Source organism: Oreochromis aureus, linkage group 5, assembly GCF_013358895.1.
Source record: "Oreochromis aureus strain Israel breed Guangdong linkage group 5, ZZ_aureus, whole genome shotgun sequence".
Lineage (NCBI taxonomy): Eukaryota > Metazoa > Chordata > Actinopteri > Cichliformes > Cichlidae > Oreochromis > Oreochromis aureus.
Window position 1 is genome coordinate 21,024,377 of NC_052946.1, and position 72,089 is coordinate 21,096,465.

Sequence of the window (72,089 nt, forward strand, 5' to 3'; positions counted from 1 at the left end):
TGCACGTCAGTCTCCCAACATATTCCTCTCTCTACTCCTCAATAATTCTCCACTACACACCTCTTACTGTCTCTCTCTTTTTTTTTTTTTTTATTACACCACAGAGTAATACACCCAATTATGCCCGTCTATCTCTATGTGGCTCCAAATTCCCTCTTTATTTAATTTCACACTCGTCAGGGGACAGGCACACAACAATTTCAACCACTGAAACGAGGAATTCAACCTTTTTATATTTCACCTATGATAGAACTCAACCTTAGATGTGAAAGCATTCTCTTGTTCTATTCCAGAGTAAATGTGAACCCGTGACTACACAGCGGTTCCAGTGTTACTCTGTTATCGTTTGAGGGCCCTGAGTTCTCAGGTGATAAACCTGGACCTCCAGACGCCGCTGGTCCGTGCGTCGCGTCCAACACACGGTGGGGGAGCCAACCCCAGGACAAACTTAATTTCCACAGGTCCACTAGGCGTCAACCTTTGATCTTAAAGCATTCTCTTCGCACTAATGTCCTCCTATTCACACTAGTGATGGTAAATTTGATTCTTTTTACTGAATCGAGTTTTAATGAGTCACTCACCAAAGTGAATCGGGTTTTTTGAGTCATTTGAGTCACTGAGTCAGTTGACCAGAGAGTGCAAAAAATGTACATTTTCACTCAAACTTAATTTGTTTCTCTTTTAATGTAAATCCTACTGCTAAGATGAGTGATTCTTAAAGAAAACAACTATTTTATATAGCAAAAAAGAGCAAAAGAATTTCTAAAGGGAACATTTCTTTTGTTTATTTTTATTTTATTAGTATTTTCCTTACATGTGTCAAATATATATTTTCTCATCTAAATGTCCACTGAGCTGTGAGCCAGGGGCGGTAGTCTTATAACATTGGTTGCCAACCAAGAAGAAGAAGAAGTAGCTGCGAGCCAGGAGGGAGGGGTGAGTGAGTGAGTGATTCGTTCGCTCTATGATTCAGCACAGGAGGGAGGGGTGAGCGAGTCATGAGTGATTCGCTCGCTCTATGATTCAGCACAGGAGGGAGGGGTTAGCGAGTCATGAGTGATTCGCTAGCTCTATGATTCAGCACAGGAGGGAGGGGTTAGCGAGTCATGAGTGATTCGCTAGCTCTATGATTCAGCACAGGAGGGAGGGGTTAGCGAGTCATGAGTGATTCGCTAGCTCTATGATTCAGCACAGGAGGGAGGGGTTAGCGAGTCATGAGTGATTCGCTAGCTCTACGATTCAGCGCAGGAAAGGAGGGGTGAGTAGCTCAAATGTGCTGTTAGCATGTTAGCAGAGCGATGCTACTGTGAACCGAGGAGCTATTGTCTTGATGTGAGCTTCTACTCAGGGTTTTTCTTCCAGTTCAGAGCAGAAATGTTTTTTTGTTAAGATACTGGATGTTGTGTTTTTCTTCACAATTTGAATTATAAGTTAGATATATTTCTACTAATGAAATTAGTTTGCTAACAGCAACAGGGATGAGTCAGTGAGTCAGTTGCGCTTGTGAATCATGATTCACGAGTCAGTAAAGTGATTCTCGAGTATTGAACGATTCGTTCATGATTCGCGCATCACTAATTCACACATCAACCGTCACTGTCACTGTGTTCACGCTTCACACACAGAGCGCGCCTCACACACACAGAACAACACCCAGAGCGCGCCTCACACACACAGAACAGCACCCAGAGCGCGCCTCACACACACAGCGCGTTTCACCAGCAGTGAGACTCACAGAGAGCGCTTTTCATAAGCGGAAATTTACACAGAAACCTCTAAGCTCAACTGTTAGAACTCTTCCGAAGCACAACCGCACCATAGACCATGTACCCCTTTCACTGCGCTTATGGCCGCCACCACGGGGCAAAATCGCATCATAAACAGAAGTGATGCCTACGTCCCCGAGGCTCAAAACCGACACCATAAACCAGCGTCTGCTTTACCTTTAATCGGGGTGAAGTAAATATTTTACTTATAATTTTATGACCGCAGCCCTCGAGGCTTAACCGACACCATAAACCACCGTCTAACCTCTATTCAATGTGCTGAAACCAGCTACCACTCATGCTGCACTTACGACCGCATCACCAGAACACGGCCGCATCATAAACCAAAACCTACGGACGCGTTACGCATTACGCGTTACTGGCGCTTAACCGACACCGTAAGCCAGCATCTGCTTAACCTTAATTTTATACTAATTTTATGGCGCATCAACGAGGGCTTAACCGACACCATAAACCAACTTCAAAACCTCTATTCAATGTACTGGACTTATGGCGCGTCTCCAAAAGATTCTAATGTATTATTGCTACAGAAGCCAGTCTTAGACAAAGTTAAATGTGGAAGGTAAAGTGGGCTGCAACTAGCTCAACGTAGTGTATTATTAGTTTCTTGGTAGAAGCAGTTTATCTAACACACTGGAATTCAGCCTCAACTTATGTTGTTAGTATCTCATGCCAAAAACCAGACACCGACAAATTTAATGTGAAAATACGTGTAACTCAGCGAACAGATTAATTTGGAAAGCCCAATATGCACATTTGGTATTTATAATACAACAGGCTGTGCTTACCTTTCTGTTTGGACCGGTCCTCTGTTCGCCTCGCCCCACGATCTCACCACAGGCCAAATCTGCCCCTCCTCAGCACGCCAAAGATCCGGGTCACGGCACCAAGTTGTTAAAATCTCCCAATTCTTTTAATCTTTGGGCTGAAGGAAGGACAATACTCGGTGTATAAATGCTCAATCAACAATATTTTATTTCCATACAATTCAACCTTTAAGAGCATAAGAACCATCATGATGGGGAGACCTGCCTGCAGAGGGTCACAGCAAGTCTCAAAATGGTGACGGGTTACTCAGCCTTTATAGCCCCTAGTGGCCCACCTAGTCGTAAAAGCCTAAAACATTCACATGTTTTCTCTCTTCGGCGCCTAAGTTATGACCTCGGCTCCTTGTTTTCTACTCTCCGTAAAGGTGGGGGTATGGAATGTGGTCTTTCTCTTCTATTCTAGACACAAGGTCTCCTGCACACAACATTCTCTTCATGATTCAGCAGTATGAAATGTCAAGAAACAGTGTAACACATTCAACAGTGTCGAATAATACAGGTCAATCAAATAGATCTAATGATTTTCACACTCTTTTAAGTCAGAAGTATAATGCAAACTAAAACTACATACTGATCACACACTCTATACTAAGGGGTATAATATGATCTACAGCAGTATCATAATTCAACTGCTTTGATTACAGATATAAGGTAACATATGATAACAGAATAATCTCACAACATCCACATTACTCACACTCTCATAACACATATATATATAGAGCCTTGAGGGTGGCCACAGCTGGACTGGCCATCGGAGTTCCATATTGAGGTGAAAAGCAATTTGTCCCGTACTTCAGCTAGAATTAAAAAATAGACACAAAGCTGGAGTTATTCTGTCTTTGCTGCGCAGTTGCATCTACTTCTCTCATTCACTCCCCCTTCCTCTCCTGTTATTACTTCAAACATGAAACTGATCAATGATCAGCCGATCGGCTTTTCTTCCGCAAGTCCAGTCTTTCTTGTTTGTTTATCGCCCACTTTGGTTTCATATGAAAAAAAAATTATTGCCCTAGCTTACGTGGTTCCGGTTCTACGGGGATTTAAAAATAGTTACGCAAAACGGAGCGTGCCCGCTCCAACCGGCTTTAAAGGGTTAAAATACCAGAATAGGGAGGATGGTGTAGGTTTAAATTTATTAGATTGATCAGTGTTGCTGAACTATAAAATATTTTGGGTGGAGTGTATTTTTTGCATACAGGTATAACAGAATAGCTTCAGTCTCTTGTTTTTTAAAACTTGAGTATGAACTCATACAAAATGCAGCAAGATATTTATAAAAAAACCTGTTTTATTGATTACAAAATACGCTATATCGGATTCATATCGGTATCGGCAGATATCCAAATTTATGATATCGGAATCGGTATCGGACATTAAAAAGTGGTATCGTGCCACCTCTAGTTACAACATTTTTAAGAGTTTGCTGAGTAGATCGGGTTGTCATTCAAGCACTTTGCAATAATACTGCCCTTCAGTACGATTCAAGTAATGATTAAAAGGACAAAATGATTAATCAAGTTGCACTGCAAACATAGTCAGTTGGAGGACAGGCTGCACATGTGATTATACCACTGTTTTTCTTGTCTCTAGTTTGTTTTAGAGTAGGGCCGGATTTTAAACAGATTCTTTTTTCCTTGGCTTTGTCTTTATGTCAACTGGGACTGGTGCAATATTAATTGGGAAATGTGCAAACATCTCACAGCAATTTGGTACCAATTATTTCCTTAGGAAAACACTTGGGATCATATTTATTTGGTATTTATTTGGAGTAGATTTGGTTAAAGAAAAGCACCTATAATTTTCCTGCTAGCTAGACTGAGTTATCAGGTGATGCTACATTGCTGGCAGGTTGCACCATTAAAGGTACTCTGTTAGTCGTTAGTGGCCTTTCACTGTGATAGTCACATTTTATTGCAAACCCTTTTTAGTCATAAAAGTGTATAAAGATTTGCTGATACTGACCTCTTGTCCTGTTTATTCTGGACTCATCCCTGCATGATATTCTCACTGGTCGTTTGTATGACAAGGTTCAGAGACGGTCTTTAATCCTCCACAGTCTACTTCCCATATCTTGTCTGTTCCCTGTTTTCTTTTAGCATTTTTGAGCCTTTGTTAAGGCCAGATCACATCCAGGAATGTTCCAGATTTTTTTCAACCACAAATGTTTACTTAAAATCGGTTGGGTAAGTCCAATGAGTACATGTGACCAAATAAATGGTAAGAGCATGTCCAATGCTAACAAGGACTCCAGCACTTTCCAGGTCATCTATGGTTTCTTCATGTTCATGTTTCATGGCCAGCATGGCCAGGATTAAATTCATTAAAGGCTTGCCTAATTTTTTTGAAGATGAAAGTTTGTTTCCCTCTCACCAGAATCATTTTAGTTTTTTGGACAATGTCATTTGTCAAACCTTAATAGGTGGTCTGTATTTTTACACATTACAGACACCATAAAAACATTAGTGTCACGATACTGACTCATAATGTGTTTTTGCAAGGTAAACACAGTAGAACCATCAGAATGAACAGTACTTACGTGCTGTTATTCAAAACATCCATGATAAATTACAGATTAATACATTAGCTTGTTAAACATTTCCTGGACTCCAACATTTCTTCTTGGAGAGTTTTGAAGATGTCAAGAGATTTATTCTAAATGAAACTTCTTCAGCCGAGAGTCTAAGAGTGAAGAGACACACACTGTTGATCTTTACTTGCAAGGGCGGTCACAGAACGCTCACAACAGAGTGGGGGCCCTGTGATCAGCGCTCTGTTCTTGCACTTGTCTTTATTTATATGCAAAAATAATACAACAGTGAATACGTCTATTCATAGGCAGAGGAAAGTTAGTGCGTAGGGAGTGAAGATAAGAGTGGTTTAGGTGTAGGCGTGTGTGTTGTGAGATTCAGAAGGACGCAGGCTCTCTTCTTGTTAGGGAGCGTCAGATAAGAGTGTCCAGCTCTTCCTCTTCCTGGCAGGAGTGAAATAATAACAGCTTATTCAGCTGTGAGAAAGAATTTATAAAACAGTCCTGTAGTGGACAACAGTCTAAGTCATCAAAAGGTCATCATACAGTATTCTATCATATGCAAACTTATATCATTAAAAGCTTATACTGACTACTAAGTACAATTTTCCATTGACAGAAGACGCCACCAAAGAACCGCATGGCTATTTATTGATAGACCTCACGCCAACCTGCCCAGAGTGGGGATACTGCCTGAACAGCAGCTTTGTCTTTTTATTTTAAGAGGAAAAATAACCAAAGAAACCAAAAAGTAACCCTTACTTTTTCCAAAGACACTGATAGAAGATGTTTGGACTCTGGATTAGAGCCTGGTACTGACAGTTTTTGATGATGTCTTTTTTTTTATCTGTCTGCTGATCTCTGGTCTGGGCCTCTCCTTATTGATGCATCTCTCTCAGGCTTGTATTAATCTTGGGGGTGACAGTCAAAGTCAATACTGCCCAGTCAGAGGCTGTCAAAGTGACTCTGATTGTTAGCAGTTTAAAAAGTTCATGACTTTAAACTGGTAGAGGTTCAGTTCTGGGACAGAATTTAAAGCCCATTGTTCTTCCAGAGTTTCTTCAGCTGGTTTATGGACTCTGCAAACATATATCCAAAGCTTCTCTGGTGTAGATGCCCTGTTGTTTGTGTTGGGCTGAGCAGCGAAAGGCTGCAGGGCCTCATGCCCACAGTGGTGAAAAGTTCTCATTCTTCGTAGCTGATTTCTCAGTTAAATTTTAGTGTTAAAGTAATTTGTTATTTATTTGCACTCTCTCCTCCCCTTGAAACTAGGTTGTGATGTTGACAATTTTTTTTTATTGATCTGGTAAAAGCCTGCCTTGCTGCTCTTCTCATTAGCAGAGATTAAGGCCACCCTCTCTTTGAATTACTTTATTGGTGCTTCAGGGAGGAGCTCCAGCTCGCTGGTTTGACACATAAGGCTATTTCCAATACGTAAATGTCAAGCAAGCAAGAACCTGGTTTCTCTCTCTGACCTATGGCTTCAGGTGACAGGGTGTCATAACCCCCCAACAGCTGTTACTCAATGATCATCTACAGAATAAGTTATCAGTTTTCTCACTGGTGGAGTTTGAGGTGAGGGCCATCCTTACTTACTATTGATGCTTTAAGGAGGAGCTCCAGGTTGCGGCTTGAACCCTCAGGGCTTCTCATTAGCTGCTGAGTGACCATTGTGTGAATATCCTTGGTGTGAAGGTCACTTGGTGTTCGCTCGCTTTGTGGTAGAGTATCACTTCCTGTTCCTGCTCAAACACAGCGGTATTTCTGAGTAGCTTTTCTGCTTAGCAATTTAATTTAAATCTTTTGATACATCCCTTTTTAATAGTATAATCTTAACGTGCTTCATCTGAATCACCCTTTCTGTGTACTCACTACCTAATTTATAGCCAAAGTATTCACTCACTGTCTCTTTACTGCTAGCTTAGCTTAGCTCGTAGCCGACTCGTTAGCACCATGGCTACTTCACCTGTCCCTCCTGCACTTTCCTGCTCATTGTGTCAGATGTTTAGTTACTCCTCGGCCTCCTTTAGCAGTAATGATACCTGTAACAAATGTAGCATATTTGCAGCTCTGGAGGCCAGGATTACTGAATTGGAGACTCGGCCGCACCCTTCATTCACCCGTAGCTAGCCAGGCCCCTGTAGCTGGTGCAGCCGAAGATAGCGTGAGGCCCCGCTAGCTGTTCCCCGGCAGACCCCAAGCAGCTGGGGAAAGAGGCGGCTGGGTGACGGTGAGGAGAGGAAGCATAGTCCTAAACAGAAGCCCCAGGTACACCACCAACCTGTTCATGTGTCTAACTGTTTTTCCCACTCGGCGACACACCCGCCGGGGTCAAACTCTGGTAATTGGTGATTCTGTTCTCAGACGTGAAGCTAGAGACACCGGCAACCATAGTCAATTGTCTTCCAGGGGCCAGAGCAGGCGACACTGAAGGAAATTTAAAACTGCTGGCTAAGGGTAAACGTAAATACAGTAAGATCATAATTCACGTCGGCAGTAATGACACCCGTTACGCCAATCGGAGGTCACTAAAATCAATATTGAATCGGTGTGTAACTTTGCCAAAACAATGTCGGACTCTGTAGTTTTCTCTGGTCCCTCCCCAATCAGACCAGGAGTGACATGTTTAGCCGCATGTTCTCCTTAAATTGCTGGCTGTCTGAGTGGTGTCCCAGAAACGATGTGGGCTTCATAGATAATTGGCAAACCTTCTGGAGGAAACCTGGTCTTGTTAGGAGAGACGGCATCCATCCCACTTTGGATGGAGCAGCTCTCATTTCTAGAAATATGGACCAATTTATTAAACTCCCCAAAATATGACTATCCAGAGTTGGGACCAGGAAACAGAGTTGCAGTCTTACACGCCTCTCTGCAGCTTCTCTCCTCCTGCTACCCCCCCAAAAACCCATCTCCATTGAGACTGTGTCAGCTCCCAGACAGACAAAAAACAAACTAAAAACCAGCAATAAACAACTTAAACATAAAAAATCACAAAGAAAGAACAATACAGAATCCACATCTGAACCAAAGAGTAAAACAGTGAAATGTGGATTATTAAATATTAGGTCTCTCTCCTCCAAGTCTCTGTTAGTACATGACTTAATAATTGATCAACAAATCGATTTACTCTGCCTTACAGAAACCTGGTTGCAGCAGGATGATTATGTTAGTTTAAATGAATCAACACCCCCGAGTCATTCTAACTACCAGAAACCTCGAAGCACAGGCCGAGGGGGCGGTGTGGCAGCAATTTTTCACACCAGCTTATTAATTAACGAAAGACCAAGACAGACTTTTAATTCATTTGAAAGCCTGATGCTTAGCCTTGTCCAACCCAGCTGTAAAACTCAGAAACCAGTCTTACTTGTTATTATCTATCGTCCACCTGGGCCTTACACAGAGTTTCTGTCTGATTTCTCAGACTTTTTATCTGATTTAGTGCAGTTGACCATAATATCCTATTAGAGCGATTAGAACATGCTGTAGGTATTACAGGTACTGCACTGCAGTGGTTTGTATCATATCTATCTAATAGACTCCAATTTGTTCAAGTAAATGGAGAGTCATCTTCACCCACTAAGGCCAATTATGGTGTTCCACAGGGTTCAGTGCTAGGACCAATTCTGTTTACATTGTACATGCTTCCCATAGGCAGCATCATTAGAAGACATAGCATAAATTTTCACTGCTATGCAGATGACACGCAGCTCTATCTATCCATGAAGCCAGGTAACACACACCAATTAGTTAAACTGCAGAAATGTCTTAAAGACATAAAGACCTGGATGGCCGCTAACTTTCTGCTTCTTAATTCAGATAAAACTGAGGTTAGTGTACTCGGCCCTGAAAATCTTAGAAATATGGTATCTAAGCAGATTCTTACTCTGGATGGCATTACCTTGGCCGCCAGTAATGCTGTGAGGAACCTTGGAGTCATTTTTGACCAGGACATGTCCTTCAATGCACATATTAAACAAATATGTAAGACCGCTTTCTTCCATTTGTGCAACATCTCTAAAATTAGAAATATCCTGTCTCAGAGTGACGCTGAAAAACTAGTTCATGCATTTATTACTTCCAGGCTGGACTACTGTAATTCTTTATTATCAGGATGTCCTAAAACCTCCCTGAAAAGCCTTCAGCTGATCCAAAACGCTGCAGCACGAGTACTGACAGGGACTAGAAAGAGAGAGCATATTTCTCCTGTTTTGGCTTCCCTTCATTGGCTTCCTGTTAAATCCAGAATTGAATTCAAAATCCTGCTCCTCACATACAAGGTCTTAAATAATCAGGCCCCATCTTATCTTAATGACCTTGTAGTACCATATCACCCTATTAGAGCACTTCGCTCTCGCACTGCAGGCTTACTTGTTGTTCCTAAAGTATTTAAAAGTAGAATAGGAGGGAGAGCCTTCAGTTTTCAGGCCCCTCTTCTGTGGAACCAGCTTCCAGTTTGGATTCGGGAGACAGACACTATCTCTACTTTCAAGATTAGACTTAAAACTTTCCTTTTTGCTAAAGCATATAGTTAGGGCTGGACCAGGTGACCCTGAATCCTCCTTTAGTTATGCTGCAATAGACGTAGGCTGCCGGGGATTCCCATGATGCATTGAGTTTTTCCTTTCCAGTCACCTTTCTCACTCACTATGTGTTAATAGACCTCTCTGCATCGAATCATATCTGTTATTAATCTCTGTCTCTCTTCCACAGCATGTCTTTATCCTGTTTTCCTTCTTTCACTCCAACCGGTCGCAGCAGATGGCCCCGCCCCTCCCTGAGCCTGGTTCTGCCGGAGGTTTCTTCCTGTTAAAGGGGTTTTTCCTTCCCACTGTCGCCAAAGTGCTTGCTCATAGGGGTCATATGATTGTTGGGTTTTTCTCTGTATTTATTATTGTGCAATCTATTGTACAATATAAAGCGCCTTGAGGCGACATTTGTTGTGATTTGGCGCTATATAAATAAAATTGAATTGAATTGAATTGAATATCCAGATGTCTCTCTGGACTCTCTCACTGGGACGTCTGACTCACACAGAGTGTGGGAGGGTCTAAGCTTCACTTTGATTGTGATCTTATTTTGCATAAAAAAACCAAATAAAATTAATGATGAACTTTCAATGGGGTATAAATTATCGAGCTTTCACCATAACTACTCCTCTATGTTGTTATAAAGCCTTACCTATGTAATATCGTTCACACACACACACACACACACACACACACACACACACACACACACACACACACACACACACACAAACATCCATCATCCAACCAAGAGTAAAAGCAGTTATGAAAATAATGTGTGCCCAAAACACAAGTCTAAATTATTGTTCCATACATTTAATTTCTGACTAATACATAAGTTAAACATGAATTATTATTATTATTAATACTTTATGACATGTGATAAAATTTATGATTGTCATAGATTTTATTACTTCCCATCACAAAGACCATTTCGACAAAATTTACATCACATCTCTCGTTTTTTTTTTCCTGTTTTCCCAGACCTCTCCAGTCCTTGTCACATTACTGTTTCAAAAAAAAAAAACTGCTCATACTTGTAAATAAACTATTTTTGGCCTGAGACAATAATATTACTCACATTCACCAATAGTGAAAAGCTAGATTGTTGTCATATATCTTTCACTTTGGTTTGTCAGAATGCTTATCAGGAATGAAAAAGACAGCTGTGGGACCAAAGTTTGGCCACGTTTGGCTGAAGCGCACAGGTTTGACCCTCAATGTAAACATTAAAGGTCTAATAAAGTGCTGGGTAAGCAGTAAATTACTGTTTTCTGGGAATGTTTGTGTGAGACAGTGTTTGTGTAAGCGAGTGAGTTTGCCCTTTAAAAAACACTGTGTGCATAATAACGGTGTCCTTGTTTAAGTTCAAAAGAGCGTTTCAGCTGCTTTGCTGGTATTTTGGTTAGAGGCATCATGGGGAGAGCTGTGGTGCAAATCACGCTCATAGGACTCCTTTTTGCTTTGGCCTCCACACTGCCAAACAAGGTAAGTTCAGTAGACATAAAGGACCAACAGAGCACTTCAAGGGAACAGAATAGAAGATAATGTAACGTCTTTTGAAGTGAAGAAATACTGACCGTGTGTACATGTTTACTTTATCATGTGTTTAAGATCAGGGTAAAAAGTGGTCTATGAGCTTATTTTAATGTTTAGAGCTTGGCATTTAATAAAGGTGCTGGTCAGTGCGAGATTAAGGATAAATGGGCCTTTCCCATTAAATGATTTATTCCTAGATATGTGTATTTATAACTTGCAATACTGTCATGTTATTTGGACATTAAAAAGACCTGGAGAGAGGCTTTTTTTGTTTGTTTGTTTTTGGTGAAACATGCCTCCTGTGTTTGCTCAGGATGACTGGGACATCTACAGCTTTCACATCAACTCCACAGTGACCAGTCGTTATGCCACCACTGTCATCACAAGCCGTGTGGCCAATCGTATGAACGAATCAAAGGAAATTGAATTCCATGTTCGGCTTCCCAAGAATGCCTTCATCAGTAAATTTCGAATGTGTGTGAAGTTAAAATAATCTGTAACCATCCAGAGACATTTGCAAATAAAGAATTCTACACTGAAGAACAAATTACAGGATACTCAGCAGTGTGTGCATTTATATAAGGGCTTTTCTTGGTCCTCTTCAGGTTTATCGATGGCCAAGTTTATGATGGTGTTGTGAAAGCTAAGGAGCAAGCTCAGCAGCAGTACACTGAAGCTGTGTCTCGTGGTGAAAGTGCTGGACTTGTCAGGTATTAACTAAATGATTAAATTGTGGGTATTGTACAAATACACTGAGTGTTCCTTTGGATAAAGAAGAAGAAAAAGAAAATATTTCTGTCATTCAGAACTAGTTGGGTCTGTTCTTGTGTTTTCTCTTCTTTCTTCATTTCTCTAAAATAATGTTAATGCGAATGCAAATAGGAAAATATAATTAGAGTTAATCTTATTCCCTGCTCAGATTCAAACTACAGCCATACAAATAAGTGAAATGGTTATTGTTTCTGCTTTAGTTCTGTAGGAAGGACTCTGGAGGAATTTAAGACCTCTGTAACTGTGGCTGCTCACAAAAAGGTCACTTTTGAACTCACATATGAGGAACTGATGAAACGCACACATGGCAAGTACGAGCTGCAAATCCATGCTCGACCCATGCAGCCTGTCAGAGACTTCAAGGTGATTGTCTTGTTGGTATCTATTAGTGAAAAAATGCTGAGATAACAGCACACATGATGAGATATTTTGTTTTATTTGATTATATTTAATACCAGGTAGATGTGTACATTCACGAGGAAGCTGGCATCAGTTTCATTGATGTGAAAGGAGGCCTGAGCACCTACCCCCTCGCTTATGCCATCACCAAAACACATGCAGATAAACAGGTACTGAAATCTTTTTGTTGTCAAACAGTAAAAAAAAATTATGAGCTTTCTAACAAGAGACAGTTTGAGGTACTAACAGGTTGTTATTCATTTACAGTAAGAGGGAGCTTGATCTCAGTGTAAAATGTATGACTATAAAATGAGTAAAATGCACAAATAATCATCACGGTAACTATGACATTTCTTCCAACATTATGGTTCATTTCTCATCCTTGTACAGAAGAATGAGGTTTAAAACAGGGGTATTCAACTAACATTTCTTTAAGCAAAAATCCGGATGATCACAATGTGAAATTATTTGGTGTGCAATATAGACTGTCAAATCAAATTAAATCAGTACAATTGCAAAACCTTTTGACAAATAATTTGAAAAATAATTCCAAAACTATTATTGGTCACACAGCATAGAACTGAACATTGGTTAAAAATCTCACACACCTGTGGAGGTGCACACTGATGATTAGTTTTGATTATGTTCACTTCGGACAAAACTGCCTTGCTTTTGTGTGAGGAGCCAAACATTGTGAAGTTCCATAAGTCTATGTTCCTTAAACCTGAAAAAGTTGTCTCAGGAACCATTTGTATCAAGAAAGTGGAAGCGTCAGTTCTTACAAACTGCTTCAGGCAGTTTATAATTGCCTGAAACAGCAGGTAAAACTGCACGTGTTGCTATTTTTATTCTTATTCTCTTTCTTCTTTTCTTCTATACTGTCTTTTCAAATGACTACCTCTCAACTATTGGCACTATAGAGTCCAATGTTTATCACCTGGAATCCACAAAGTTGATTGGCTGAGTGGCATTACATGAAATGGTTTAACTCACATTAAATTGGGCAGTGTGTTTTCAAAACCTGGACCATGGTCCACCTGTTAGTGACCTCTGGGTTAAAGTTTTGGTCCTTGAACTCATATTTGTAGATTCTTATCTAATGTTTTTTTTTCTAAAGGTTAGGCTTCTCCGACACTCTTTGTATGTAAAGTCGTGTTGCATAAATTGAGACAAATGAGTAATTCTGACAATGTTTCATTTAAGATTTTTAACAATACAAATATCAGCCCAAATCGGAAAACAGAAAATAAAATCACTGACATCGCTCTCTTCCAAGTTTCTAAACACTGTGATTCACTCTGTTTCCAGGCGTGGGTGTATTTCTATCCAACAGTCTACCAACAGAAAATGTGTGACAGCTGTGGAGATCAGGGTATGAATGGAGATCTGGTTATTGTTTATGATGTTAACAGGGATAATGGACTGGGACACATCAAGGTAAATCTTTTAGCAACACAAACTGTAATTTGGACTAAAAAGCCTCTTGAATAATCCTATAACCTATCAAGTTTATTTTTTTTAATAACTCCACCTTAGAAATCTGACGGGTACTTTGTTCATCATTTTGCACCATCTGATCTTCCTCGGATACCAAAAAATGTCGTCTTTGTTATTGATCAAAGTGGCTCAATGCATGGCAGAAAAATTGAGCAGGTAAAGTATTTGAAGGGTCGGTTTCTTATATGATTTTATTTATACTTTTAAGTAACAAATGTGTGTAAATTATGTTTTCTTACCCAGACTAGGATCGCATTAATCCACATTTTGAATGATCTGGCAGAAGATGATCACTTTGGTCTGATCACTTTTGATGACAGAATTTCTTACTGGAAGCGAGAACTCGTTCAGGCCAACAGCAAAAACCTGGAAAGTGCCAAAAACTTTGCACGCAATATTGAAGAGAGAGGATGTGAGATTTTATAGTAAATACATATTTTGAAATATAAACATTTGGACAATGAACAGTGTACTGAGACTTTGTTTGTTGTTGTTGCATTTCAGCCACAGACATACATGAAGCAGTGTTACAAGGAGCACGTATGCTGAATGCACATAACAGAGAAGGTTCAGCATCTATCCTTATACTCCTCACAGATGGAGACCCAACCTCAGGTTATAATAAAGCACATCTGTAAACAAATGTACACAAATATTTCATGAAATTGAGATCTTTATGAGCTTATTGTGATTAACTGTTCCTGATTTATTATGAGTCTTGTGTCTTTTCAGGGGTGACAAATCTGGAGAAAATCCAGTCAAATGTAAGACAGGCTATTGCAGGCAAATTCCCACTGTACTGTCTTGGTTTTGGTTTTGATGTTAATTTTAATTTCCTTGAGAAAATGTCACTGCAAAATAACGGTGTGGCACGGCGGATTTATGAAGACTCTGATGCTGATTTACAGCTGAAGGTATTTAAAATATACATACTCTTCTTTTATGTGAGTTGAAACCCCTGAGAATTGAAAGAAAAAATATGAGCATGATTTGTATCACTTCCACGCTGTATGTCAACAGGGTTTCTATGAAGAGGTGGCCACACCTCTACTGACAGATGTGACAATGATCTATCTGGGTGGGACCAATCTAACCCAGACTAACTTCAGTCACTATTATAATGGTTCTGAGATTGTGGTGGCCGGTGAGATCACAGATAATAACATTGAAACCTTCACCCCTCAAGTTGTGGCCATTTCAGTAAGAATCAATCCACAGGACTCACCAGGAGTACTCTTCTTAAACCATTTTCCCTGTTGACTGACATTACATTGCATTTGAATTATTACAGAGTAATAGAAGAATAATATTCTCTAACCCAAGTGAAACTGTGGAATCCACTGGAACAGTGTCTGATGACCATATCCAGAGGGTTTGGGCATACCTCACAGTTAAACAGCTTCTGGACAAAGAGTGAGTATGATATATGCCATCTTTCCTTGTATGACTCTTAGAATAAAATAGAATAGAATAGAATAGAATAGAATAGAATAGAACTCAACTTTATTGTCATTGTACATGTCACAAGTACAAGCCAAAAAAATGTGGTTTGGATCCATCTAGAAAGTGCTCTAGACATAATATAGACATATTACAAAATATATATTAGCAATAATATAGATACATAGTTATATTACAGAATGGGTCTATTATAGGTATGAGGGTACAAAATATGGGTCTATTATGGGTATGTTACAATGCACACGGTATGTAGGTATGTTATGAATATGCTATAACTATATGTACTGGCTGTAGTGAGTGTACAAGCTATGTACAGGCTATGAACAAGATGTAAATATGAAAACTATACAGAAATATTAAACATGAAGTATGCAAGTTATAAACTGTTGTAAACAGATGTAGAATTATAATGATTGAATGATTGTCTATACAGCATTTACAGTAGTGCAGTTTAGATCAGTGAGATATGTGGGTAATTCCTACAGAGGCTATATAAAGTACTGGTGGTTGTGAATGGTGGTTCAGTCCATGTTATTATTGTGTGTATGAGGGTACAGTTGTCCATTGTGTGTGTGTTCAGTTATAGGTGGTTGTGGGTGTGTGTATGTTCAGTCCATGAGTTTAACGTGGGTCAGATGTCAGGAGGCAGAGTTCAGGAGTCTGACAGCTGTAGGGAAGCTGTTCTGGTACCTGGTGGTCTTAGTCCGGAGGCTCCTGTAGCGCCTCCCAGAGGGCAGGAGGGTGAAGAGTCCATGTGCTGGGTGACTGGGGTCTTTGATGACCTTTCCAGCCCTTTTCAGATACGTCTTCCTGTAGATGTCATTTATGGCAGGAAGTGGTGCTCCGGCGATGCACTGGGCAGTTTTCATGACCCTCTGCAATGCCTTCCGGTCCAAAGCAGAGCAGCTCCCATACCAGACTGTTATACAGTTGGTCAGGATGCGCTCAATGGTGCACCGGTAGAAGTTCACCAGGATGTCTGAGGACAGGTGGTTCTTCCTCAGAGTCCTCAGGAAAAAGAGGCGCTGGTGAGCCTTCTTGACCAGCTTGGAGCAGTTGTTCATCCAGATGAGATCCTCGGAGATGTGGACACCCAGGAACTTGAAGCTGCTCACATGCTCCACAGCCGTCCCCTTAATGTGGATGGGTGGATGTAGGTCAGCATTCTTCCTGTAGTCCACGATGAGCTCCTTGGTCTTCTCGGTGTTGAGCAGCAGGTTGTTGGTATCGCACCGTCGTACACCAGTATTCATTGTGATGGTAGATGGGCAGTGGTTATCCAGTCGGACATGTTGGGGCCAGTTGGTCAGGAAGTCCAGTAACCATTTACATATGAGGGAACTGATGCCCAGGTCTGTCAGTTTCCTGATGAGTTGTGAGGGGAGGATTGTATTGCTGAACTGAAGTCTATAAACAGCATTCTGGCCTAGGTTTTGTAATGTCCAGGTGTGAGAGAGTGCAGTGCGATGGAGACTGCATCCTATGTGCTCCTGTTCTGATGGTATGCAAATTGGTGGGGGTCCAGGGTGGTGGGGAGACAGTGTGCTAGGACCAGTCACTCTAAGCACTTTGTGATGATGGGGGTGAGGGCTACTGGGCGGTAGTGGTTGAAGCTTGATGGGTTAGAGTTTTTGGGAATCGGGACAATGGAGGTGGATTTATTTTATGCCATCAGGACCTGCAGCCTTGTGGACATTAATTATGCTCAGCACCACTCCTACATCGGTGGGGGAGAGAGTCAGTGGTTGGTGGTCCGGAGTCACGTCTGCTTTGGTTGCAGTTGTGGGGTTCCCTCGCTCAAAATGAGCATAAAAGTTGTTTAGCTCGTTGAGGAAGGAGACATCAGAGGATGGGGGGAAGGGTTTGGTGGTCCTGTAGTCTGTAATGGTCTGGAGTCCTTGCCACATGCGTCGGGGGTTGAAGTTGGAGAAGTGTTCTTCTACCTTCTTTTTGTAGTGGTATTTGGCTTTTTGATACCTCTCATTAGCTTTTAGCCCTGGCTGTATTGTAGGCCTGTGCATCTCCTGACCTGAAGGCGGTGTTGCGGGCCTTCAGGAGGAGACGAACATCCTGGTTCATCCAAGGCTTCTGGTATGTGGTGATCCATTTCTAGGTGGTGACATTGTCTGTAGTTTTGGAGATGTAATCCAGTACACATGAGGCGTACTGGTCCAAGTCTGTGTGGGTGAACGTATTCCAGTCTGTGTGTCTTCCTGGAGGACTGCGTCTGTCCCCTCTGACCACACTTTAATTGTCCTCACAGCAGGTTTCCCACGTTGGCTGTGTGTCTTTAAAGTTTCTACCTCTACATCAGTGTCTTCAAAACACTAAACTTTTTTTAATAAATCAAAACTGTTTATTTATTTTATACTTTTCTTTGTTTATTTTTCAGGTGTTTTAAGCATAGATAATCGTGGAATGCAGTTTAGGATCACATTATATATGCATTATAAGAAAAGTCTGGATATATTGATTGGGTGTCTGAATATATAGAATTAAACTCAAACATATAGACTGAAACTTGAATGCATAGAATGAAATTTGAATGTACAAGGTGTCAAAAAGACAGGTGAACTGCAGCAAGACAATATGTTTTAAGTTTGTTAGATCAGGGCAACAGGTTGAAATTTAGTCCCAAAATTCCAAGTAGAAGTCTGTTAAAGGGACATCAGATAATATGGCTGCAGTAATAAACTGTGTTCTCTTCAGTGTTGGGTAGTTTAACATCAACATCTCCATTTCTTACCTTTTTATTAAACAGTCATGTACATCTCCCATATAAAATTATATTGGTACAATTATGTTTGTTCATCATCGCTAATCTCCTTAAATTTCAAAAACAAGTTTTTTTAACATCTTTTTAAAGGCAGAGTTTTTACACTTAATCATAAAAGTATGTGTCTCAGGAGCTAAGGATTTGGACAACATAGGCAGCCAGGCTGTCTATGGTCTGGTAATGGATCTCCATGATTTGGTTAGACTTTATTTTCCCTGTAACAAACAACAGATTGTGTGTTTTTGGTGAAGCTTGCTGACTTGACTTTCTGTGAAGAAAATCCCTAAGATGCATATTTTAGGACATGGGTTCAGCTTAACACCTGTAATGTGTGAAGTTACATACAACACCATTTTATACTTTGTCACACAGGCTTCAATTATCTGGACCTGAGAAAGAGAAAGTGAAGAAGGAAGCTATGGAGCTGTCACTGAAGTACAGCTTTGTGACTCCTCTCACATCTATGGTGGTCACAAAGCCTCCAGGAGAGAACACAGATGTGTTTCATAAACCCAAGGAAGGTGAAACATCACAGAGATGGCAGCCCCCAGGAGGTCAACCCAATTTTGCACATCTTGCTCCTGCTTGTGGTTATAGTGGGCAGTGGGTTCATTCTGGTGAGCAAATCAAATCAATACAACAACATTCTCCAGTTCAGCTGAGGAGACGATCGCTTATAGTTCAGAGATGTTCTGTGAATGAAAGAAAGGGAGTATGAAATAGACTGAGTCAAATAGATGTGAGTCAGACAGAAGCAGGATGTAAGATGCACGCTGAGACAACTTAAACTGGGAGGTACAACCTAGTGACCAGGTTGGTGTACAGGAACACCTGCTGTATATGGATTACAAATCCCCATGGGAGACACCACTAAAGTTGTGTGTGTGTGTGTGTGTGTGTGTGTGTGTGTGTGTGTGTGTGTGTGTGTGTGTGTGTGTGTGTGTGTGTGTGTGAGCTCTTTAAAGATTTAGTTTGGAACTTTAGTGTCAGAGCATGGATGTTAATAAAAGCATCAATTAAACTCAATTATAAATGAATCAGCTTTGCAATGTTAACTTTATGTAATTAGATGTGTGTAAATGTTTTTACAGTTGCTGATTTTGATCCTGTGATTAGGTCTTATGATTACATCAAGTCCTATGATGTCGGAACTGCAGGTACAGTATCGCATTGATGAAATACTTTTTTTGTTCTAGGACAGTCAAAGATTTTTTTTATTGTGTTGTCCAAAGTCATGCAATATTAACCGGAGATCTGAAATTTTCTGGTATGTAACTAGTGCTGTTTAAATTATTTGCAGTTTTTTTAGAGCCTAGTGATGCCCTGATTGAGGTAACTACAGGTACTGTATTGCATTGATGAAATACTTTTTTTGTTCTAAGACATTCAAAGATTTTTTTATTGTGTTGTCCAAAGTCATGCAATATCAACCGGAGATCTGAAATTTTCTGGTATGTAACTAGTGCTGTTTAAATTATTTGCAGGTTATTTAGAGCCTACTGATGACCTGATTGAAGTAACTGATGGTACTGTATTGCATAGATGGAATACTTTTTTGTTCTAAGAAAATCAAATATTTTAAAGAGGGGACTTTGGGAAAACAATTCCTCCAAAAAAGAAAAGGGGAAAAACATTTTTTTGATAAAATGGTCATTAGTGCTATGCATTATAAAATATCTTACACTTTTATTGGAAAACTTGTATTTAGGTGAAATTTTTAAAAAAAAAAATCAATATCACCATGACACTTTCTTAACTTAAGGCAAGTTTTCTAACATTCTATGACTGCATGGGATTTAAAAAAATATATATATATAACAATGGATTCATTTTTCATGTGTTTTATGTGTACTTTTCCAAAACTCCAAAACTCCCAAAAAGAATTCCAAAATGCCCAATGCATGAAAAGAGTTTAGTAAGTGTTGATTGCACAGCTCTTTATTTTCAGATTATTTTCAGATTCCAGAGTCTAACTTTGTGTCTCTATACCTCTAGCTCCTCTTCTCTACAGGTTTTTGCTCAACTCAACTGGGAATCAGACTGTTCCACTCTGCTTTGACATCAGTGGAGCTATAATCCTTAAACTATTTCACCACCCCAGCAGAGGTCAGTAGTAGTCTTTCTCATGAGCATTTTTATATTTCTCCCCGAGTTTTTATAGTGGTTAAAGAGCAGCATTTCTTTTTTGTTCTAGACCTGTCTGTTAATGGTGAGCTAGATTCAATTGCAAACGGAGGTTTCAGCAAAATTTTTATACACCTCAAAACTCACCAGCATGTTGAGGTTGACACTGAATCACAGAGGGTCATTGTACGAGATGGACAGACAGTGACATATCAAGCAGCTGGACAAGATCCCTCGACAGTTGGCAGGTGATTTTGCAGTATAATGGTCAAAACGTATGTTCTCACTGTATTGTTTAAAGACATGCGCCCTTATTCAGTTCTTTTCCCAGGATTTACATGAGGCGATCAGTATATAAATCTCTGATGTCAGTTATATATATTGCAAAATATATGCTGAGAAATGAAACATTAAAAGGGCAGTTTGGGCCATTTATTATTTTAATTGTACACTTTTTTGTATGGAGCATTTTGTGAGATTTGGCCAAATCTCACTAATTTAAACATGTCTGCCATAAAATAAAAATAAAAGGTTTATTTCAGTGAGATTTGGCCAAATCTCACTAATTTAAACATGTCTGCCATAAAATAAAAATAAAAGGTTTATTTCCATCACAACTACAAACACTTGCTTTAACTATCCTACACACAAGCTCTCAAGCTGAGATACCCAGAGAAACTGAGAACATGGTGGTGAGAGGTCTCACTCTTTAGCAACAGGAAAGAAAAAGAATCCAACAAAATTAGTTCTGGATGCAACAGCAACCCTTCAATATTAGAATATTGTAAGACAAATATACCAGGACAAAAGAGGTTTTGAATGGGAAAAGCTAGGAACAACTTGCAGAAAGCCCAAAAATTTGATTCCGTTCATCCAATTCAATTCAGTTTTATTTATACAGCGCCAAATTGTAAGGTAGACCCTACAATAGATACTTTTCATCATCAGCGTTTTCAGTGGCAGAAACGTTTTTCACTCATCTAAGTCACTTTTTCAGTCTCAGTTGACTGCAGGTTTCCCAAACCCCATAAACAGTACATTTGCACAATGACTGAAACTAGCACTACTGAATGAACAATGGGCTGTGAGGTGTGTTTCTTGATCTTGATATGCAAATTGTCCTGACCATTGATCAACAGCCACTGATTGAAGCATCATCTTAAAATGGCCTGCGGAGACAAATGGGATAAGCTTCTTTAGCCATACAACACATGATATCCTTCCATCACCTGTCCCAGCCTGTCCCCACGGTTCAGTTCCAGTCAGTCTCAAGCACATACTAGCTGTGTCCCAATTCAGGGACCGCATCCTCCAACGGACTCAGCCTTCGCTGTCTACGTAGGCCGGGTCCTTCGAAGACCAAGAAGGCCAGAAGTCTGACGCTGTTAAATGGGATTGTCTAGCCTTAGTCACACTGCTCAGGTTGCCCAGCAACCATGCTTCTAGCCGCTAGAAACATTTTATAGAGGAACGTTTCACAGAAATGAAGGCGAAAAATGATCTTTTTTTGTTTGTTTGTTTTTTTCATGAGGTTTTTTATTTGTTAAGTATCTGAGACTAAGACCACAGGACTGTAAAAACATGATTGTTGGGCTTCATTTCTACACCAAACAATAATCTTAACATTAGGTCATAAATAACAATTTGTAACAATTTGTAAAAACAACTAATGTTGTTCATGAGACTAGTTTCATCTCACTTTAGTCATGTAAATATAATATAGTCAATATTAAATTTATTGTATTTAATTAAAAACTTACAGCACTGAACTAGAACTCAGTTTCAAATACTGAGCTTCAATAAAGATTCAAGTTGCATTAATTTATATTTCCTATCACTCTATATCTTCATCTCAAACACAATACATCTTTTATAGTGTAAATATAGATGTATTGTACATAAGAGAGATGAACATTGTTTTTAAAATATGTTGGCATTATTAAATTTGTTTGAATGCTTACATATATGGGTAAAAATGAAAATTTATGAGCTGGGATAACTGTATGTTTGTGATAAAATGAAGAATAGACTGATATATTAAATATTCCCCAATGTAAAAAGGTTTAACTGCCTTTCATAGTTTTTAACTTGAAGGCCCTGAGTAATCTTTCTGACACTGAAAACACTTAAATGATAAAATCATTTTAACATTACCTAATAAGACTGATAATTAGGACAGATAATTTGTTATTTTAAGCATTTCTAGCAGTCCCTCACAAAGAGGGAACACTCTCTCTCAGCTGGTGCTGGCTGTTCCTCCTCTTCCTCAGACACTGCTTAGTTTGTCCTGGTGGACCATCAGGGGTGCAAAACCTCACAGATGATGCAGCAGTGGGGTCCGTCTGTCCTGACTCTCAAACATGGAAATCAAATATGCAATAAGCTGTAGGATTCAAACACAAGTGTAACTTATGTTCATACTTTTATTTAACAATCAGAGAGAAAGAAAAAGAGAGAGAAGGGAAAATTGCAGGACAGACACAAAAGTGAAAGTCTCAGGTGGTAAACACTACTAAAAAACAGTAACAGAGAATGAGTATTTTCTGTTTGTTATATAAGGAGTACTAAATAAGATGAGTTCCCAGTACATTGGTCCATTGGTCACATGTCAGACTCCTAAGATTAAAAGCACCTTTTTTTTAGCTTAATGAGTGAACCATCGGCACTAACATCACTAATGTCATGTGACGTTGCCAACATGTGGCCAACAGTAATGTTTTAATGTTCTTCGTTATTAAAACGTTTGCATCATCACATAAATAAGTGATATAAAACTCAGTGCCTACTTACTTTTAAAAGTTTACTCTTCGGCCACCCCACTTGAGCCGTCTGCCATTTTTTCGAAAAAAACTATCCACAGCTGTGCTATGAATCCTGGGATATGTTGGGCCACGAAGGATCCACCTGGCCCATCCTTTAAATCCAGGGAAAAGGAGGACGCATTTGTGGGCCGCATTTGGAGCAGCCTTCGAATTGGGACAGCCTTCATCACCAGGGCTGTGATCTAATCGGCCTTCAAATGCGGCCTCCGAGGGATGCAGCCCCTGTATTTGGACACGGCTACTGATTGCTTGTAATACACGTCTAACACATAGCAGATACAACTTGATACACCACCAAGTATTGAGATGTCTTGCAGCTGTAGAGCACTAGAGCACATGCACATGCAGATTTCCCAGAGGTTTAGAGAACAGGCCTGTAGGACAATCATCAGTCAGGGATGCATGCATGTATGCAGAGCTATACAGAAGCACCCAAGTAAAGATACATTGAAGTGAAGATTATCAATCTTCCATTGAGTAGCAGGAAATCCAAAGGTGTGTGCTGATAATTTGGGATTGTAATATGCATAACGTTGTCGTTAATTTCATGAAATTCTTTTTACAACCAATTCTTGAATAAAAGGCCCTGCCCATGGTAAGCTTTCTCAAGCTAGAAAAGTTTCTATTACAGGTATTATATATTACATTCTATATTAAATTCTCATTTTCTTTTTAGCTTTGTTGAACCTTCCAGGTAGAAGCAAGTTTGTTGGATTACATGGAGTTGTGACACTGTGAAATGTCTATTACAGCCCTCAGTAGGGCAGTAGTCAGCCAAGACAAGTGAAATGATCTGTGAAGGTCTTTCAAATCTTCAAAGAGCTTTAAAATATTCATATAAAGTCCATATTTTTCCAGTGTTACAGTGACTGTGTACAACACTGAAATTCACATTGCAGCTGAAGACATTCTCCTGGTGATCTCACAACATGAGAAAAATGGCCAAAGACTCCTTTGGCCAGTTTTAAGACAGCAACCCTCAACCAACAACACCGAAGGACTTTTAGGTGAGTGAAACGACATGCATGCACATACTTTGTTCATTGCTTAAGAAATAAACGAATTTGTCAGTGTCATGTTAAGAATAAAAACAAAGTTTGCACCGAGCATAGGTGGTTTCTGTAAAAGTATCTTGTTGCTGTGTCTGTTTTAGTATCTGGTTTTCAGTGTCAGCTTTTGTTTCATTATTTGACTCCCTTTTTCCAGCTGTAAAGCCAGCAGTGTATGAGGTGGTGCAGCAAGTTCCTGTCACAAAACTAAAGATTAAAAACCAAGAGATAGATGTTACAAGGTACATTTTTGTAATGTTTTCAGTTTCTTCATTCAAAACATAAAACTGTTTAAGATTCCACCAAGACATGAGCTTGTTTTTCTTTTTGTAGTGACAGCGCTATTGACTACAGCACCGACCCTCCTGTCACAAAGAACTGCTGGCTTATGTCTGCTGACTCTGCCCTGCAGAGACCACTGGCAGATTTTTTCATGGCACAACTTTAAGTGTGAACTATGCTGAATTACTAGAAAATATGTGGTTTAAAAGTAGAGAAAACATTATTAATTATTATTATTATTATTATTATTATTATTATTATTATTATTAATAAACTTATTGTGGAAAATGTCCTTCCACCTGTTAAAATGAACAAATAAAGTATCCCAGATTGCAGAATGACTCATGTCTACATCATTTTATTAAAGAAAGAAAAAGAAATAAGGATTTGGAGGTTGTGGTGTCAAAATAATACATCCAACCATGTGAATTCTACTGAAACAATTGCACAGAAAAACACCACTGTGTTACTTCAGTGTAACTTCTAATCTGACCCAAATCTAATAAATGACAATAGATAGAGCTGACATTAATAGGCATTTATTCTACACTTTGTTGTTAAACAGAAAGTTAAAACTAATTAGATTCGTTCACTTAAATGAAATATGCTTTCCTGGGTGATTTATCTGAAAGATAGTTATACTATAGAACAGTGTTGTGCCATCTCAGGAGATACATTGACTTTTAAAATTTCACAGACGTGTTGGGCCAGCACCAGATGCATACATATCAAGCATAAACATAAATACGGCATTTCAGTCTTAACACTTGCGTTCACTTTTAGTGGGAACAGTGTTGTTGATCAACATTTTTTTTTTCCAATGAATCAAAGTCTGGTGTCAGTTTTGTTGTGGCAATTCTCAGAACAGATCTGAGTGTTCATCACTCAACTGGGACCTGTGGGGTTCTTTTGTTGGTGTTCTTCACACTAAAAGACTGTTCACACACACGTGAGAGCCAAACAACATCAGCATCCTCCGTGTCAGCTTCTGAATGTTTGGACATTTTTCTGGTCTTAAAATTTTTTTTAAACTCATCCAGTTTAAGAAAGTTGGACAACACATTGGAGATCAATCAGTTTCAATTGCTACCTTTCATAGTATTTAACTATTTAAGCAACTCCGCCTAATGCGCCAACTGGTGGAATGTCAGGAATTACAGGAGGAGGACAAATTAATGTAGTCATAATTATGATATTAATTGATTTGGGCAGGCTGGATTAAAATGACCAATGGGCCGGATGTTGCCCGCGGGCCGTAGTTTGCCCAAAAGGTTTTCTTTAACTCTTAGGACCTGGCGTCCACATATGTGGACATCACATTTTGGGTTGTTTTGGTCGAGACAAGGGCCCGATATCCACTTACGAGGATATTATACTGCCACTGTTCTATCAAAATTTAGGAAATGAAATACTGTTTAACCATGTGTGAAACAAATAAATAAATGAAATAAAATAAATGAAATTGTGCATTGGACCTTATTCACTGTTTTACATATCACCTGGCGTTTGTAAATAAATTTCTTGTTCTTTCTTCAAGCAACAGAGTCCCACGCTTGAGTCCCCTAGTTTACCGTAACAACACTATAAAGTCACAATTGAGTAATGATGTGCAAAACTCAAAATGAGAAACAACAATTGTGCCCCTTAGAGCAATATGACTCATTGGAAAGCCATTTGAAAGAGCAAAATTTAGTATTGTGGTCTGGACAACCCAAAATGTGATGTCCCCATATGTGGACGCCAGGTCCTAAGAGGTTAAACTGCATTAATATTTTTAACATATATAAATAAAAGCTTTTTTTAACAAGCCAATGAAAATGTACATGGGCCATTAAACTCTGAAACACTGAATTATTATTAATATTCATTATTAACATCTAGACCGTCATAACGTCTGTTTCCAGCAGCACAAGAACTTGACTCCTATTAATGTCAGAAAGCCTTCAAGAAGCCAGAGTAAAGGTACATTTTTATGCCTTGGGTTAGATCGCATGCATACATACATATATATATATATCTATAGATAAATCTATATCTATATCTATATATATGATTTGACATTTGACTGTACTTGAAATTATTTACATATACAGGGTGGGCCATTTATATGGATACACCGTAATAAAATGGGAATGCTTGGTGATATTAAAGTCCTGTTTGTGGCACATTAGTATATGTGAGGGGGCAAACTCCTCAAGATGGGTGGTGACCATGGTGGCCATTTAGAAGTCGGCCATCTTGGATACAACTTTGTTTTTTCAACAGGAAGAGGGCCATGTGACACATCAAACTTATTGGTAATGTCACAAGAAAAAAACAATGGTGTGCTTGGTTTCAACGTAACTTTATTCTTTCATGAGTTATTTACAAGTTTCTGACCACTTATAAAATGTGTTCAATGTGCTGCCCATTGTGTTGGATTGTCAATGCAACCCTCTTCTCCCACTCTTCACACATATATATATATATATATATATATATATATATATATATATATATAGATATATATATATATATCTATATCTATATCTATATATATATATATATATATATATATATATATATATATATATATATATATATTTGTATATATGTATTGTACATATATGTATATATATATATATTATAAGAAAAGTCTGGATATATTGATTGGGTGTCTGAATATATAGAATTAAACTCAAACATATAGACTAAAACTTGAATGTATAGAATAAAATTTGAATGTACAAGGTGTCAAAAAGACAGGTGAACTGCAGTAACAGTAAATGTTTTAAGTTTGTTAGATCAGGGCAACAGGTTGAAATTTAGTCCCAAAATTCCAAGTAGAAGTCTGTTAAAGGGACATCAGATAATATGGCTGCAGTAATAAACTGTGTTCTCTTCATTGTTGGGTAGTTTAACATCAACATCTCCATTTCTTACCTTTCTATTAAACATCTCCCATATAAAATGATATTAGTACAATTATGTTTGTTCATCTCCTTAAATTTCAAAAACAACTTTTTTCACATCTTTTTAAAGGCAGAGTTTTTACACTTAATCATAAAAGTACGTGTCTCAGGAGCTAAGGATTTGGACAACATAGACAGCCAGGCTGTCTATGGTCTGGTAATGGATCTCCATGATTTGGTTAGACTTTATTTTCCCTGTAACAAACAATAGATTGTGTGTTTTTTGGTGAACTTTGCTGACTTGACTTTCTGTGAGGAAAGTCTCTAAGATGCATATTTTAGGACATGGATTCAGCTTAACACCTGTAATGTGTGAAGTTACATACAACACCATTTTATACTTTGTCACACAGACTTCAATTATCTGGACCTGAGAAAGAGAAAGTGAAGAAGGAAGCTATGGAGCTGTCACTGAAGTACGGTTTTGTGACTCCTCTCACATCTATGGTGGTCACAAAGCCTCCAGGAGAGAACACAGATGTGCTTCATAAACCAAAGGAAGGCGAAACATCACAGAGAAGTGATGTGATGTTAGAATACCTTACTCCTGATACTGGTCAGCTGAGTTTTGCGCTTTCTGGTGAGCAAATCAAACCAATACAACAACATTCTCGAGTTCAGCTGAGGAGACGATCGCTTATAGTTCAGAGATGTTCTGTGAATGAAAGAAAGGGAGTATGAACTAGATTGAGTCAAATAGATGTGAGTCAGATAGAAGCAGGATGTAAGATGCAAGCTGAGACAACTTAAACTGGGAGGTACAACCTAGTGGCCAGGTTGGTGTACAGGAACACCTGCTGTATATGGATTACAAATCCCCATGGGAGACACCACTAAAGGTGTGTGTGTGTGTGTGTGTGTGTGTGTGTGTGTGTGTGTGTGTGTGTGTGTGTGTGTGTGTGTGTGTGTGAGCTCTTTAAAGATTTAGTTTAGAACTTTAGTGTCAGAGCATGGATGTTAATATGAGCATCAATTAAACTCAATTATAAATGAATTAATTATCCTTATTTATTATGATATACTCTGCAGCTTTGCAATATTAACTTTATGTAATTAGATGTGTGTAAATGTTTTTACAGCTGCTGATTTCGATCCTAAGATTAGGTCCCATCGTTACATCATGTCCTATTACTATGCAGGTACTGTATTGCATTGATGGAATACTTTGTTTGTTTCAAGAAAATCAAAGATTTTAAGGAGGGGACTTTGGAAAGAAATTCCTCTAAAAAAAGAAAAGGGGAAAAAATAATTTTTGGAAAAAATGGTCTTTAGTGCTATGCATTTTCTAAGGTATCTTACACTTTTATTGGAAAACTTTCATTTATAGGTGAAAATTTAAAAAAAAAATCAATATCACCATGACACTTTCTTAACTTAAGGCAAGTTTTCTAACATTCTATGACTGCATGGGAAAATTATTTTTTTCTTTAAATATAAAAAATAGATTCATTTTCAGAATTGTGAAATAGACAAAGTATGTAAAATTAAAGTGTTTCACTTTTACTTTTCCAAAACTCTGAAAAAAATTTCAAAAATGCCCAATGCATGAAAAGAGTTGTTGATTGCACAGCTCTTTATTTTCAGATTATTTTCAGATTCCAAAGTCTAACTTTGTGTCTCTATACCTCTAGCTCCTCTTCTCCACAAGTTTTTGCTCAACTCAACTGGGAATCAGACTGTTCCACTCTGCTTTGACATCAGTGGAGCTATAATCCTTAAACTATTTCACCACCCCAGCAGAGGTCAGTAGTAGTCTTTCTCATGAGCATTCTTATATTTCTCCCCCAGTTTTTATAGTGGTTAAAGAGCAGCATTTCTCTTTTGTTCTAGACCTGTCTGTTAATGGTGAGCTAGATTCAACTGCAAACGGAGGTTTCAGCAAAATTTTCATTCACCTCAAAACTCACCAGCATGTTGAGGTTGACGCTGAATCACAGAGGGTCACTGTACGAGATGAACAGACAGTGACATATCAAGCAGCTGGACAGGATCCCTCGACAGTTGGCAGGTGATTTTGCAGTATAATGGTCAAAACGTATGTTCTCACAGTATTGTTTACAGACGTGCGCCCTTATTCAGTTCTTTTCCCAGGATTTACATGAGGCGATCATTATGTACATCTCTGATGTCAGTTATATATATTGCAAAACATATGAAACCTTAAAAGGGCCGTTTGGGGGCCGTCCATAATTTTAATTGTACACTTTTTTCTATGGAGTATTTTGTGAGATTTGGCTAAATCTCGCTAATTTAAACATGTCTGCCATAAAATAAAAATAAAAGGTTCATTTCTATCACAACTACAAACACTGCCCTATGCATCGCCAAGAAAACAGTCCTCATGAACTGGAAAAATGAAAATAATCTTAATTCTAGCCAATATAGAAACTATCTAATAGATCACATTAGTCTCGATACAGCCTCTGCCACCACATTAGATCAATCCCTCTGGGCTCCTTTGGTCGGCTCCATCACCTAGCGGGGGTGGGGGGTCGTGGTTTGGTCCCGCATTAGCTATTGTGGTTGATGTGGAGGTTGGGACGGGCTTAAGGCATCTGGAGAATCCCTAGGGACGTTATCCCTGGAGGGCTTAACCCGGGGGTTGTGGTCATAACCTGGTTAGTGGCTCTGGTCGCTCTCAGAGGGTGTTCTCCTCATGGCTGCGTGCAGCAGGGCTGTGGGAGGGTCTGTGCTGGTGGACGTAGGTTACTGGCCTGGTAGCCTGGCTGCCCCTGAGTGGATCCGGGGCAGGCGTGGGGGCTTGGGGTTCGGGGGTGCTTCGCCTCCATGCTGGGGCTCTGGCTGGGCCTTGGGGGCTTCGGTCCTCGTCGGTGTGTCGCCGAGGTTATGGGCGGGTGGGTGCACGGGGGCTCAGCCCTGGCGCAGGGGGCCTCTGGTGCATCGGCCCAACTGGGGGACTCTTCAACTGGCAGGGAGGTTGTTCCATCCTTGCAGGAGTCCACTCTGCAGGTGGGGGAGAGACATAGGAGAGGTGGAGAATAAACTTAACCTGGGTGTCTATTGTCTTGTGTAGTCTCGGAGATGATTGAATGTTAGGGTGGGTACAGTTTCCTCTGCGGTGGGGTCGGGTGGGCTGCCCGGGTCCTGTGGGGCTTGGCGGTGCTGCTGCCGTGGGCCCGGTCTGGATGGGCCTGGGCTCCCTTGCCTTGGTGGGTACCAGAGGACGGGAGTGCCTACTGGGGTCAGCGGGGAGCTGGCCCTAGGGAGGCATCTTGCCCCTCCTTCTTCTTTCCTCCCATCCCGGCTGCCTCCCTCTTCCCGCTCCACCACACCCACCCACACAGGTAGGGCCTTGGGGTGGGGGTGCAGGGGAGGCATCCCCCGTCCCCTTCTGGCCACCTGTGCCTCAATTTTATTCCACAACTTAGACATCCACATTACTCACACTCTCATAACACATATATATATAGGGCCTTGTGGGTGGCCACAGCTGGACTGGCCATCGGAGTTCCATATTGAGGTGAAAAGCGATTTGTCCCGTACTTCAGCTAGAATTAAAAAATAGACAGAAAGCTGGAGTTATTCTGTCTTTGCTGCGCAGTTGCATCTACTTCTTTCATTCACTCCCCCTTCCTCTCCTGTTATTACTTCAAACATGAAACTGATCAATGATAAGCTGATCGGCTTTTCTGCCGCAAGTCCCGTCTTTCTTGTTTGTTTATCGCCCACTTTGGTTTCATATGAAAAAAAATTATTGCCCTAGCTTACGTGGTTCCGGTTCTCACGGGATTTAAAAATAGTTACATAAAACGGAGCGTGCCCGCTCCAACCGGCTTTAAAGGGTTAAAATACCAGAATAGGGAGGATGGTGTAGGTTTAAATTTATTAGATTGATCAGTGTTGCTGAACTATAAAATGTTTTGGGTGGAGTGTATTTTTTGCATACAGGTATAACAGAATAGCTTCAGTCTCTTGTTTTTTAAAACTTGAGTATGAACTCATACAAAATGCAGCAAGATATTTATAAAAAAACCTGTTTTATTGATTACAAAATACGCTATATCGGATTCATATCGGTATCGGCAGATATCCAAATTTATGATATCGAATCGGTATCGGACATTAAAAAGTGGTATCGTGCCACCTCTAGTTACAACATTTTTTTAAGAGTTTGCTGAGTAGATCGGGTTGTCATTCAAGCACTTTGCAATAATACTGCCCTTCAGTACGATTCAAGTAATGATTAAAAGGACAAAATGATTAATCAAGTTGCACTGCAAACATAGTCAGTTGGAGGACAGGCTGCACATGTGATTATACCACTGTTTTTCTTCTCTCTAGTTTGTTTTAGAGTAGGGCCAGATTTTAAACAGATTCTTTTTTCCTTGGCTTTGTCTTTATGTCAACTGGGACTGGTGCAATATTAATTGGGAAATGTGCAAACATCTCACAGCAATTTGGTACCAATTATTTCCTTAGGAAAACACTTGGGATCATATTTATTTGGTATTTATTTGGAGTAGATTTGGTTAAAGAAAAGCACCTATAATTTTCCTGCTAGCTAGACTGAGTTATCAGGTGATGTTACATTGCTGGCAGGTTGCACCATTAAAGGTACTCTGTTAGTCGTTAGTGGCCTTTCACTGTGATAGTCACATTTTATTGCAAACCCTTTTTAGTCATAAAAGTGTATAAAGATTTGCTGATACTGACCTCTTGTCCTGTTTATTCTGGACTCATCCCTGCATGATATTCTCACTGGACGTTTGTATGACATGTTCAGAGACGGTCTTTAATCCTCCACAGTCTTCTTGCCATATCTTGTCTGTTCCCTGTTTTCTTTTAGCATTTTTGAGCCTTTGTTAAGGCCAGATCACATCCAGGAATGTTCCAGATTTTTTTCAACCACAAATGTTTACTTAAAAGTCCAATGAGTACATGTGACCAAATAAATGGTAAGAGCATGTCCAATGCTAACAAGGACTCCAGCACTTTCCAGGTCATCTATGGTTTCTTCATGTTCATGTTTCATGGCCAGCATGGCCAGGATTAAATTCATTAAAGGCTTGCCTAATTTTTTGAAGATGAAAGTTTGTTTCCTCTCACCAGAATCATTTTAGTTTTTGGACAATGTCATTTGTCAAACCTTAATAGGTGGTCTGTATTTTTACACATTACAGACACCATAAAAACATTAGTGTCACGATACTGACTCATAATGTGTTTTTGCAAGGTAAACACAGTAGAACCATCAGAATGAACAGTACTTACGTGCTGTTATTCAAAACATCCATGATAAATTACAGATTAATACATTAGCTTGTTAAACATTTCCTGGACTCCAACATTTCTTCTTGGAGAGTTTTGAAGACACCACCAAAGAACCGCATGGCTATTTATTGATAGACCTCACGCCAACCTGCCCAGAGTGGGGATACTGCCTGAACAGCAGCTTTGTCTTTTTATTTTAAGAGGAAAAATAACCAAAGAAACCAAAAAGTAACCCTTACTTTTTCCAAAGACACTGATAGAAGATGTTTGGACTCTGGATTAGAGCCTGGTACCGACAGTTTTTGATGATGTCTTTTTTTTTATCTGTCTGCTGATCTCTGGTCTGGGCCTCTCATTATTGATGCATCTCTCTCAGGCTCGTATTAATCTTGGGGGTGACAGTCAAAGTCAATACTGCCCAGTCAGAGGCTGTTAAAGTGACTCTGGTTGTTAGCAGTTTAAAAAGTTCATGACTTTAAACTGGTAGAGGTTCAGTTCTGGGACAGAATTTAAAGCCCATTGTTCTTCCAGAGTTTCTTCAGCTGGTTTATGGACTCAGCAAACATATATCCAAAGCTTCTCTGGTGTAGATGCCCTGTTGTTTGTGTTGGGCTGAGCAGCGAAAGGCTGCAGGGCCTCATGCCCACAGTGGTGAAAAGTTCTCATTCTTCGTAGCTGATTTCTCAGTTAAATTTTAGTGTTAAAGTAATTTGTTATTTATTTGCACTCTCCCCCCCTTGAAACTAGGTTGTGATGTTGACAATTTTTTTTTTTGATCTGGTAAAAGCCTGCCTTGCTGCTCTTCTCATTAGCAGAGATTAAGGCCACCCTCTTTTGAATTACTTTATTGGTGCTTCAGGGAGGAGCTCCAGCTCGCTGGTTTGACACATAAGGCTATTTCCAATACGTAAATGTCAAGCAAGCAAGAACCTGGTTTCTCTCTCTGACCTATGGCTTCAGGTGACAGGGTGTCATAACCCCCCAACAGCTGTTACTCAATGATCATCTACAGAATAAGTTATCAGTTTTCTCACTGGTTGAGTTTGAGGTGAGGGGCCATCCTTACTTACTATTGATGCTTTAAGGAGGAGCTCCAGGTCGCGGCTTGAACCCTCAGGGCTTCTCATTAGCTGCTGAGTGACCGTTGTGTGAATATCCAGATGTCTCTCTGGACTCTCTCGCTGGGACGTCTGACTCACACAGAGTGTGGGAGGGTCTAAGTTTCACTTCGATTGTGATCTAATTTTGCATAAAAAAACCAAATAAAATTAATTATGCACTTCCAATGGGGTACAAATTATCCAGCTTTCACCATCACTACTCCTCTATGTTGTTATAAAGCCTTACCTATGTAATATCGTTCACACACACACACACACACACACACACACACACACACACACACACACACACACACACACACACACACATCCATCATCCAACCGTGAATAAAAGCAGTTATGAAAATAATGTGTGCCCAAAACACAAGTATAAATTATCGTTCCATACATTTCATTTCTGACTAATACATAAGTTAAACATGAATTATTATTATTATTATTAATACTTTATGACATGTGATAAAATTTATGATTGTCATAGATTTTATTACTTCCCATCACAAAGACCATTTCGACAAAATTGACATCACATCTCTCGTTTTTTTTTCCTGTTTTTTTTTCCAGACCTCTCCAGTACTTGTCACATTCATACTGTTTCAAAAAAAGCTGTTCATACTTAAATAAATATGTCATACGTAAATAAACTATTTTTGGCCTGAGACAATAATATTAGTCACATTCACCAACAGTGAAAAGCTAGATTGCTGATCTTTGATTTGTCAGAATGCTTATCACAAATGAAAAAGACAGCTGTGGGACCAAAGTTTGGCCACGTTTGGCTGAAGCGCACACGTTTTGACCCTCAATGTAAATATTAAAGGTCTAATAAAGTGCTGGGTAAGCAGTAAATTACAGTTTCCTGGGAATGTTTGTGTGACACGGTGTTTGTGTAAGCGAGTGAGTTTGCCCTTTAAAAAACACTGTGTGCATAATAACTGTGTCCTTGTTTAAGTTCAAAAGAGCGTTTCAGCTGCTTTACTGGTATTTTGGTTAGAGGCATCATGGGGAGAGCTGTGGTGCAAATCACACTCATAGGACTCCTTTTTGCTTTGGCCTCCACACTGCCAAACAAGGTAAGTTCAGTAGACATAAAGGACCAACAGAGCACTTCAAGGGAACAGAATAGAAGATAATGTAACGTCTTTTGAAGTGAAGAAATACTGACGGTGTACATGTTTACTTTATCATGTGTTTAAGATCACGGTAAAAAGTGGTCTATGAGCTTATTTTAAAGTTTAGAGCTTGGCATTTAATAAAGGTGCTGGTCAGTGTTAGGTTAAGGATAAATGGGCCTTTCCCATTAAGTGATTTATTCGTATATGTATGTTTTTATAACTTGTAATACTGTCATGTTATTTGGATATTGTAAAGACCTGGAGAGAGGCTTTTTTTGTTTGTTTGTTTGGTGAAACGTGCCTCCTGTGTTTGCTCAGGATGACTGGGACGTCTACAGCTTTCACATTAACTCCACAGTGACCAGTCGTTATGCCACCACTGTCATCACAAGCCGTGTGGCCAATCGTATGGATGAGTCAAAGGAAATTGAATTCCATGTTCGGCTTCCCAAGAATGCCTTCATCAGTAAATTTCGAATGTGTGTGAAGTTAAAATAATCTGTAACCATCCAGAGATATTTGCAAATAAAGAATTTTACACTGAAGAACAAATTACAGGATACTCAGCAGTGTGTGCATTTACATAAGGGCTTTTCTTGGTCCTCTTCAGGTTTATCGATGGCCAAGTTTATGATGGTGTTGTGAAAGCTAAGGAGCAAGCTCAGCAGCACACATTGAAGCTGTGTCACGTGGTGAAAGTGCTGGACTTGTCAGGTATTAACTAAATGATTAATATTATAGGTATTGTACAAATACACTGAGTGTTCCTTTGGATAAAGAAGAAGAAAAAGAAAATATTTCTGTCATTGAAAATTAGTTGGGTCTGTTCTTGTGTTTTCTCTTCTTTCTTCATTTCTTTAAAATAATGTTAATGCGAATGCAAATAGGAAAATATAATTAGAGTTAACCTTACTCCCTACTCAAACTACAGCCATAATTACAAGTAAGTGAAATGATCATTGTTTCTGCTTTAGTTCTCTAGGAAGGACTCTGGAGGAATTTAAGACCTCTGTAACTGTGGCTGCTCACAAAAAGGTCACTTTTGAACTCACATATGAGGAACTGATGAAACGCACACATGGCAAGTATGAGCTGCAAATCCATGCTCGACCCATGCAGCCTGTTAGAGACTTCAAGGTGATTGTTTTGTTGGTATCTATTAGTGGAAAAATGCTGAAATAACAGCACACATGATGAGATCTTTTGTTTTATTATATTGTATTTAATATCAGGTGGATGTGCACATTCACGAGGAAGCTGGCATCAGTTTCATTGATGTGAAAGGAGGTCTGAGCACCAAACCCCTCGCTAATGCCATCACCAAAACACATGCAGATAAACAGGTACTGAAATCTTTTTGTTGTAATACAGTAAAAAAAATTATGAGCTTTCTAACAAGAGACAGTTTGAGGTACTAACAGGTTGTTATTCATTTGAAGTAAGAGGGAGCTTGATCTTAGTGTATAATGTATGAAAATAAATGGAGTAAAATGCACAAATAATCATTATGGTAACTATGACATTTCTTCCAACGTTATGGCTCATTTCTCATCCTTGTACAGAAGAATGTGGTTTAAAACAGGGGTATTCAACTAACATTTCTTCAAGCAAAAATCTGGATGATCACAATGTGAAATTATTTGGTGTGCAATATAGACTGTCAAATCAAATGAAATCAGTACAATTGCAAAACCTTTTGACAAATAATTTGAAAAATAATTCCAAAACTATTATTGGTCACACAGCATAGAACTGAACATTGGTTAAAAATCTCACACACCTGTGGAGGTGCACACTGATGATTAGTTTGGTTATGTTCACTTTGGACAAAACTGCCTTGCTTTTGTGTGAGGAGCCAAATATGGTCAAGATACATAAAGCTACTTTCCTTAAACCTGAAAAAGTTGTCTCAGGAACCATTTGTATCCAGAAAGTGAAAAGGTCAGTTCTTACAAACTGCTTCAGGCAGTTTATAATTGCTTGAAACAGCAGGTAAAACTGCATGTGTTGATATATATCTTTCTTCTTTTCTTTTTATACTGTCTTTTCAAATGACTACCTCTCAACTATTGGCACTATAGAGTCCAATGTTTATCACCTGGAATCCACAGAGTTGATTGGCTGAGTGGCATTACATGAAATGGTTTAACTCACATTCAATTTGGCAAGTGCATTTTCAAAACCTGGACCATGGTCCACCTGTTAGTGACCTCTGGTTTAAAGTTTTGGTTCTTGAACACATATTTGTAGATTCTTATCTCATTTTTTTTCTAAAGGTTAGGCTTCTCCGACACTCTTTGTATGTAAAGTCATGTTGCATTAATTTGAGACAAATGAGTAATTCTGAGAATGTTTAATTTGCGATTTTTAACAATACAAATATCAGCCCAACTCGGAAAACAGAAAATAAAATCACTGACATCGCTCTCTTCCAAGTTTCTAAACACTGTGATTCACTCTGTTTCCAGGCGTGGGTGTATTTCTATCCAACAGTCTACCAACAGAAAATGTGTGACAGCTGTGGAGATCAGGGTATGAATGGAGATCTGGTTATTGTTTATGATGTTAACAGGGATAATGGACTGGGACACATCAAGGTAAATCCTGGTCTTTTAGCGACACAAACTGTATGATTTGGGCTAAAAAGCCTCTTGAATAATCCTATAAACAATCAAGTTTATTTTTTTTAATAACTCCACCTTAGAAATCTGACGGGTACTTTGTTCATCATTTTGCACCATCTGATCTTCCTCGGATACGAAAAAATGTCATCTTTGTTATTGATCAAAGTGGCTCAATGTATGGCAGAAAAATTGAGCAGGTAAAATATTTGAAGGGTTGGTTTCTTATATGATTTTATTTATACTTTTTTCTTTTTTTAAAAAATTTTAACTAACAAAAATGTCTGTAAATTATGTTTTCTTACTCAGACGAGGATCGCATTAGTCCACATTTTGAATGATCTGGCAGAAGATGATCACTTTGGTCTGATCACTTTTGATGACAGAATTTCTTACTGGAAGCGGAAACTCGTTCAGGCCAACAGCAAAAACCTGGAAAGCGCCAAAAACTTTGCACGCAATATTCAAGACAGAGGATGTGAGATTTTGTATTAAATACATATTTTGAAATATAAACATTTGGCCAATGAACAGTGTACTGAGACTTTGTTGTTGTTGCATTTCAGCCACAGACATAAATGAAGCAGTGTTGCAAGGAGCACGTATGCTGAATGAACATAACAGAGAAGGTTCAGCATCTATCCTTATACTTCTCACAGATGGAGACCCAACCTCAGGTTATAATAAAGCACATCTGTAAACAAATGTACACAAATATTTCATGAAATTGAGGCGTTTATGAGCTTATTGTGATTAACTGTCCTGATTTATTATGAATTATGAGACTACGTTGTTTCTGAGCTGAACTGACTGTGTCTTGTGTCTTTTCAGGGGTGACAAATCTGGAGAAAATCCAGTCAAATGTAAGACAGGCTATTGCAGGCAAATTCCCACTGTACTGTCTTGGTTTTGGTTTTGATGTTAATTTTAATTTCCTTGAGAAAATGTCGCTGCAAAATAACGGTGTGGCACGGCGGATTTATGAAGACTCTGATGCTGATTTACAGCTGAAGGTATTTAAATTATAGATACTCTTTTATGTGATTTGAAACCCTGAGAACTGAAAGAAAAGAAAGAGCATGATTTGTATCACTTCCACGCTGTATGTCAACAGGGTTTCTATGAAGAGGTGGCCACACCTCTACTGACAGATGTGACAATGATCTATGTGGGTGGGACCAATCTAACCCAGACTAACTTCAGTCACTATTATAATGGTTCTGAGATTGTGGTGGCCGGTGAGATCACAGATAACAACATTGAAACCTTCACCCCTCAAGTTGTGGCCATTTCAGTAAGAATCAATCCACAGGACTTATCAGCAGAACTCTTCTTAAACCTTTTTTACGATAGACTGACGATACACTTAATTTATTACAGAGTAATAGAAGAATAATATTCTCTAACCCAAATGAAACCGTGGAATCCACTGGAACAGTGTCTGATGACCATATCCAGAGGGTTTGGGCGTACCTCACAGTTAAACAGCTACTGGAGAAAGAGTGAGTATAATATATGCCATCTTTCCTTGTATGACTCTTAAATGTGTAATCAGATTTTATGTCTTTAAAGTTTCTACCGCTACATCAGTGTCTTCAAAACACTATTTTTTTTTTTTTTTATGAATCAAAACTGTTTATTTATTTTATACTTTGCTTTCTTTACTTTTCAGATATTTTAAGCATTTATAATCATGGGATGCTGTTTAGGATCACATTATATATACATTATAAGAAAAGTCTGGATATATTGAATGGATGTCTGAATATATAGAATTAAACTCAAACATATAGACTAAAACTTGAATGTATAGAATAAAATTTGAATGTACAAGGTGTCAGAAAGACAGGTGAACTGCAGTAACAGTAAATGTTTTAAGTTTGTTAGATCAGGGCAACAGGTTGAAATTTAGTCCCAAAATTCCAAGTAGAAGTCTGTTAAAGGGACATCAGATAATATGGCTGCAGTAATAAACTGTGTTCTCTTCATTGTTGGGTAGTTTAACATCAACATCTCCATTTCTTACCTTTCTATTAAACATCTCCCATATAAAATTATATTAGTACAATTATGTTTGTTCATCTCCCTAAATTTCAAAAGCAACTTTTTTCACATCTTTTTAAAGGCAGAGTTTTTACACTTAATCATAAAAGTATGTGTCTCAGGAGCTAAGGATTTGGACAACATAGGCAGCCAGGCTGTCTATGGTCTGGTAATGGATCTCCATGATTTGGTTAGACTTTATTTTACCTGTAACAAACAATAGATTGTGTGTTTTTTGGTGAATTGACTTTCTGTGAGGAAAGTCTCTAAGATGCATATTTTAGGACATGGATTTAGCTTAACACCTGTAATGTGTGAAGTTACATACAACACCATTTTATACTTTGTCACACAGGCTTCAATTATCTGGACCGGAGAAAGAGAAAGTGAAGAAGGAAGCTATGGAGCTGTCACTGAAGTACAGCTTTGTGACCCCTCTCACATCTATGGTGGTCACAAAGCCTCCAGGAGAGAACACAGATGTGCTTCATAAACCCAAGGAAGGTGAAACATCACAGAGATGGCCGTCGCCAGGAGGTCAACCCAATTTAGCACACCTTACTCCTGCTAGTGGTTATAGTGGGCAGTGGGTTCTTTCTGGTGAGCAAATCAAACCAATACAACAACATTCTCCAGTTCAGCTGAGGAGACGATTGCTTACAGTTCAGAGATGTTCTGTGAATGAAATAAAGGGAGTGTGAAACAGACTGAGTCAAATAGATGTGAGTCAGACAGAAGCAGGATGTAAGATGCAAGCTGAGACAACTTAAACTGGGAGGTACAACCTAGTGGCCAGGTTGGTGTACAGGAACACCTGCTGTATATGGATTACAAATCCCCATGGGAGACACCACTAAAGGTGTGTGTGTGTGTGTGTGTGTGTGTGTGTGTGTGTGTGTGTGTGTGTGTGTGTGTGTGTGTGTGAGCTGTTTAAAGATTTAGTTTAGAACTTTAGTGTCAGAGCATGGATGTTAATAAAAGCATCAGTTAAACTCAATTATAAATGAATTAATTATCCTTATTTATTATGATATCCTCTGCAGCTTCACAATATTAACTTTATGTAATTAGATGTGTGTAAATGTTTTTACAGCTGATTACGGCATCGCCTATGTTCTCGAAAATCCAGGTACAGTATCGCATTGATGGAATACTTTTTTTGTTCTAAGACAGTCAAAGATTTCTTTTATTGTGTTGTCCAAAGTTATGCAATATCAACCAGAGATCTGAAATTTTCCGGTATGTAACTAGTGCTGTTTAAATTATTTGCAGATTATTTAGAGCCTGTTGATGCCCCGATTGACGCAACTGATGGTACTGTATTGCATAGATGGAATACTTTTTTTGTTCTAAGAAAATCAAAGATTTTAAAGAGGGGACTTTGGGAAAAAATTCCTCCAAAGAAAAGGGAAAAACAATTTTTGGATAAAATGGTCTGTGTGCTATGCATTATGAAGTATCTTACACTTTTATTGGAAAACTTGTATTTATAGGTAAAAATTTAAAAAAAAAAATCAATATCTCCATGACACTTTCTTAACTTAAGGCAAGTTTTCTAACATTCTATGACTGCATGGGAAAATTATTATTATTTTTTTTATATATATAAAAGTGGATTCATTTTCAGAATTGTGAAATAGAGAAAGTATGTGTTTTATGTTTACTTTTCCAAAACGCTGAAAAAAATTTCAAAAATGCCCAATGCGTGAAAAGAGTTGAGTAAGTGTTGATTGCACAGCTCTTTATTGTCAGATTATTTTCAGATTCCAGAGTCTAACTTTGTGTCTCTATACCTCTAGCTCCTCTTCTCCACAGGTTTTTGCTCAACTCAACTGGGAATCAGACTGTTCCACTCTGCTTTGACATCAGTGGAGCTATAATCCTTAAACTATTTCACCACCCCAGCAGAGGTCAGTAGTAGTCTTTCTCATGAGCATTTTTATATTTCTCCCCCAGTTTTTATAGTGGTTAAAGAGCAGCATTTCTCTTTTGTTCTAGACCTGTAGCCCTCTAGACCAGAGCGGGCAATCGGCACCTCACTAACTCCCCTCAGAGACATCTATACTGGCAGACTTCAGCAGAAAGCCAGCATCATCATTAAAGACCCCTCACACCCTGGACACTCACTTTTTCCCCCCCTTCCCTCTGGTAAACGCTACAGGTCCATCAGGTCGAAGACAAACAGACTCAACAGAAGTTTTTACCCACAGGCTGTCAAACATGCCCTACCTCCACCCTGATTGGAGGATAACTGCACTGCCAACACTCATGGACATTACACCTTATTTATAAATCGTATTTCTGTTTATACTTCAATGCAAACAACACCCCTACCTCTTTAAACTGTATTTATTATAACATTATTTAGTATAGTTCCAACAGCACCCCCCACCCCACTCAATGTGCAATATCACTGATCACACTGCACCTCTCAATGCACCTGCTAGTTAGATGGCATGTATGTGTATGTATATAGATGTAAGTGTGTATGTGGAAATATGTGTGTGTATGCATGTACGGATGCAAATATGTATATATACATATATGTATGTATGTGCGTGTATGTTTGCAGGTGTATGTATAACTTGTACATATCTTTCTTGTGTAAATGTAAATTTGTCATTGTGTAAATACTTACGCTATTGTGTACTTCACACACATGGAGAGATGCCAAACTGCCTTTCACTGTTCTTGTAACAGTGACAATAAAAAGCTATTCTATTCTATTCTATTCTATTCTATTCTATTCTATTCTAATGGTGAGCTAGATTCAATTGCAAACGGAGGTTTCAGCAAAATTTTTATTCACATCAAAACTCACCAGCATGTTGAGGTTGACGCTGAATCACAGAGGGTCACTGTACGAGATGGACAGGCAGTGACATATCAAGCTGCTGGACAGGATCCCTCGACAGTTGGCAGGTGATTTTGCAGTATAATGGTCAAAACGTATGTTCTCACAGTATTGTTTACAGACGTGCGCCCTTATTCAGTTCTTTTCCCAGGATTTACATGAGGTGATCAGTGTATACACCTCTGATGTCAACATATCCTGGGAAATGCAACCTAAAAAGGGCAATTTGGGCCATTAATAATTTTAATTGTACACTTTTTTGTATGGAGTATTTTGTGAGATTTTGCCAAATCTCACTAATTTAAACATGTCTGCCATAAAATAAAAATAAAAGGTTCATTTCTATCACAACTACAAACACATCAATAGCAGTGTATAAGCTTCGTAGCACAATATTTACTTGAGTATTTTTAAAATGCTCAAATTATGTAATTTGCGTTAACTACCCTACACTCCAGCTCTCAAGCTGAGGTACCCAGAGAAACTGAGAACATGGTGGTGAGAGGTCTCACTCTTTAGCAACAGGAAAGAAAAAGAATCCAACAAAATTAGTTCTGGATGCAACAGCAACCCTTCAATATTGGAATATTGTAAGACAAATATACCAGGACAAAAGAGGTTTTGAATGGGAAAAGCTAGGAACAACTTGCAGAAAGGCCAAAAATTTGATTCCGTTCATCCAATTCAATTCAGTTTTATTTATACAGCGCCAAATAGTAAGGTAGACCCTACAATAATAGAACTAGAAACGTTTTGTCACTCATCCAAGTGACTTTTTCAGTCTTAGTTGACTGCAGGTTTCCCCAACCTTATAAACAGTACATTTGCACAATGACTGAAACTAGCACTACTGAATGAACAATGGGCTGTGAGGTGTGTTTCTTGATCACTGATATGCAAATTGTCCTGACCATTGATCAACAGCCACTGATTGAAGCATCATCTTAAAATGGCCTGCGGAGACAAATAGGATAAGCTTCTTTAGCCATACAACACATGATATCCTTCCATCACCTGTCCCAGCCTGTCCCCACGGTTCAGTTCCAGTCAGTCTCAAGCACATACTAGCTGTGTCCCAATTCAGGGACCGCATCCTTCGAAGGACTCAGCCTTCGCTGTCTACGTAGGCCGGGTCCTTCGAAGACCGAGAAGGCCGGAGGTCTGAAGCTGTTAAATGGGATTGTCTCGCCTTAGTCACACTGCTCAGGTTGCCCAGCAACCATGTTTCTAGTCGCTAGAAACATTTTATAGAGGAATGTTTGACAGAAATGAAGGCGAAAAATGATCTTTTTTTGTTTGTTTGGTTTTTCATGAGGTTTTTTTATTTGTTAAGTATCTGCGGCTGAGAACACAGGACTGTAAAAACATGATTGTTGGGCTTCATTTCTATACCGAACAATAATTTTAAGATTAGGTAATAAATAACAATTAGTAACAATCAGTAATAACAACTAATGTTGTTCATGACACTAGTGTCATCTCACTTTGGTAATGTAAATATAATATGGTCAATATTAGATTTATTGTATTTAATTAAAAACTTACAGCACTGAACTAGAACTCAGTTTCAAATACTGAGCTTCAATAAAGATTCAAGTTGCATTTATTTATATTTCCTATCACTCTATATCTTCATCTCAAACACAATACATCTTTTATAGTGTAAATATAGATGTATATAAGAGAGACAAATATTGTTTTTTAAATATGTTGGCATTATTACATTTGTCTGAATGCTTACATATAGGGGTAAAAAGAAAATTTACGAGCTGGGATAACTGTATGTTTGTGATCAAATGAAAAGTGAAAATGTAGACTGATATATTAAAAATGACCTAATATAAAAATGTTTAACTGCCTTTCATAGTTTTTAACTTAAAGGCCCTGAGTAATCTTCCTGACACTGAAAACACTGGAATGATAAAATCATTTTAACATTGCCTAATAAGACTGATAATTAGGACAGATAATTGGTTATTTAAACATTTTTAGCAGTCCCTCACAAAGAGGGACTGCTTCTTCAGACACTGCTTAGTTTGTCCTGGTGTATCATCAGGGGTGCAAAACCTCACAGATGATCTGCAGCAGTGGGGTCCATCTGTCCTGACTCTGACCACTTGCAGTTCTCAAACATGGAAATCAAATATGCAATAAGCTGTAGGATTCAAACACAAGTGTAACTTATGTTCATACTTTTATTTAACAATCAGAGAGAAAGAAAAAGAGAGAGAAGGGAAAAGTGCAGGACAGACACAAAGGTGAAAGTCTCAGGTGGTAAACACTACTAAAAAACAGCAACAGAGAATGAGTATTTTCTGTTTGTTATATAAGGAGTACTAAACAAGATGAGTTCCCAGTACATTGGTCCATTGGTCACATGTTAGACTCCTATGATTAAAGCACCTTTTTTTTTAGCTTAATGAGTGAACCATCGGCACTAACATCACTAATGTCACGTGATGTGTTTAATGGTCACTGTCTCTGTACTGTTTCGCTAGCTTAGCTTAGCTCGTAGCCGACTCGTTAGCACCATGGCTACTTCACCTGTCCCTCCTGCACTTTCCTGCTCATTGTGTCAGATGTTTAGTTACTCCTCGGCCTCCTTTAGCAGTAATGATACCTGTAACAAATGTAGCATATTTGCAGCTCTGGAGGCCAGGATTACTGAATTGGAGACTCGGCTTCACACCCTTCATTCACCCGTAGCCAGCCAGGCCCCTGTAGCTGGTGCAGCCGAAGATAGCGTAGGCCCCGCTAGCTGTTCCCCGGCAGACCCCAAGCAGCTGGGGAAAGAGGGCGGCTGGGTGACGGTGAGGAGGAAGCATAGTCTTAAACTGAAGCCCCAGGTACACCACCAACCTGTTCATGTGTCTAACCGTTTTTCCCCACTCGGCGACACACCCGCCGGGGGTCAAACTCTGGTAATTGGCGATTCTGTTCTCAGACATGTGAAGCTAGAGACACCGGCAACCATAGTCAATTGCCTTCCAGGGGCCAGAGCAGGCGACATTGAAGGAAATTTAAAACTGCTGGCTAAGGGTAAACGTAAATACAGTAAGATCATAATTCACGTCGGCAGTAATGACACCCGGTTACGCCAATCGGAGGTCACTAAAATCAATATTGAATCGGTGTGTAACTTTGCCAAAACAATGTCGGACTCTGTAGTTTTCTCTGGTCCCTCCCAATCAGACCAGGAGTGACATGTTTAGCCGCATGTTCTCCTTAAATTGCTGGCTGTCTGAGTGGTGTCCCAGAAACGATGTGGGCTTCATAGATAATTGGCAAACCTTCTGGAGGAAACCTGGTCTTGTTAGGAGAGACGGCATCCATCCCACTTTGGATGGAGCAGCTCTCATTTCTAGAAATATGGACCAATTTATTAAACTCCCAAAATATGACTATCCAGAGTTGGGACCAGGAAACAGAGTTGCAGTCTTACACGCCTCTCTGCAGCTTCTCTCCTCCTGCTACCCCCCCAAAAACCCATCTCCATTGAGACTGTGTCAGCTCCCAGACAGACAAAAAACAAACTAAAAACCAGCAATAAACAACTTAAACATAAAAAATCACAAAGAAAGAACAATACAGAATCCACATCTGAACCAAACAGTGAAATGTGGATTATTAAATATTAGGTCTCTCTCCTCCAAGTCTCTGTTAGTACATGACTTAATAATTGATCAACAAATCGATTTACTCTGCCTTACAGAAACCTGGTTGCAGCAGGATGATTATGTTAGTTTAAATGAATCAACACCCCCGAGTCATTCTAACTACCAGAAACCTCGAAGCACAGGCCGAGGGGGCGGTGTGGCAGCAATTTTTCACACCAGCCTATTAATTAACGAAAGACCAAGACAGACTTTTAATTCATTTGAAAGCCTGATGCGTAGCCTCGTCCACCCCAGCTGTAAAACTCAGAAACCAGTCTTACTTGTTATCATATATCGTCCACCTGGGCCTTACACAGAGTTTCTCTCTGATTTCTCAGACTTTTATCTGATTTAGTGCTCAGCTCAGATAAAATAATTATTGTGGGTGATTTTAACATCCATGTAGATGCTAAAAATGACAGCCTCAACATGGCATTTAATCTGTTATTAGACTCAATTGGCTTCTCTCAAAATGTAAAAGAACCCACCCACCACTTTAACCACACTCTAGATCTCATTTTAACATATGGCATAGAAACTGAACATTTAACAGTGTTTCCTGAAAACCCTCTGCTGTCTGATCATTTCCTGATAACATTTACATTTACAATAATTGATTACACAGCAGTGGAGAGTAGACTTTATCAAAGTAGATGTCTTTCTGAAAGTGCTGTAACTAAGTTTAAGAATATAATCCACCCACTGTTATCTTCTTCAATGCCCTGTACCAACATAGAGCAGAGCAGCTATCTGAACGCTACTCCAACAGAGGTTGATTATCTTGTTAATAATTTTACCTCCTCACTACGTACGACTCTGGATACTGTAGCTCCTGTGAAAACTAAGGCCTCAAATCCAAAGTCCCTGACTCCATGGTATAATTCTCAAACACGTAGCCTAAAGCAGATAACCCGTAAGCTGGAGAGGAAATGGCGTGTCACAAATTTAGAGGATCATCATTTAGCCTGGAGAAATAGTTTGCTGCTTTATAAGAAAGCCCTCCGCAAAGCCAGAACATCTTACTATTCGTCACTGATTGAAGAAAATAAGAACAACCCCAGGTTTCTCTTCAGCACTGTAGCCAGGCTGACAAAAAGTCAGAGCTCTACTGAGCCAACAATCCCTTTAACGTTAACTAGAAATGACTTCATGAACTTCGTCACAAATAAAATTTTTATCATTAGAGAAAAAATTACCAATAATCATCCCACAGATGTAACATTATCAACAGCTACTTTCAGTACCATCGATGTTAAGTTAGACTCTTTTTCTCCAATTGATCTTTCTGAGTTAACTTCAATAATTAATTCTTCCAAACCATCAACGTGTCTTTTAGACCCCATTCCTACAAAACTGCTCAAAGAAGTCCTGCCATTAATTAATTCTTCGATCTTAAGTATGATCAACCTATCTCTAATAATCGGCTATGTACCACAGGCCTTCAAGCTGGCTGTAGTTAAACCTTTACTCAAAAAGCCATCTCTAGACCCAGCTGTCTTAGCTAATTACAGGCCAATCTCCAACCTTCCTTTTATATCAAAAATCCTTGAAAGAGTAGTTGTCAAACAGCTAACAGATCATCTGCAGAGGAATGGCTTATCTGAAGAGTTTCAGTCAGGTTTCAGAGCTCATCACAGCACAGAAACAGCTTTAGTGAAGGTTACAAATGATCTTCTTATGGCCTCTGACAGTGGACTCATCTCTGTGCTTGTCCTGCTAGACCTTAGTGCTGCGTTTGATACTGTTGATCATAATATCCTATTAGAGCGATTAGAACATGCTGTAGGTATTACAGGTACTGCGCTGCAGTGGTTTGTATCATATCTATCTAATAGACTCCAATTTGTTCAAGTAAATGGAGAGTCCTCTTCACACACTAAGGTCAATTATGGTGTTCCACAGGGTTCAGTGCTAGGACCAATTCTATTTACATTATACATGCTTCCCCTAGGCAGCATCATTAGAAGACATAGCATAAATTTTCACTGCTATGCAGATGACACGCAGCTCTATCTATCCATGAAGCCAGGTATCACAGACCAATTAGTTAAACTGCAGGAATGTCTTAAAGACATAAAGACCTGGATGGCTGCTAACTTTCTGCTTCTTAATTCAGATAAAACTGAGGTTAGTGTACTCGGCCCTGAAAATCTTAGAAATATGGTATCTAACCAGATTCTTACTCTGGATGGCATTACCTCGGCCTCCAGTAACACTGTGAGGAACCTTGGAGTCATTTTTGACCAGGACATGTCCTTCATTGCACATATTAAACAAATATGTAAGACTGCTTTCTTCCATTTGCGCAACATCTCTAAAATTAGAAATATCCTGTCTCAGAGTGACGCTGAAAAACTAGTTCATGCATTTATTACTTCCAGGCTGGACTACTGTAATTCTTTATTATCAGGATGTCCTAAAAACTCCCTGAAAAGTCTTCAGCTAATCCAAAATGCTGCAGCAAGAGTCCTGACAGGGACCAGAAAGAGAGAGCATATTTCTCCTGTTTTGGCTTCCCTTCATTGGCTTCCTGTTAAATCCAGAATTGAATTCAAAATCCTGCTCCTCGCATACAAGGTCTTAAATAAACAGGCCCCATCTTATCTTAATGACCTTGTGGTACCATATCACCCTATTAGAGCACTTCGCTCTCGCTCTGCAGGCCTACTTGTTGTTCCTAGAGTATTTAAAAGTAGAATGGGAGGGAGAGCCTTCAGTTTTCAGGCCCCTCTTCTGTGGAACCAGCTTCCAGTTTGGATTCGGGAGACAGACACTATCTCTACTTTTAAGATTAGGCTTAAAACTTTCCTTTTTGCTAAAGCATATAGTTAGGGCTGGACCAGGTGACCCTGAATCCTCCCTTAGTTATGCTGCAATAGACGTAGGCTGCCGGGGATTCCCATGATGCATTGAGTTTTTCCTTTCCAGCCACTCACTATGTGTTAATAGACCTCTCTGCATCGAATCATATCTGTTATTAATCTCTGTCTCTCTTCCACAGCATGTCTTTCATCCTGTTTTCCTTCTTCACCCCAACCGGTCGCAGCAGATGGCCGCCCCTCCCTGAGCCTGGTTCTGCCGGAGGTTTCTTCCTGTTAAAGGGAGTTTTCCTTCCCACTGTCGCCAAAGTGCTTGCTCATAGGGGTCATATGATATGATTGTTGGGGTTTTCTCTGTATTTATTATTGTGCGATCTATTGTACAATATAAAGCGCCTTGAGGCGACTTTTGTTGTGATTTGGCGCTACATAAATAAAATTGAATTGAATTGAATTGAATTGAAAATTGAATTAATGTTCTTCGTTATAAAAACATTTGCATCGCCTCATAAATAAGTGATATAAAACTCAGTACTTACTTACTTACTTTTAAAAGTTTACTCTTCGGCCACCCCACTTGAGCCGTGTGGCATTTTTTCGAAAAAACTATCCACAGCTGTGCTATGAATCCTGGGATATGTTGGGCCACGAAGGATCCACCTGGCCCATCCTTCAAATCTGGTGAAAAGGAGGACGCATTTGTGGGCCGCATTTGGAGCAGCCTTCGAATTGGGACAGCCTTCATCACCAGGGCTGTGATCTAATCGGCCTTCAAATGCGGCCTCCGAGGGATGCAGCCGCTGCATTTGGACACGGCTACTGATTGCTTGTAATACACGTCTAACACATAGCAGATACAACTTGATACACCACCAGGTATTGAGATGCCTTGCAGCTGTAGAGCACTAGAGCACATGCACATGCAGATTTCCCAGAGGTTTAGAGAACAGGCCTGTAGGACAGTCATCAGTCAGGGATGCATGCATGTATGCAGAGCTATACAGAAGCACCCAAGTAAAGATACATTGAAGTGAAGATTATCAATCTTCCATTGAGTAGCAGGAAATCCAAAGGTGTGTGCTGATAATTTGGGATTGTAATATGCATAAAGTTGTCATTAATTTCATGAAATTCTTTTTACAACCAGTGCTTGAATAAAAGGCCCTGCCCATGGTAAGCTTTCTCAAGCTTAGAAAAGTTTCTATTACGGGTATTATATATTACATTCTATATTAAATTCTCATTTTCTTTTTAGCTTTGTTGTACCTTCCAGGTAGAAGCAAGTTTGTTGGATTACATGGAGTTGTGACACTGTGAAATGTCTATTACAGCCCTCAGTAGGGCAGTAGTCAGCCAAGACAAGTGAAATGATCTGTGAAGGTCTTTTAAATCTTCAAAGAGCTTTAAAATATTCATATAAAGTCCATATTTTTCCAGTGTTACAGTGACTGTGTACAACACTGAAATTCACATTGCACCTGAAGACATTCTCCTGGTGATCTCACAACATGAGAAAAATGGCCAAAGACTCCTTTGGCCAGTTTTAAGACAGCAACCCTCAACCAACAACACCGAAGGACTTTTAGGTGAGTGAAACGACATGCATGCACATACTTTGTTCATTGCTTAAGAAATTAATGAATTTGTCAGTGTCATGTTAAGAATAAAAACAAAGTTTGCACCGAGCATAGGTGGTTTCTGTAAAAGTATCTTGTTGCTGTGTCTGTTTTAGTATCTGGTTTTCAGTGTCAGCTTTTGTTTCATTATTTGACACCCTTTTTCCAGCTGTAAAGCCAGCAGTGTATGAGGTGGTGCAGCAAGTTCCTGTCACAAAACTAAAGATTAAAAACCAAGAGACAGATGTTACAAGGTACATTTTTGTAATGTTTTCAGTTTCTTCATTCAAAACATAAAACTGTTTAAGATTCCACCAAGACATGAGCTTGTTTTTCTTTTGTAGTGACAACGCTATTGACTACAGCACCGACTAGTGATGCGCGAATCATGAACGAATCGTTCAATACTCGAGAATCACTTTACTGACTCGTGAATCATGATTCACAAGCGCAACTGACTCACTGACTCATCCCTGTTGCTGCTAGCAAACTAATTTCATTAGTAGAAATATATCTAGCTTATAATTCAAATTGTGAAGAAAACACAACATCCAGTATCTTAACAAAACATTTCTGCTCTGAACTGGAAGAAAAACCCTGAGTAGAAGCTCACATCAAGACAATAGCTCCTCGGTTCACAGTAGCATCGCTCTGCTAACATGCTAACAGCACATCTGAGCTACTCACCCCCTCCCTTCCTGCGCTGAATCGTAGGGGAAGCAAATCACTCAGGACTCACTAACCCTCTCCCTCCTGTGCTGAATCGTGGCGTAAGCAAATCACTCAGGACTCACTAACCCCTCCCTCCTGTGCTGAATCGTAGTGTAAGCAAATCACTCAGGACTCACTAACCCCTCCCTCCTGTGCTGAATCATAAAGCGCCGAATCACTCATGACTCGCTCACCCCTCCCTCCTGTGCTGAATCATAAAGCGCGAATCACTCATGACTCGCTAACCCCTCCCTCCTGTGCTGAATCATAGAGTGAACGAATCACTCACTCACTCACCCCCTCCCTCCTGGCTCGCAGCTACTTCTTCTTCTTCTTGGTTGGCAACCAATGTTAAGCAGCACTACCGCCCCCTGGCTCACAGCTCAGTGGACATTTAGATGAGAAAATATATATTTGACACATGTAAGGACAATACTAATAAAATAAAAATAAACAAAATAAATATTCCCTTTAGAAATTCTATTGCTCTTTTTTGCTATATAAAATAGTTGTTTTCTTTAAGAATCACTCATCTTAGCAGTAGGATTTACATTAAAAGAGAAACAAATTAAGTTTGAGTGAAAATGTACATTTTTGGCACTCTCTGGTCAACTGACTCAGTGACTCAAATGACTCAAAAAACCCGATTCACTTTGGTGAGTGACTCATTAAAACTCGATTCAGTAAAAAGAATCAAATTTACCATCACTAGCACCGACCCTCCTGTCACAAAGAACTGCTGGCTTATGTCTGCTGACTCTGCCCTGCAGAGACCACTGGCAGATTTTTTCATGGCACAACTTTAAGTGTGAACTATGCTGAATTACTAGAAAATATGTGGTTTAAAAGTAGAGAAAACATTATTAATTATTATTATTAATTAATATTATCATTATTAATAAACTTATTGTGGAAAATGTCCTTCCACCTGTTAAAATGAACAAATAAAGTATCCCAGATTGCAGAATGACTCATGTCTACATCATTTTATTAAAGAAAGAAAAAAAATAAGGATTTGGAGGTTGTGGTGTCAAAATAATACATCCAACCATGTGAATTCTACTGAAACAATTGCACAGAAAAACACCACTGTGTTACTTCAGTGTAACTTCTAATCTGACCCAAATCTAATAAATGACAATAGATAGAGTTGACATTAATAGGCATTTATTCTACACTTTGTTGTTAAACAGAAAGTTAAAACTAATTAGATTCTTTTAGTTAAATGAAATATGCTTTCCTGGGTGATTTATCTGAAAGATAGTTATACTATAGAACAGTGTTGTGCCATCTCAGGAGATACATTGACTTTTAAAATTTGACAGACGTGTTGGGCCAGCACCAGATGCATACATATCAAGCATAAACATAAATACGGCATTTCAGTCTTAACACTTGCATTCACTTTTAGTGGGAACAGTGTTGTTGATCAACATTTTTTTTTTCCAATGAATCAAAGTCTGGTGTCAGTTTTGTTGTGGCAATTCTCAGAACAGATCTGAGTGTTCATCACTCAACTGGGACCTGTGGGGTTCTTTTGTTGGTGTTCTTCACACTAAAAGACTGTTCACACACACACGTAGAGCCAAACAACATCAGCATCCTCTGTGTCAGCTTCTGAATGTTTGGACATTTTTCTGGTCTTAAAACTTTTTTTAAACTCATCCAGTTTAAGAAAGTTGGACAACACATTGGAGATCAATCAGTTTCAATTGCTACCTTTCATAGTATTTAACTATGAAAGCAACTCCGCCTAATGCGCCAACTGGTGGAATGTCAGGAATTACAGGACGAGGACAAATTAATGTAGTCATAATTATGATATTAATTGATTTGGGCAAGTCTGTAGAAATCTTTGGCAGGCTGGATTAAAATGATTAAAACATTGCACCTTATTCACTGTTTTACATATCACCTGGCGTTTGTAAATAAATTTCTTGTTCTTTCTTCAAGCAACAGAGTCCCACGCTTGAGTCCCCTAGTTTACCGTAACAACACTATAAAGTCACAATTGAGTAATGTTGTGCAAAACTCAAAATGAGAAACAACAATTGTGCCCCTTAGAGCAATATGACTCATTGGAAAGCCATTTGAAAGAGCAAAATTTAGTATTGTGGTCTGGACAACCCAAAATGTGATGTCCCCATATGTGGACGCCAGGTCCTAAGAGGTTAACCCTTTAAAGCCGGTTGGAGCGGGCACGCTCCGTTTTGCGTAACTATTTTTAAATCCCCGTAGAACCGGAACCACGTAAGCTAGGGCAATCATTTTTTTTTCATATGAAACCAAAGTGGGCGATAAACAAACAAGAAAGACGGGACTTGCGGCAGAAAAGCCGATCAGCTGATCATTGATCAGTTTCATGTTTGAAGTAATAACAGGAGAGGAAGGGGGAGTGAATGAGAGAAGTAGATGCAACTGCGCAGCAAAGACAGAATAACTCCAGCTTTGTGTCTATTTTTTAATTCTAGCTGAAGTATGGGACAAATCGCTTTTCACCTCAATATGGAACTCCGATGGCCAGTCCAGCTGTGGCCACCCTCAAGGCCCTATATATATATGTGTTATGAGCAGTGTTGGGTAAGTTACTTTAAATTAGTAACTTAGTTACATTACTAGTTACTTCTCTAAAAAAGTAACTCAGTTACTTCAAGTTACTCGTTACTTTCAGAGTAACTAGTTACTAGGGAAAGTAACTTTGGTTTTACTCAGAATTCTCTTGTTAATGTGTTGCTTCCGTAACTGGATACCCAGCCAGACTGCCAGTCTTCTAGCTTGCTTACTTGCCACAAGTGCACTGTGCCACCTACCAATAGAAAGGAAAAATAATGTGCATATTTCCACGAGAGAAATCCGCCTGGACCGTCGTTGACCGCCGCCATGATTCTAGCCTGCTTTTTACATCCAACACAAAAACTGCAGTCATGGTGCTTTTGATTGTACTCAGAACTTGGAAATTCTGCCTTCTGAATAGGAAGATGTAGGTAACACCAGACTGCAGATGAACTGCATACAGAGCTGGACTGGGACAAAAAAAATCGTCCCGGCATTTTGACTAGAGACCGCCCACCATTATAGGAAAAATCATAAAGCCTTTGAATGAAAATAAACACTGTTGTGACAGTGATGTACACTGTTCTGATGGTATATATTAGGGCTGCACGATTTTGCATAAAATGAGAATCACGATTTTTTTGCTTAGAATTGAGATAACGATTCTCTCACGATTTTCTTTTCCAATATAAATATTTATTGCACTTATTAACTGCACATCAACTTCGTAACAGTTGAAACTGAACATAAAAAAAAACAAATAAACATAAAAACAATAAATGCCTCACATTTTGTGGTTGCCGCAAAATGTTGTACTGCTTGAAATTCCGTCTCCACCGTTGCTCGACACTGCGTGTATAGAGCAGGTAGTGCAACAATAGAAAAATAGTTGCGGGACGGCACTGTGTAGCGTTTGTCTAGGGTGTTGATCATTTTCCTAAATCCCTCGTTTTGCACAGTGTTGATATATCTTTGGTCAGGTGATAAGTAACAGCCTTTCTTTGTGCCTGCGGGAGTTCGACGTGTATAGGGAAGCACTGTATAAGGTTCCCGTTATTGATGTTTGGCTGGTTGACCGGGACGAATTTTCTCCTGTCACTTTCTCGTCATCCCTGACGTGTTCTCCGTTGTTTTTTCCCTGCCAATTTGAGCATCACGGCACAGCTTCTGTATCACGTGGTATAAGGCTCCGCCCTTGTCATTTGTTGAGCAGGAAGAGGGAGCGCTTGTTTTCATGCAGATTACGTCCCGGATCAAAATGCGGTACAATCGTCGTCGTCTTTTTTTTTTTTTTTTTTAATCGTTGTCATTTGGAAATGAGATCGCACATAAGTATGAATCGAGATCGCGATTTTTTAACGATTAATCGTGCAGCCCTAGTATATATGTATCAATCTATCAATCGTTTGTTGTAAGACTCAGATAATTATTTTTTTTAAAAGCGAGACATTTTAAATGAGAATAATAAAGAAAAGTATTCCCTTGTCCCCCCCTTTCCCTGTTAATGCCCTACCTGGCCCCCTGGCAACACTTTGCTAGATCCGCCCCTGCACAGTTACCAGCTGTCAGCTACTTAGAAAAGGATCCTGGTGATATTTGTCTCTCAGAAACAGTTTATAACTTCCCTTCAACTCATTCATGTCACCTAAAAGGTAAACCTGTTTCTCCATCACGCTCTGATGATTCAGTAAGGACATCTCCTGGTTTCATCTTCATGTTTCCCTCTCACCAGATAACCAAACCGATATCATGACCAGCAGCTTTACAGCTGTGGCTCCAGCAAACATCAGCTGATACTAGAAATTAATATTAAATAAATTCTAACAACAGCTGATCAAGCTTAAACGTGCTGCTGTTGTTTAACGCGACATCCGCTGGTTTCCTCTTTCTGGCGCAAAGTGGGCGATAAATAAACAAGAGAGAAAAGCCGATCAGCTGATCATTGATCAGTTTCGTGATTGAAGTAGAAACGGGAGAGAATGAGAGAAGAAGAGGCAGCTGTGCAGCTCCAGCTTTGTGTCTTTTTCATTGTAGCTGAAGTCCGGGACAAACTGTGTTCCTTTTCACCTCAGTACGAAACGCGTAATATTTTCTCTGAATACCAGACGATTCTGTTTTTAGGGACGGTTGGCAACTCTAATAATTAACCGTATGAACAAAATAAAGTTCAACATCAGTAACATAGCACCCACCCAGCTGTATAGAAACTCCGTCATGCTAGCTAGCACGATACGAAAATGTCAGCATACCGAAAATAAACTCCACCTAAACTTGGTTTATATCTGACTCAGATAGACTGCAGGTCATAACTTCTTACCTGAAGTTCAGTTCACCTGACACGCGGACCGGCGGCCACTTTGGGTCTCTCCTCTTGCCTCCCTTTTCCTTCATCCACCTGCTGGCTTCCACCACTTGCTAATGTTATTGAATCTGCGGAAGCTCGCGATATCCACCACACGGGCAGTAACGAGTAACGAGCCTATCTAAATCCCAGTAACGAGTAACGCGCCCTGGTTTTGGCATAATAACTAGTTACCGTGCTCGTTACCACAATAATAACGTAGTTACTGTAACGCGTTACTTAATAACGCGTTAGTCCCAACACTGGTTATGAGCGTGTGAGTAATGTGGATGTCTAAGTTGTGGAATAAAATTGAGGCACAGGTGGCCAGAAGGGGACGGGGGGGGATGCCTCCCCTGCACCCTGGTGACACACCCCCACCCCAAGGCCCTACCTGTGTGGGTGGGTGTGGTGGAGCGGGAAGAGGGAGGCAGCCGGGATGGGGAGGAAAGAAGAAGGAGGGCAAGATGCCTCCCTAGGGCCAGCTCCCCGCTGACCCCAGTAGGCACCCCGTCCTCTGGTACCCACCAAGGCAAGGGAGCCCAGGCCCATCCAGACCGGGGCCTACGGCAGCAGCACCGCCAAGCCCCACAGGACCCGGGGCAGCCCACCCGACCCCACCGCAGAGGAAACTGTACCCACCCTAACATTCAATCATCTCCGAGACTACACAAGACAATAGACACCCAGGTTAAGTTTATTCTCCACCTCTCCTATGTCTCTCCCCCACCTGCAGAGTGGACTCCTGCAAGGATGGAACAACCTCCTGCCAGTTGAAGAGTCCCCAGTTGGGCCGATGCACCAGAGGCCCCTGCGCCAGGGCTGAGCCCCCGTGCACCCACCCGCCCACAACCTCGGCGACACACCGACGAGGACCGAAGCCCCCAAGGCCCAGCCAGAGCCCCAGCATGGAGGCGAAGCACCCCCAAACCTCAAGCCCCCACGCCTGCCCCGGATCCACTCAGGGGCAGCCAGGCTACCAGGCCAGTAACCTACATCCGCCAGCACAGACCCAGCCACGAGGAGAACACCCTCTGAGAGCGACCAGAGCCACTAACCAGGTTATGACCACAACCCCCGGGTTAAGCCCTCCAGGGATAACGTCCCTAGGGATTCTCCAGATGCCCTAAGCCCGTCCCAACCTCCACATCAACCACAATAGCTAATGCGGGACCAAACCACGCCCCCCCAGCCCCGCTAGGTGATGGAGCCGATCAAAGGAGCCCAGAGGGATTGATCTAATGTGGTGGCAGAGGCTGTATCGAGACTAATGTGATCTATTAGATGGTTTCTATATTGGCTAGAATTAAGATTATTTTTATTTTTCCAGTTCATGAGGACTGTTTTCTTGGCGATGCATAGGGCAGTGTTTGTAGTTGTGATAGAAATGAACCTTTTATTTTTATTTTATGGCAGACATGTTTAAATTAGCGAGATTTAGCCAAATCTCACAAAATACTCCATACAAAAAAGTGTACAATTAAAATTATGGACGGCCCCCAAACGGCCCTTTTAAGGTTTCATATGTTTTGCAATATATATAACTGACATCAGAGATGTACATAATGATCGCCTCATGTAAATCCTGGGAAAAGAACTGAACAAGGGCGCATGTCTGTAAACAATACTGTGAGAACATACGTTTTGACCATTATACTGCAAAATCACCTGCCAACTGTTGGGTCTAAACTCAGACCCCGCTGTATCCAGGACTTATTCCCATGAAAGAAAAACAAGGCAACAGTGTTCGATCGATTACTTGCGCAAGGGAGGCCTTTGGTCAAGAACCAGCTCTTGAGCTCACGCTCCTAACCTGTCTCCAGCCCAAAGTCCTTCAAAGAGCAGCTTCCTCGCAGCTATTTATTGACAAACTGTTACAGTTCACACAATAGTTTACAACACGTACCTCCCCTCTTAACCCCCCTTGGTTACAAAGACGAGGCACTGTATGTATATATGTGTGTGTGTGTGTGTGTGTGTGTGTGTGTGTGTGTGTGTGTGTGTGAGAGAGAGAGACCTCCTGCTGGGCAGGAAGCTTACATCAAACAGACCTTCCAGATAGGATGTGTCTGTAATCAAACCTACAGCCCCTCACCCAAAAACTCAAGAATCTGGGGAGGGGGACTGTGGAACTGCTTTCATCCCACAGTTAAACAATGTAGAAATGGATGGTAAGCATAAAAATGACAAACATTAGCAATTCACTCTAACATTCCCTCCTGTTTTGTGATTTTTATGCTCCAAATTATTCCTGTGTAGTATATTCTTAGTCATGCACCTCTTGCTTGACAATTTCAGCGCAGGCGTCATTTATACACAGGCTTCTGTCATATCATTCATTTCAGTCAATTCATACTGTTGTAAAAGTACATAATCAACAAATGTATTAGAAATCATCTTAGTTCGCATTGATCTTATACACGGTAAAATGCATCCTATACATAAGCAAATCAAATGTCAACAGTCCAAAAACAGGAATTAATATTTTCAAAAGAAGATGCCACCAAGGACCAGACATTAACCAAGCTATCCAGCCTTGTGGTGCATCTACTCCTGTCGTGCGATTCATTATGTATTCCTGCAAGTAAACAAATGAATGTAACAGTCAAAGAAGAAGAATCACATACTCAAAAATCATATGTCACTACAATCCAACTGTATACAGACATAGACATTCAAACACATCAGTTGACTTTATCGTTTGTCCATGTGGCTCTCAGCTAACTTCAAAGCTGTAGCCTGATCAACACCCTTCTTTATGACTCCTATCAATCCCCCAAACCTTCTCACTGTGGGCATCCTGTGGGGGTTAGAGTCAACTGGTGTATTATTATGTGTGCCTATGCCAAGAGGCACACATATTACTATTCCTCGGATTTATTGTGTGGATGCCCTAAAAGGGCTTCCACACTATTGAGTTCCTGTTTCTCTTTATTGTGTGGATGCCCTAAAGGGCTTCCACACTATTGTTTTCCTGTTTCTCTTTCTTCTTTATTATTATTCCCCTAGTTGCTTCCGTACACTTTTTGGCACTTATCTACTCCCTCAGTTTTCAGCCGATTTTCTCCGTTCAAACTCTAAACTGTTCTGCTCTTTATGCTAATGCCGGCTATGACTTTTGGTGTTTATTACTGTTATACTTTTTAAAATATTAAGCTTTTTTCCTTTAATTTGTCCCATTGAAATGAATGGGAAACTTCCACAATTCTGCTAAAACTTGCTTGTTTTTGAAACTTAACTACTTTGTCATACTTTCACCTAGAAACTCCATTCAAACTTTAAAATGTTCTCAGACTATTGGGCTATTCCTGAATGATTCAGCTTTTCAGATCTTCTACCGTTTTAATTTTATACCTCTTTAAGTTTTCAGTTGCAAAATTGTGATTTTTCAGAAAATACATGCGTTGCTATGGTTGCTATGCAATTAAGTCAGAGTGAGTGCTGGTCCGTTCTGAATTTTCTCTTCATGTCTAAACAACTTCTTGCTACTGACTCAATTTCCACTCAACCCCCACAAATTATACATCAAAACGTAGGTATTTTTGCTGGCTTTCAGACAATGTCACTATCTTTATTGTGAGATTTACCGTTTTTTTGCAATTTGCCTCGGAGTGACACAAGGTCTCAATACTCCCCATTCAAAGTCAAATCATAGTATTACGGCTATTTCAGAGTATTTGAGTGAAATTACAGTGTTTCTGCAAAAACATTGTATTTCTGCTAAATCATAGTATTTCTGTTATCTTAAAGTACTTGCACTCAATTATAGTATTTGTGCCAAAACATAGTATTGCTGCTATATCATAGTATTTGAGCCAAATCATAGTATATGTCCTAAAACATAGTATTTCTGCCAAATCATACTATTTGTCCTAAAGCATAGTATTTCAACAAAATCACAGTACTTCTGCTATGTTATAGTATTTGTGCTTGTAGAAAAACCTGTGTTATTGTGAGCTACATTACCCAGCAGCCTCTGAGCAGTGAGGGAATTCATGGGACTTCTGAGCTAGATGGTCTTCCTTCGTTCCTGGGCTAACGATTGAGGAGAGAGCTGCTGGGAAGGAGAGCAAATAGCCCATCCTGTATTTGTTGGGGATGGTGTGTGTCACATAAACGTGAGTTAATGTTCCATGCTTAAGATGTTTACCCTGCTACTTGTGTGTATTGGTTTTAGTTACCTTTAGCATATGTGCTAGTTAGCAATAGCTATGGCAGCCCAGTTATTTTATTGTTTTAGGCTTGTTCCTGCTTTGTTTGTTCCCCCTACAAATTTATGTGAATTTGTACACTGTAATATCGCTGTATTACGTAGTGGCTAAGTAGGAGGCTGACTGTTACTAAGTGCATCAGTGTACATAGGTCATCTCTTGTGTTGGAGTGCCCTCTTGTGGCGCCTTTTGGGTAGTGCCTTAGTAAACGTGAACACTGCAAAGAAGTGGTATCAGACTGGTTTGTAGTGGAGGAATTTGTTGCCAGTTTCTTTCATCTTTAATCCGTATTCATGTTGTAATGTGGTAACTTTTGTGGCACAAATACCACAATATGGCAGAAATACTATGTTTTGGCACAAATACTTTGATTTGGTATACTTTAGCTTCTTCACCCCTTTTCAGCAAAATTTTCATTTTTTTCACCCCTTTTCAGCACAAATTCCAGCTTTTTTGGCGGTTTTCAGAAAAAAAAATTCTTTTCAGCAGAAACTCTGCTGATTCACCTCTTTTCAGCGCAACATTCTGCTTCTTTGCCTCTTTTCTGCAAAAGTTTCATCCTTTTCGCCTCTTATCAGCACAGTTCTCAGCAGCTTCTGCTGATTTCAGCAGAATTGTCAGTCTATCCACCTCTCCTTTGAGAGAAAGAGTTTGGCTCAGTGAGATGAGTAGCTTCCTTGAGACCAGGAAGGCCAAGTTCAAATCCTGCTCATGGCAAAATTTCTTTTCACCACTTTTCAGCAAAAATTTGTGCTTCTTCACCTGTTTTCAGGTATTTGTAGTATTTCGTAGTATTTGTACCCAATCATACTATTTCTGCTAAATCATACTATTCCTGCCAAATCATAGTACTTGTGCCGAATCATAGTATTTCTGCCATATTATAGTATTTGTGTAAAAACAGAATGTCTGCATAATCACAGTATATCTGTTATGTTATAGTATATCTGCTGAATATAGTATATGTGCCAAATCATAGTATTTATAGCAAATCATAGTATATGTGCCAAATCATAGTATTTATAGCAAATCATAGTATTTGTGCCAAAGCATCGTATTTGTATGGAGTCATAGTATTTCTTCTGAATCATATGTTAAAGTATATGTCCTGAATATAGTATATGTGCCAAATCGTAGTATTTATAGCAAACCATAGTATTTGTGCTAAAACATAGTATTTATATCAGTTCAACTTATTTAACTCTTCTCAAAAGCCCAACACCCCTTCTTCACCCCGTTTCAGCAGAATTGTGAGTTTTTTCACCCCTTTTCAGCACAAATCCCAGCTTTTTCAGGTGTTTTCAACAGAAATTATTTTTTAGCAGAAATTCTGTTGATTTACCTGTTTTCAGTGCAACGTTCTACTTCTTTACCTCTTTTCAGTAGAAATTCTGCTGATTCACCTATTTTAAGCAGAATTTTCAGCGTTTCACCTCTTATCAGTACAAATCTCAGTATCTTCTGCTCATTTCAGAAGGAACCTTTTCACCTCTTTTCAGTACAAATTTGAACTTCTGTACCCCTTTTAAGCAGAATTTTGCCTTTTCACCTCTTTTCAGCAAAAGATTCTGCTTCTTCACTTGTTTTCAGCATAATTTTTCAGTTTCTTTACTGCCATACAATTTTTGCAGCTTTTCATCTTTTTCAGTCATTTTCAGCAGACAGCTTCAGCGTTCCGGCATCCACACAGCATTTTCGCAGGAAATGCAAATTTTTCTAGTTGTGTGGATGCCCTCAAAGGGCTTCCACACTATTGAGTTCCTGTTTCTCTTTATTGTGTGGATGCCCTCAAAGGGCTTCCACACTATTGAGTTCCTGTTTCTCTTTATTGTGTGGATGCTGGAGGCATCCACACTATTGAGTTCCTGTTTCTCTTTATTCTTTATTATTGTGTGGATGCCCTAAAAGGGCTTCCACACTATTGAGTTCCTGTTTCTCTTTATTCTTTATTTTTCTTTTTCAAGTTGCTTCCGTACGTTTTTTGGACTTTATCTACTCCCTCAGTTTTCAGCCGATTTTCTCCGTTCAAACTCTATACTGTTCTGCTCTTTCTGGAGATGGGTGCTATGACTTTTGGTGTTTATTACTGTTATACTTTTTAAAATATTACACTTTTTTCCTTTAATTTGTCCCATTGAAATGAATGGAAAACTTCCACAATTCTGCTAAAACTTGCTTGTTTTTGAAACTTAACTACTTTGTCATACTTTCACCTAGAAACTCCATTCAAACTTTAAAATGTTCTCAGATTATTGGGCTATTCCTGTGTGATTCAGCTGTTTCAGATCTTCTACCGTTTTAATTTTATGCATCTTTAAGTTTTCAGTTGCAAAATTGTGATTTTTCAGAAAATACATGCGTTGCTATGGTTGCTATGCAATTAACTCAGAGTGAGGGCTGGTCTGTTCGAATTTTCTCTTCATGTCTGAACAACTTCTTGCTACTCGCTCAATTTCCACTCAACCCCACAAATTATACATCAAAACGTAGGTATTTTTGCTGGCTTTCAGAAAATGTCACTATCATTCTTGTGGGATTTACAGATTTTTGCAAATCTCCTCAGAGCAACACAAGGTCTGAAAACTCTCCATAGAAAGTCAATGGAGAGCTTGTTCAAAATCACCGCTGAATTTTTCTAATGAGAGGCATTTTCAAATCGTCATATCTCCTTAACGAAACAAAGCTGAGACATGACGCTTGTGCCAATATATCTTCAGACTCTCCTGATGCTCACAATTCAAGAGTATTTTCCTCACCTATTACCGTTTGGCCATGAATTACATTTGTTTGAGGATAGGAAATTTGTCTCTCGCTCAGATCTCTTCAGATTTCAAACTGTGGAAATGAGGCACTTTTTTCTCTCGTCATATCTTTTTTCATTGATTTCAACAGAGCCCTGAAAATTTCCATGACTGTTCACCAAAGCCTGCTGTTTCTTACTGTGAAAGAATGATTTTGAGGCTCCATAGAGATCTAGAGTTACACAACGTTGTTTGAGGGCAAGTCAAGGCAGTTTTGCTTCGCTTCTTCTCAGTTGCAGTGTGTTACAAGTCATATAGCTTTAATAATTTATATTTTATCTCTGAATTATGAAGACCTGGAGATTTCCCATCTCTTCTGAACAAAACGGTGTCAGAATGAGCGTTCTAGCCCCTACGGTTAGGAAATTATGGCCATTTGTTCGAGGGGAATCCTGAATGTGAGAAATACACTGCAGAAAACTCATACCTCTCTGTGTCTCTGTGTGTGTAAGTGCTGATTACAGCAGGTGCAGCTAATTTAGCTGACCTAGATATACCAAGCCCAGACTCTAAACAGCCACTGCTCCCTTTAGGCTCTGTGTATGTGTATGTTTGTGTGTCTGTATCAATATTTCTCCCATGTTACATATTACTCCTCCATAATAGTATTTGTGCTAAATCAAAGTACTTCTACTACATCTTAGTACTTCTGCTCAATCATAGTATTTCTGCTAAATCATAGTATTTTGAAAAATCATGGTATTTGTGCCAAATCATGGTTTTAGGGCAGAACCATAATATTTATTTTATGTTATGAGATTACTACTAAGTGGAGGAATGTCTGTTATGTTATAGTTTATGTGCTGAATATAGTATATCTGCCAAATCATAGTATTTATCCCAAATCATAGTATTTATGCCAAATTACAGTATTTCTGCTAAAAAGCAGAAATAGTACCTTTAGCAGAAATTTCTGTGAAAAGATATTATTTATGTTAAAAGATAGTATTTCTGCTAAATCATAGTATTTCTGCCAAATCATAGTATTTGTACTTATTCATAGTACTTGTGCCAAATCATAGTATTTGTACCCAATCATAGTATTTCTGCAATATGATCGTATTTGTGGCAAATCATGTTATCTTTTGCCAAATCATGGTATTTGTGCCCAGTTAAAATTTCTGTTATATTATAGTGTTACTACTAAGTCGTAGAATTTCTGTTATGTTATAGTATATCTGCTGATTATAGTATATGTGCCAAATAATAGTATTTATAGCAAATAATAGTATTACTGCCCAAACATAGTATTTCTTGTAGTATTTGTAGTAGTAGTTGTTGTAGTATTTGTGCAAAAACATAGAATTTCTGCAAAATCATAGTATACCAAATCATAGTATTCCAAATCATAGTATTACTGCAATTCCATAGTATTTGAGCGAAATCATAGTATTTGTGCAAAAACATACTATGTCTGCAAAATCACATTATATCTGCTATGTTATAGTATTACTACTAAGGCATAGTATTTCTACCAAATCATAGTATTCCTTCAAAATCATAGTATCACTGCAATTTCATAGTATTTGAGCGAAATTGTAGTATTTGTACTAAATCATGGTACTTGTACCAAATCATAGTATTTTTTGCAAATCATATTATTTGAACCAAAACATTGTATTTGTACTGAAGTCATAGTATTTCTTCTAAATCATAGTATTTCACCCAAATCTCAGTAGTTGTGCTAAAACCCAGTATTACTGCCAAATCGTAGTATTTGTACTGAAACATAGTATTTGTGCCAATAAGAGTATTTGTACTAAATCATAGTACTTGTGCCAAATCATAGTATTTCTGCCATATTGTGCTAGTTGTGCAAAAACATAGACTGTCTGCAAAATCATAGTATATCTGTTATGTTATAGTATTACTACTGAGTCACAGTATTTCTGCCAATTCGTAGTATTTGTACTAAATCATACTACTCGTGCCAAATCATAGTATTCAAATCAAAATATAGTATTTGTATCAAAGCATTGTATTTGTACGAAGAACAGTATTTCTGCCAAATCATAGAATTACTGCAATTTCATAGTATTTTGAGGAATCCTTTTGTTATAGTATTACTTCTAAGTCATAGTATTTCTGCTTTGTCATAGTATTTGTACTGAAACATAGTATTTCTGCCAAATCATAGTATTACTGCTATTTCATAGTATTTGAGTGAAATTACAGTGTTTCTGCAAAACATTGTATTTCTGCTAAATCATAGTATTTCTCTCATCTTAAAGTACTCAATTATTGTATTTGTGCCAAAGTTTAGTATTTCTGCCAAATGATATTATCTCTGCTAAATCATAGTGTCTGCCAAATCATAGTATTTGTGCCAAATTATGGGATTTTGCCAAAACATGGTACTTGTGCCAAATTATAGTATTTGTGCCCAATTAATATTTCTGTTATGTTATAGTATTACTACTAAGTCGTAGAATTTCTGTTATGTTCTGCCAAATCATAGTATTACGGCTATTTCAAAGTATTTGAGTGAAATTACAGTGTTTCTGCAAAACATTTTTTATTTCTGCTAAATCACAGTATTTCTGTTATCTTAAAGTACTTGCACTCAATTATAGTATTTGTGCCAAAGTTTAGTATTTCTGCCAAATCATATTATCTCTGCTAAATCATAGTGTCTGCCAAATCATAATATTTGTGCCTAAGCGCAGCATTTGTACCAAAACATAGTATTGCTGCTATATCATAGTATTTGAGCCAAATCATAGTATATGTCCTAAAACATAGTATTTCTGCCAAATCATAGTATTTGTCCTAAAGCATAGTATTTCAACAAAAACACAGTATTTCTGCTATGTTATAGTATTTGTGCTTGTAGAAAAACCTGTGTTAGTGTGAGCTACATTACCCAGCAGCCTCTGAGCAGTGAGGGAATTCATGGGACTTCTGAGCTAGATGGTCTTCCTTCGTTCCTGGGCTAACGATTGAGGAGAGAGCTGCTGGGAAGGGGAGCAAATAGCCCATCCTATATTTGTTGGGGATGGTGTGTGTCACATAAACGTGAGTTAATGTTCCATGCTTAAGATGTTTACCCTGCTACTTGTGTGTATTGGTTTTAGTTACCTTTAGCGTATGTGCTAGTTAGCGATAGCTATGGCAGCCCAGTTATTTGATTGTTTTGGGCTTGTTCCTGCTTTGTTTGTTTGTTCAAATTTATGTGAATTTGTACACTGTAATATCGCTGTATTACGTAGTGGCTAAGTAGGAGGCTGACTGTTACTAAGTGCATCAGTGTACATAGGTCATCTGTTGTGTTGGAGTGCCCTCTTGTGGCGCCTTTTGGGTAGTGCCTTAGTAAACGTGAACACTGCAAAGAAGTGGTATCAGACTGGTTTGTAGTGGAGGAATTTGTTGCCAGTTTCTTTCATCTTTAATCCGTATTCATGTTGTAATGTAGTAACTTTTGTGGCGCAAATACCACAATATGGCAGAAATACCATGTTTTGGCACAAATACTTTGATTTGGTATACTTTAGCTTCTTCACCCTTTTCAGCAAAATTTTCATTTTTTTCACACCTTTTCAGCACAAATTCCAGCTTTTTGGCGGTTTTCAGAAAAAACTCTTTTCAGCAGAAACTCTGCTGATTCACCTCTTTTCAGTGCAACGTTCTGCTTCTTTGCCTCTTTTCTGCAGAAATTCTGCTGATTCACCTCTTTTCTGCAAAATTTTCATCCTTTTTGCCTCTTATCAGCACAGTTCTCAGCAGCTTCTGATAATTTCAGCACAATTGTCAGTCTATCTACCTCTTTTTGTGAGAATGAGTTTGGCTCAGTGAGATGAGTAGCTGCCTTGAGACCAGGAGGTTCGAGGGAATCCTGAATGTGAATGTAAGAAATACACTGCAGAAAACTTATACCTCTCTCTGTGTCTGTGTGTGTAAGGGCTGATTACAGCAGGTGCAGCTAATTTAACTGACCTAGATATACCAAGCCCAGACTCTTAACAGCCACTGTTCCCTTTAGGCTCTGTTTATGTGTATGTTTGTGTGTCTGTATCAATATTTCTCCCATGTTAAAGTATTACTCCTACGTAATAGTATTTCTGTTAAATCAAAGTACTTCTACTACATCTTAGTATTTCTGCTAAATCATAGTATTTTGGCCAAATCATGGTATTTGTGCCAAAGCATAGTATTTCCACAAATAACAGTATTTCTGCTATGTTGTATTATTACTGCTCATAGTATTTCTGCCAAATCTTGGTATTTGTTCCAAAGCATAGTATTTCTGTCATAATCACAATATAACTGCAAAATAAAGGGTTTTTTTTAGACAAATCATAGTGTTTGTGCTAAATCCTAGTAATTCTGCTCAATCATAGAATTTCTGCTATGCTGAAGTGCTTTTTGCTAGATTACAGAATTTCTGCTAAGTCAAAGTATTTCATGTAAATCATAGTATTTATACCAAGTCCCAGTGTTTCTGCCAAATCATAAATCATAAATAATGTGGCGTGTTGGGGAACAGCTAGTTCTCTCCCATCATGCCTTGGGACATGTGCTGCATTTTAGATGTTCTTGTTTCATTGTTTATGGTTACGTTACTTTTAACTGTTGTCTTGAATGTTGTGTTTATACTACGGTACAAAGTCACTGACAGTTATTGTTTTATAGGAAGAATGCAGTACCATAAGTGAGTTCTGTTATGCTGTTATTGACCCTTGAAGCACATTGTGGCACAAGCAAGTATGTTCAATAAAAACTCCCCTACCAGCTTGGGGTGGAAATACAGGCTCAATCTCTCCCTGTGAGTTTCTTTGCAAGATTCATCTGCATGCCACAATAATTTTAATAAAGCAAAGTTAAGATGAGAGGCTTGTGCCAATTCATCTTCAGACACTGCTGACACTCACGGTTGGAGCAGTATTTACTGTCATCTTACTGTTGAGCCATAAATTACGTTTGTTTTCAAACTCTTGAGCCATAAATTACGTTTGTTTTCAAACTCTTAAAATGAAGCCGCTTTCTTCTCTCGTCATATCTCCGCGACGGAGGTACAAAAAGCTATCGCAGTCAAAGTTCATGAAATTCTGCTGATTCACCCAGTAAAGGAATTGTGCTTCTATCCCACCTAGTTTTTGAGTTACACGACATTTTGTAACTCCAGAAAACGGCGCTTTACGCCGCTCACCGCGATCTAATTCTGACTGCTCATCTCCCTGTTTTCCAGACTCTGGCTCTCTTTGCCGGTGGCGCATTTGGTAATGACACGGGTCTGCAGCCCAAAGGTCGTGGGTTCAATTCCACCTTGGTCCACATGGTTTTTTTCACTACAAATTTATACACTATCACAGACCTGTAATTTATATTGCTAATTTATTACAATTCTGCAAAGTTTTATGATGTTAGCAGTTTGTCTAATCACGGACCTCAGATTCTTGTTAACGCTCCATGGCAGAAATACATACAAGTACACAGCCTGATGAAGCAGACAGAAGCAGTACCTCTGATTGCAGAAAGTATTACTACTCCATAATAGTATTTCTGTTAAATCAAAGTACTTCTACTACATCTTAGCACTTCTGCTCAATCATAGTATTTCTGCTAAATCATAGTATTTTTGCCAAATCATGGTTTTTTGCCAAAACATAACATTTCTGTTAAGCTATAGTATTACTAATAAGTGGAGGAATTTCTGTCATGTTATAGTATATGTGCTGATTACAGTATATCTCCCAAATCATAGTATTTATCCCGAATCATAGTATTTTACAGTATTTCTGCTAAAAGCAGAACTAGTACCTTTAGCAGAAATTTCTGTCAAAAGATATTAGTTATGTTAAAACATAGTATTTCTGCTAAATCATAGTATTTGTGCCTATTCATAGTATTTGTACCCAATCATAGTATTTCTGCCATATCATCGTATTTGTGCCAAATCATGGTATATTTTTGCCAAATCATGGTATTTGTGCCAAATTAGAGTATTTGTGTCCAATTAAATTTTCTGTTATGTTATAGTATTACTACTATGCCATAGCATTTCTACCAAATCATAGCATTTCTTCAAAATCATAGTATTACTGCAATTTCATAGTATTTGAGCGAAATCGTAGTATTTGTGAAAAAATATACTATGTCTGCAAAATCACAGTATATCTGTTATGTTATAGTATTACTACTAAGGCATAGTATTTCTGCCAATAAGAGTATTTGTATTAAATCATAGTAGTTGTGCCAAATCACAGTATTTCAGCTACATTGTGCTAGTTGTGCAAAAACATAGACTGTCTGCAAAATCATAGTATATCTATTATGTTATAGTATTACTACTAAGTCGTAGACTTTCTGTTTTGTTATAGTATCTCTGCTGAATATAGTATATGTGCCAAATCATAGTATTTATAGCAAATCATATTATTTGTGCTAACACATAGTATACTGCCACATTATAGTATTTGTGTAAAACCAGAATGTCTGCAAAATCATCATATATCTGTGATGTTATAGTATTACTACTAATGCATAGTATTTCTAACAAATCATAGAATTCCTTCAAAATCATAGTGTTACTGCAATTTCATAGTATTTGAGCAAAATCGTAGTATTTGTGCAAAAACATACTATGTCTGCAAAATCACAGTATATCTGCTATGCTATAGTATTACTACTAAGGCATAGTAATTCTACAAAATCATAGTATTCCTAAAAATCATAGTATTTCTGCAATTTCATAGTATTTGAGCGAAATCGTAGAATTTTTGCAAATCATATTATTTGAACCAAAACATTGTATTTGTACGAAGTCATAGTATTTCACCCAAATCTCAGTAGTTGTGCTAAAACCCAGTATTATTGCCAAATCATCGTATTTGTACTAAATCATAGTACTTGTGCCAAATCATAGTATTTCTGCCATATTGTGCTAGTTGTGCAAAAAAAATAGACTGTCTGCAAAATCATAGTATATCTATTATGTTATAGCATTACTACTAAGTCATAGACTTTCTGTTTTGTTATAGTATATCTGCTGAATATAGTACATTTGCCAAATCATAGTATTTATAGCAAATCATAGTATTTGTGCTAAAACATAGTATACTGCCACATTATAGTATTTGTGTAAAACCAGAATGTCTGCAAAATCATCATATATCTGTGATGTTATAGTATTACTACTAATGCATAGTATTTCTGCAAAATCATAGTATTTTTGCAGAAACCTTGTACTTGGTAAATAATAGTATTTGTGCCAAATCATAGTATTTGTGCCAAAACATTGTATTTGTACAAAGTCATAATATTTCTTCTAAATCATAGTATTTCAATCAAATCTCAGGAGTTGTGCTAAAACGCAGTATTATTGCCAAATCATAGTATTTGTACTCAAACATATCAGTTCAACTTATTTAACTCTTCTCAACAGCCCAACACCTCTTCTTCACCCCCGCTTCAGCAGAATTGTGAGTGTTTTCACCCCTTTTCAGCACAAATCCCAGCTTTTTCAGGTGTTTTCAACAGAAATCTCTTTTTAGCAGACATTCTGCTGATTCACCTGTTTTCAGTGCAACTTTCTACTTCTTTACCTCTTTTCAGTAGAAATTCTGCTGATTCACCTATTTTAAGCAGAATTTTCAGCCTTTCACCTCTTATCAATACAAATCTCAGTATCTTCTGCTCATTTCAGAGGAAACCATTTCACCTCTTTTCAGTAGAAATTTGAACTTCTGTACCCCTTTGAAGCAGAATCTTTGCCTTTTCACCTCTTTTCAGCAAAAGTTTCTGTTTTTTCACTTGTTTTCAGCATAATTTTTCAGTTTCTTTACTGCCATACAATTTTTGCAGCTTTTCATCTTTTTCAGTCATTTTCAGCAGGCAACTTCAGCGTTAAGGCATCCACACAGCATTTTCGCAGGAAATGCAAATTTTTCTAGTTATTATTATTATTGTGTGGATGCTTTAGGCATCCACACTATTGAGTTCCTGTTTCTCTTTATTCTTTATACTTTATTATTATTGTGTGGATGCTTTATGCATCCACACTATTGAGTTCCTGTTTCTCTTTATTCTTTATTGTGTGGATGCCCTAAAAGGGCTTCCACACTATTGAGTTCCTGTTTCTCTTTATTCTTTATTTTTCTTTTTCAAGTTGCTTCCGTACGTTTTTTGGACTTTAACTACTCCGTCAGTTTTCAGCCGATTTTCTCCGTTCAAACTCTATACTGTTCTGCTCTTTCTGCTTATGGGTGCTATGACTTTTGGTGTTTATTACTATTATACTTTTTAAAATATTACACTTTTTTCCTTTAATTTGTCCCATTGAAATGAATGGGAAACTTCCACAATTCTGCTAAAACTTGCTTGTTTTTGAAACTTAACTACTTTGTCATACTTTCACCTAGAAACTCCATTCAAACTTTAAAATGTTCTCAGATTATTGGGCTATTCCTGTCTGATTCAGCTTTTTCAGATCTTCTACCATTTTAATTTTATACCTCTTTAAGTTTTCAGTTGCAAAATTGTGATTTTTCAGAAAATACATGCGTTGTTATGGTTGCTATGCAATTAACTCAGAGTGTACACTCGTCCATTCTGAATTTTCTCTTCATGTCTGAACAACTTCTTGCTACTCGCTCAATTTCCACTCACCCCCCACAAATTATACTTCAAAACGTAGATATTTCTACTGGCTTTCAGAAATTGTCACTATCATTGTTGTGGGATTTACAGATTTTTTGCAAATCTCCTCAGAGCAACACAAAGTCTTAAAACTCTCCATAGAAAGTCAATGGAGAGTTTGTTGAAAATCACCGCTGGATTTCTGTAATGAGAGGCATTTTCAAATCATCATATCTCCTTAATGAAACAAAGTTGAGACATGAGGCTTGTGCCAATATATCTTCAGACTCTCCTGATGCTCACAACTCAAGAATTTCTTTCTCACCTATTACCGTTTGGCCATGAATTACATTTGATTGAGGTTAGGAAATTTGTCCCTCTCTCAGATTTCTTCAGATTTCAAACTCTGGAAATGAGGCACTTTTTTCTCTCGTCATATCTTTTTGATGGATTTCACCAGAGCCCTGAAAATTTCCATGA

The 72,089-nt window shown here is 38.8% G+C and overlaps 2 protein-coding genes and 1 pseudogene across 3 annotated transcripts; all 3 read left to right on the forward strand.

Moving 5' to 3' along the window:
- Positions 1–11,001: 11,001 nt before the first annotated feature.
- Positions 11,002–24,731, forward strand: LOC116321502 (inter-alpha-trypsin inhibitor heavy chain H3-like). 2 transcript variants are annotated; one of them, XM_039611951.1, is made up of 21 exons: positions 11,002–11,158; positions 11,523–11,683; positions 11,815–11,919; positions 12,181–12,343; positions 12,439–12,549; positions 13,688–13,816; positions 13,916–14,032; positions 14,120–14,288; positions 14,381–14,491; positions 14,609–14,790; positions 14,897–15,076; positions 15,168–15,289; positions 18,486–18,730; positions 19,205–19,270; positions 19,414–19,455; positions 19,598–19,639; positions 20,109–20,219; positions 20,308–20,485; positions 23,918–24,066; positions 24,266–24,350; positions 24,442–24,731. In XM_039611951.1, the coding sequence occupies exons 1-21, from the start codon at positions 11,087–11,089 to the stop codon at positions 24,554–24,556; spliced, it is 2,655 nt and encodes an 884-aa protein (XP_039467885.1). In that variant the 5' UTR covers positions 11,002–11,086; the 3' UTR covers positions 24,557–24,731. The 2 variants fall into 2 exon arrangements, with proteins under 2 accessions (XP_039467885.1, XP_039467886.1); XM_039611952.1 differs by lacking the exons at positions 23,918–24,066; positions 24,266–24,350; positions 24,442–24,731 and adding an exon at positions 23,736–23,911.
- Positions 24,732–27,740: 3,009 nt separating this feature from the next.
- LOC120440238 lies at positions 27,741–50,735 on the forward strand. Its single transcript, XM_039612243.1, has 7 exons — positions 27,741–27,921; positions 28,421–28,480; positions 28,973–29,083; positions 29,172–29,186; positions 42,233–42,395; positions 50,240–50,388; positions 50,588–50,735. Exons 1-7 carry the CDS (start codon positions 27,741–27,743, stop codon positions 50,713–50,715), a joined length of 807 nt encoding a protein of 268 aa, XP_039468177.1. The 3' UTR covers positions 50,716–50,735.
- On the forward strand, positions 34,434–41,610 carry LOC120440152 (annotated as a pseudogene).
- Positions 50,736–72,089: the final 21,354 nt, after the last annotated feature.

Bases quoted from the DNA above. Each gene is read 5' to 3' on its own strand.
- LOC116321502 (XM_039611951.1), top strand. From the start codon at position 11,087: ATGGGGAGAGCTGTGGTGCAAATCACGCTCATAGGACTCCTTTTTGCT. The intron at 11,159-11,522 runs GTAAGTTCAGTA...GTGTTTGCTCAG, and splicing joins CCTCCACACTGCCAAACAAG to GATGACTGGGACATCTACAG. The intron at 12,344-12,438 runs GTGATTGTCTTG...ATTTAATACCAG, and splicing joins AGCCTGTCAGAGACTTCAAG to GTAGATGTGTACATTCACGA.
- LOC120440238 (XM_039612243.1), top strand. From the start codon at position 27,741: ATGGAGCTGTCACTGAAGTACGGTTTTGTGACTCCTCTCACATCTATG. The intron at 27,922-28,420 runs GTGAGCAAATCA...ATGTTTTTACAG, and splicing joins GCTGAGTTTTGCGCTTTCTG to CTGCTGATTTCGATCCTAAG. The intron at 42,396-50,239 runs GTGATTTTGCAG...ATATTTTTCCAG, and splicing joins GATCCCTCGACAGTTGGCAG to TGTTACAGTGACTGTGTACA.